Here is a 72,089-nt window from a genome sequence, read left to right on the forward strand (position 1 = left end):
AAGGTAATCTTATCTTAAAGATAGAACAACTTTGATCTGTGATGAATTACAATTGATTAAGAGTTAACTATAGAAAAAAAATGGTTAATTGTGTTTAAAGGCCTACTGAAATGATTTTTTTTTTATTTAAACGGGGATAGCAGATCCATTCTATGTGTCATACTTGATCATTTCGCGATATTGCCATATTTTTGCTGAAAGGATTTAGTAGAGAACATCGACGATAAAGTTCGCAACTTTTGATCGCTGATAAAAAAAAGCCTTGCCTGTACCGGAAGTAGCGTGACGTCACAGGCTGAAGGGCTCCTCACATTTCCCCATTGTTTACAATGCAGCAAGAGCGATTCGGACCGAGAAAGTGACGATTACCCCATTAATTTGAGCCAGGATTAAAGATTCGTGGATGAGGAACGTGAGAGTGAAGGACTAGAGTGCAGTGCAGGACGTATCTTTTTTCGCTCTGACCGTAACTTGGGTACAAGGGTTCATTGGATTCCACACTTTCTCCTTTTTCTATTGTGGATCACGGATTTGTATTTTAAACCACCTCGGATACTATATCCTCTTGAAAATGAGAGTCGAGAACGCGAAATGGACATTCACAGTGACTTTTATCTCCACGACAATACATCGGTGAAGCTCTTTAGCTACGGCTCTAACGTGATAGCATCGTGCTTAAATGCAGATAGAAACAAAATAAATAAACCCCTGACTGGAAGGATAGACAGAAAATCAACAATACTATTAAACCATGGACATGTAACCACACGGTTAATGCTTTCCAGCCTGTCGAAGCTCAACAATGCTGTTGCTAACGACGCCATTGAAGCTAACTTAGCTACAGGACCTCGACAGAGCTATGCTAAAAACATTAGCTATCCACCTACGCCAGCCAGCCCTCATCTGCTCATCAACACCCGTGCTCACCTGCGTTCCAGCGATCGACGGAGCGACGAAGGACTTCACCCGATCATAGATGCGGTCGGCGGCCCGGAGACGGAGGAAGTCAAGGTGAGGTCGGCGGCTAGCGCGTCTGCTATCCATCTCAAAGTCCTCCTGGTTGTGTTGCTGTAGTCCGCCGCTAAATACACCGATCCCACCTACAGCTTTCTTCTTTGCAGTCTTCATTGTTCATTAAACAAATTGCAAAAGATTCACTAACACAGATGTCCAGAATATTGTGGAATTATGTGGTGAAAATAGAGCTTTTTGTATTGGATCCAATGGGGAATACTTCTGTTCACTCCGTGACGTCACGCGCAAACGTCATCATACCGAGACGTTCTCAACCGGAAGTTTGGCGGGAAATTTAAAATTGCACTTTATAAGTTAACCCGGCCATAATGGCATTTGTTGCAATGTTAAGATTTCATCATTGATATATAAACTATCAGACTGCGTGGTCGGTAGTAGTGGCTTTCAGTAGGCCTTTAAATATTTTAAATATTTGACAGCACTAGAAATGTAATGTAAGGTTTTTGCATAATTGAGTTAGCAAATTTTGGAGGCGAGACTGACAACAAGGACACGGACAGACAAAAATCAGCTAAAAAAAATATATGTTGTCTTCTATCCAAGTTTCTTTTACTTGAGATCAAGCAATCTTCCTGTTGTGTGACAATCAGTGAGCAACAGATGTTCCACATGAACAGGCACAATAGAAAAAATGCGAAATTGGGTAAGAATGCAGCTGGAAAACTCCCAGCTCTGTCAGAGGCGGCTGATGAGAAAAACACCACATCTGCAATTCTTCATTTTCATCACAACCTCCGCCATGAAGGTTCGGTCTCATCAGTGTGGATTTAATTTAAATTACAAATCCTGTCACATGTTATTTGTATTTTCTGTAGCAGTAAAACGTTTTACAGAACAGTATTTCACTGAAACCCACAAAACACATCTGTATGCAGTCATCACAGTTATGAATTAGTCGGATGAACTTATTTGGTGATATTTTCTCTTTATCGACTTCCTGTTCCTCAATTCTATCTATTTCAACCCACTGGTCGACGCCACAGAGCCTCGGTTCTGCTTCAAGGTTTCTTCCCTAAAGAGTTTTTAGAGTAAAAAAATACTCAGTCAAAGGCTGCACTCCAGGGAGGGAGTCTAGACTGAGAGTTGGGTCAAAGATAATACCCAGATTCTTTACTGGGTCACTTTGTGTAATTGTTTTGTTTTCAGATGTTAAGGTGGTATTATTAAATAGATGTCGGTGTCGAGCAGGACCGATAATCAACATTTCCGTTTTCTTAGCGTTGAGTTGCAAAAAGTTAGTGCACATCCATTGTTTAATTTCATTAAGACACGCCTCCAGCTGACTACAATCTGGCGTGTTGGTCATCTTTAGGAGCATGTAGAGTTGGGTGTCATCAGCATAACAGTGAAAGCTAACACCGTATTTGAGTATGATGTCACGTAGCGGCAGCATGTAGATGCTGAAGAGTGCAGGGACAAGAACCGAACCCTGTGGAACTCCGCACGTTACCTTAACATAGTCCGAGGTCACATTGTTACGCACTGCATCCTGTCAGTAAGATAGGAGTTAAACCAAGACAAGGCTAAGTCTGACATACCAATACGTGTTTTGATACGTTCTAATCAAATGTATGATCGACGGTATCGAAAGCAGCGCTAAGATCAAGAAGCAGCAACATGGATGACACATTGTTAGCAATAGATCATTAGTCATTTTTGCGAGGACTGTCTCCGTAGAGTGATATGCCCTGAAACCGGACTGAAAGGGTTTACAGAGATTGTTAGACGCTAAGTGTTCATTTAGCTGCTGTGCAACAATTTTTTCGAGGATTTTCGAGATAAAGGGAAGGTGGGACACTGGCCAGTAGTTTACCATGAGGTCAGGATCAAGGTTAGGTCTTTTGAGCAGAGGATGAATAACCTTTTTTTTTAATGCTAGGGGAACAGTGCCAGAGGAAAGTGATACGTTTATAATATTTAACACTTAGGGTCCTAATATTATAAACGGCTCCTTGATAAGTTTCCCTGGGCCTTGCTCTCTGCGGGGAAAATTCGGGCTGGCAGTCTTCTGTTACGTCTGGGTCGCATGGTTGCGGTGGTCGTGTCCCCAAGATGCAGGAAGGCAGCGTGCAGGTAAGATGCTTATTTATTCACAATAAGCGAGGGTAAAAACACAAATAGGCAGACGTGCCGATGGCACGGGAAACTACGGCAAAGCTTAACACAAGAACGAGCAAGAAGCTAGTAACAAGTAGGAGGAACCATGTTGCGAACAAGACTGCCAGACAGAGTGTGGCGCGAGGCAGCAATAAATAGCTTTCTGATTAGTAACCGGGAGCAGGTGAGCGTCCTGACAACTAATCCGAGGCAGGTGACGAAAATCAGCACCCATGGCAACTAAGAAAACTAACAAAAGTGCTGAAACAGAAATAGACAACAACTAAACTAAGGATATACCAATTCATATTCTTATTTTATTCATCTAGTTTTATTATTAATTTTATTTTTATTTTGGTTATCTTAGTTTTGCTAATTAATTTTTCATGTAGCATCATTGCACCAAAAAATGCCTAGTTTGTGAACCCTCATTGACAATGCCTATTCGTATGTAGCAATAACTTCTGACATAATATAACGTTCACATAAATACAGTATCTTATCTGTCACAAAACTAAGCCGGGCTCATTTTCCAGTCAGTGTGCAATCACCCTGTCTTTGACAGCTGATCAGTTCAGGGTATAAATCCTCCTCTCTCTGGGACAATCTCCAGAGTGCTCAAGAAAATGCATGTATAGATATCTGTATGATACACGCTGTCCCTAAACCACAACCCTCTTGGGGGTTGGGGAAAATTGCAAGCGATCTGTTGTTCTCTTGTCTACAGCTTTATTCCTGCTATGATTAACAGACACAGCGTTCTTCAATATGCCATTTCATTAAAAGCATTGAACATGGCTCCTATTGATTTGGACCTCAGTCCCTTTGCATTGCAGATATTGTTGGCAAAATGGGAGCGATCCTGTCCAATAGCTGCCTGGGTATGCTCGAGCTCATCCGAGACTCGGAACAGAATAATAAGAAGAAGTTAATGTCCCATTACTTGTGTAAATGGTTAATTGCACTACTCCAAAAGAAGAACTGACAAAAGTTGTAGCTGGGCGTGCAGAGGGTGGGATTACTGACGTACTATGGCTATTTGTAATCCTCATGATCCCCCGTCAAGGACAAGACAGAGAAAATTAATCACCTCGGAGGGTTAGAACAAGGGGAGGCATCGACTGACGAGGTCAGAAGTTAACATGCACTCATCATGGGCAAAAATGTTCAATTGATTTTGGGCCTTTTAGGACTCATTTTTTTAAAAAATTTGAAAACTTACACTTTTAATGGCTTATTTAAAACAAGACTGAAGATGTTACGATCAGGGGTTTTTTTTGCTGCTGATTCCAATACCGATAATCTTTAATATACCGATAATCACCTACTCAGTGGCCTAGTGGTTAGAGTGTCCGCCCTGAGATCGGTAAGTTGTGAGTTCAAACCCCGGCCGAGTCATACCAAAGACTATAAAAATAGGACCCATTACCTACCTGCTTGGCCCTCAGCATCAAGGGTTGGAATTGGGGGTTAAATCACCAAAAATGATTCCCGGGCGCGGCACTGCTGCTGCCCACTGCTCCCGTCACCTCCCAGGGGGGTGTACAAGGGGATGGGTCAAATGCAGAGGAAATTTCACCACACCTAATGTGTGTGTGACAATCATTGGTACTTTAACTTTTTTTTGAGTGATATCGAACGATATCAATACCAATCACATATGTATTAACTGTATATTTTTCTATATACTGTATTTACGGAGAGTGCTATAGGCAGTGTAACAATTTCAAAACAATATAACTGATTCCTTATTCTATCTTATTACATAAAATTGTTTGAAGAAAACAAAGTCAATAGTGAACTTTGAGGGGTTTTTTTTCCCGAGATGCAAGTGAACTTGGAACGGACATGGCGTGAAGGTAATGACATCTTTTATTTTAACACTATAACTACAAAAAAAGAAGCAAACAAAAGGCGCACACAATGGCGGAGAACCAACTTGACCAATGAAACAAAAGACTAGCACAAAGGCAATTAACTATGAACATGAAACAAAAACACTAACTGTGGCATTAATAAACAAAACTTACTTGCGATGACGTGAACTGGGCAGTATGGATTATGAAACAAGCAGCGTGAACTAAGCATGAAACCGTAAACATGGCATGAAGCAGAGTGATGTCGCCAGAAAGACAGCCTGGCAACTGTAAGCTTAAATAATAGTGACATGATTAGTGACAGCAGGTGCGTGACTCAAATTGTGAAAACGTGAGACAGGTGCGTGACATGAGGATGTGAACCAGGTGAAACTAATGGTTGCTATGGTGACAAAGCAAGGGAGTGAAAACAGGAACTAAAAAGTGTCCAAAAACCAAGCAAAACATAACTAAACAAAACATGATCACAGACATGACAATAGTACACAATAATGAAACAAAAGAAAAAAACAATTATCAGCTACTTATTTAAATCTTTTTTTTTTTTGCCCTCAAAAAGTCCCCCTATGTCCAGAGAATTACATGGTTCCAGCTATACTTCATAAAGTTTACTAAGCACTAATTTATTTGTTTTGTTTCAAGATAGCTTAGTAAATAACTTAACTACTAGCATGCATGTTCCTGCCTCGTCCTCCAGTGATAATAGTACACAATAATGAGATATTTAAGATACTAACAAAAGAATCCCACATGTTTGTTGACTCAATCTCTGCTTTTTTAAATGAGTATGACTGATTGTAGGTGTCTATCCATCCCAGCAGACATATACACCAAGTAATGTGCCAGGAAAGCCACCAAAATGCCATCAGAACACTGCCCTTCATACTGCTCCCCAACCACAGGACATGTATTTATTTATTCACACTAATGTATACATTTAATTTATTACTATTCATGTACTGTTGCCTTATTCTCAGTATGCAAAACAGAATTTTAATCACTGCATGTAACATATGGAAAATGACAAGGATGAAAAACCATGAAACCTATAATATGTATATATATTTTATATATATATATATATATATATATATATATATATATATATATATATATATATATATATATATATATATATATATATATATATATGCATATATATATATATACACATATATATATACATATATATATATATATATATATAAAAAATATATATACATATTATAGGTTTCATGTATATATGTATATATATGTATATACATATATATATATATATATATATATATATATATATATATATATATATATATATATATATATATATATATATATATATATATATATATATATATATATATATATAAAATATGTATATATATACATATATATATATAAAATATGTATATATATTTTTATAAAATATGTATATATAGAGTACAGGCCAAAGGTTTGGACACACCTTCTCATTTCAACGCGTTTTCTTTATTTTCATGACTAACTTACATTGTAGATTGTCACATCAAAACTATGACACCTGTGAAGTAAAAAACATTTCAGGTGACTACCTCTTGAAGTTCATCAAGTAAATGCCAAGAGTGTGCAAAGCAGTAATCAGAGCAAAGGGTGGCAATTTTGAAGAAACTAGAATATAAAACATGTTTTCAGTTATTTCACCTTTTTTTGTTGAGTACATAACTCCACATGTGTTCATTCATAGTTTTGATGTGACAATCTACAATGTAAATAGTCATGAAAATAAAGACAACACATTGAAGGAGAAGGTGTGTCCAAACTTTTGGCCTGTACTGTATATATACCTATTTGTGTTAATATTGTTGTGGATCTGAAACAGATTAGTTGGATTAACATTATTTCGAATTCAGTCTTCGTTGGATCTTTTGGAACGAATACTGAGGTCAAACTGTATATTTGGCCTAGGCCTAATTAGGTGCTGGGGCTTCCGGAATGCCTTTTAACTTGTCAAGGCCAAGGCTCATTATTGATCATGATTGAGTGCAGCTGCTAGTTTCTCTAGTGAAGACATTTCCTAAAGGACTACAGATTAAAAAATCATTGTACATATTGTAAGTACTAGTTATTTCAATGTGTCATCACTGTGCCATGGTCTGGAAAAAGACCCACATTGTCACCCTTAAATGAAAGAAACTCGTTTAGGCTGTTGAGGAGCCTGCACCAAGGCTCAAGTCTGCCATCAACTGGAAACTGGTGGAACGCCAGAACAGATTTACATCACCATGGACTGAGAAAGTGCTGGTTAAAGAACTACATAATCTGACACGCAATACCTCAAGTTGGAACTGGATAGGATATCAAATATATACAATAATATATTATAATATATAATATATACCCTAGAGAATGCCGTCCTTGCAATTGCCATGATATTGCCCTTGTATCTAAAACTGCCACTGCCTGTTCTTTATTTGACTTGCTGTTGGGAGCAAAACCAAGTTTATCCAAATTATGATATACATGTTGAAAACGGAAACCAGATGTCGAATTTGCATACTTAATCCAACTGTCAAACTTGCATACTTAATCCTACATGATCAAAAGAGAAGCATATTTCTGTCAGGTTCAAACACTGATGACATCTATTAAACAAGACAAGAGGCAAAGAATTAAACAGAGACATAATTAAATTTGGACTCAATTGAGGAGACATGCCTGGACACACTGTACTCTTGCACAGTCTCCAGCACGCTCTGCCAAAAGATTGCACTCCTCCTTCTTTATTTGACTTTCTCCGACCACCTGACCACCGCTTCCACTTCCAGAGGGAAGTGGGTCGTAAACAGCGTTGCCTTTGGTTAAAGAATAGTTCAAAAGAAGAGGTCGTAAAATAGTTCAAAAAGAGGTCCATAAAATAGTTCAAAAAGAGTTCGTCTGGAAATTGGGCAGATCCTGTCATCTCTCCGCTCTGAAGTCCTTGGGCCAGAACAACATCCACTTCCTTTTTTCTGCCCTCCTATCATATGACAATTGTTGTTGTAGCATGTATTGAAAAGGTTTATTTAAAAAATAATAATAATAAAAATAAAATAAAAAATTTTAATTAAAAAATTTAAAATAAAATAAAAAGAAAAGGTTTATTTAAAAAATCATGTAGAGAGCGGTGGAAGTCACAGTACCCAAAGGTTCTTTTTTATAAAAAATTAAAAAAACATAAAATACTGAAATGCCTTATCATACAATACGATATTTTACGATTCATTAAAACACAAACAATTGTCATAAGTGCAAAAAATACTTTTGGGTCAAAACCTAAGGTTAACAATTTGAAGGGTTGACTGTCCAAAACCTATAAAATAAAAATATTAATTCAGATACCATTGCTTATTTGCTTGTCCTTTGTGGCGTCAAAGTGTGTGCGTTTACTTCAACAAAATGGATTGATATATATCTATGAAATACACGCAGGCAAATCTATTTATGTCAATTTTACGTCTTTTTTAACATCATTGAATCAGCATAACGTTAACGTAATAAACTCGCTGGAATATAAAGACAATTTAACATACATCCATAAACGTGGATGCATATGAAAAAGTGCAATATATTTATCTGTACAGTAACCTATTTATTTGTTTGTATATGCACCTTATTGCTTTTTTATCCTGCACTACCATGAGCTAATGCAACGAAATTTCGTTCTTATCTGTACTGTAAAGTTCAAATTTGAATGACAATCAAAAGGAAGTCTAGAGTCTAAGTCTTAACGTTATACGTCTGTACAATTATGCATATCATTTGCTTTTTTTCCCCACAGGTTTGAAGACTTTCATCCTCACACTGCATATTTTTAATATGTCTAGTTGTATCAAATCAAATGCGCATTTATAGTAAGTTTGTAGTAGAATCAGTTGTAGGTTTTTGAAGAAATGTACATCCAGTACTTGAAAAATGTCAAAACAATGGAATAAAAATCAAAGAGCAGCAATTCTTAATAACAAACGTAAAATGTTTCCTTTTTGTGACATGACCGTGACGTGTAATATTGTTTGGTGCGTGGAGTTCTTCTTTTTCCACTCGACACCCTTTTGAGTGGGCGGATGTGGCGTAATCGAGTTGGGCGGATGTCACGTCATCGAGTGCTGCGTCATTACGTCCCCCAATTGGCGCACAAAATTCAAACACCGAAACAGGAAGAATATACAAAAGTGAGTCCTTGCCTCTTCGTTTTATTTTAAGCCTTCTAATACAACTGTAAAGGATTGGTGACATTTCTTCACATCATTTTATGATAAGTATGAACCTGTTAACGCCCCCGTCAATAGTCGAACAATGCGTTTGTGTTTACGATGCTATACGCTAGCTAGCTTTGTTGTGCTAACGCCTGTTACTTGTTTCCGACATGAATTAGCAGATAGCAAGTACGTGGACGTGGTGAATTAAATATGTGCCGGTATAATATACATTTTAATAAATGATTAGTTTCTAACAGTGTTGATGACACTCAAAATTATAAACGAATATGAGCTCTACGAGTCCATCCATCCATCCCTTTTCTACCGTTTGTCCCTTTTGGGGTCGCGGGGGATGCTGGAGCCTATCTCAGCTGCATTCTAGCGGAAGGCGGGGTACATCCTGGACAAGTCGTATGTGCGAGTCAAGTATATTAAAAAGTGTTTTTCAACCACTGTGCCGCGGCACACTAGTGTGGCGTTAGATACAGTCTGGTGTGCCGTGGGAGATTGTGTAATTTCACCTAATTGGGTTAAAAATATTTTTTGCAAACCAGTAATTATAATCCGCAAATGTGTCGGTGCTGTCTAGAGCAGTGTTTTACAATCATTGTTGATGACTGAAGTGCTGATATCAACCAAACCTAACCCCGCCCCAACCCCCTCCACATCCCACCCCCCATATTGTAAATAATTCAATGTATATACTCTGATGATTAACTTGTGTGATGACCTTATTATGGTGGTAGTATATATTTGTACCATGAATTGATTAACGGGGACCCCGACTTAAACAAGTTGAAAAACGTATTCGGGTGTTACCATTTAGTGGTCAATTGTACGGAATATGTACTGTACTGTGCAATCTACTAATAAAAGTTTCAATCAATGTGCCGTGGGAAATTATGCAACTTCACCTAATTGCTCCAAAAAATATATTTTGCAAATCAATAATTATAAAATGTGCCGTTGTCCAGTGCAGTGTTTTTCCAACCTTTTTTGGTATGTAACACTTAAACCAAAAATGAACAAAAGGCAAGTCCCGCTAGGAAAAGGCACTGAAGCATAGTGATGGCTATGCAAAATAAAAGTAAAACTGAACTTGCTACAAAGTAAACAAAAACAGAATGCTGGACGACAGCAAAAACTTACAGCGTGAGAGAGCAGGGAGACCGCGTCCACAAAGTACATCCGTACATGACATGGCAATCAACAGTGTCCCCACAATGAAGGATAGCGTCAGCACAACTTAAATAGTCTTGATTGTGAAAACAATAGCAGGTGCGGGGAATAGCGTTCAAGGAAGACATGAAACTGCTACAGGAAAATACCAACAAAAGAGGAAAAGCCACCAAAATAGGAGCAGAAGACAAGAACTAAAACACTACACACAGGAAAACGCCAAAAAACTCAAAATAAGTCACAACGTGATGTGACAGGTCGTGACAGCACACCTACGTTGAGACAAGAGCTATAGTGATGCATGCTTGGTTATGGTTTAAAATTCATATCCAACAATTGCGAGAACAACTTTTTATTGTCAATACTGAGTTTCATTTTTCAATGATTTCTGCTGGTAGTGTGCCTCGGGATTTTTTCAATAAAAAAATGTGCCTTGGCTCAGAAAAGGTTGAACAACACTGTATTAATAGATGCCCAAGACAAAAAGGCCTATTTTCCTCAAATATTACACAACTGGAGAATTTTGCTGCAAGGTTAAATATCCCGATAGTTCGCCATATTCATATTTTTTCACACACATTGTAAAGCTTGTAAAATGTCATAGTAACCAGAACAATGCACCTCTTGCAGCGTGGAAATAAAGAATTAAAGATGCTACAATTGTTGTATCTATCACAAATTAAATGCTGCCATGTTAAATTACAACAGGACTATCAAAATGATATTGTATGGTATATACTACAATCTATTTGGCTAAAAGTCTGATTCGCATGTGGTTATATTGTTGCTTGCAAATTATAATATGACTCCAGACTTGCTGTAAGCACTGTCGCATCTCTCAGTTCAACATGCCGCAACGCCTCGTATCCTACAATTTGTACCAATGGTTTTTTTAAGATGCTCTCTGCTTGCAGCTAAGATGAGTGCAGCATCCTCGCCGATCTCCCGTGTACGCCAAGGATGGATGTCCTCCACCTCATCTATCAAAAACAAGGGTGCATCACCAGCTGCCTGTAGCACACCGCTGCTTGCGGCCTTCCCTGGCAATGATGACGAGAAAGAGCGACGTCAGCGCAGACGATCTCGAGTCATTGACCTTCAAGCTGCTGCAGACTCCTCTTTCTGTGACTCTGTCACTCACAGGTACATGGTATTCTACAACAATCAACAAATATCCGTCCATTTTTTTCTTGTTTGTAAAGTGCCTCCATCCTGCTGTCAAACTTTAGTCCAAATGATATGTCAGATCGTTATTACATCTAATTGACATTTTATATTTATTTGTCAGCACATTAACATATATAACAATACTTTGGGTCCCTTCAGGCTGATCGATGCCACTGTTACCCCAGATGCTCAATATTTGCAAAGCAAATGGTCAGTATTATAATAATATATTTATTTAATGGAGTTTATTTGATAGACACACAATAACTTAGACAAACAAAGAAAGCGGCAGTCCAATGCGTGTTACACGGTGCTTACAGTCCTCAACCTACCAATGTGGACCTAACACAGCCAATGAGCGCTCCTTCGCTGACGTCATGCTTCACTGGCAACGGGCACCACCCTTTAAAAACACAAGCTCACACTCTTGTCTCATGAAACATCTCTCAACTGCATTTACATAGTATTTAAAAGTAAGGCATTAATTACTTTCTATAGTAATTACATCTATCAAAGAATAGTTCAGTTAGTAATTCAATTACCTTTTTTTGGAAAAGTAATGAGTAACTACAGTGTTTCCCACACATTCATTTATTTGTGGCGGCCCGCCACGAAAGAATTACGTCCGCCACAAATAAATAAAATAAAAATATATCCATCCATCTTCTTCCGCTTATCCGAGGTCGGGTCGCGGGGGCAGCAGCTTATCCGAGGTCAGGTCGCGGGGGCAGCAGCTTAATATATATATTTTTTTTTTTTTTTGGTCCTGTCCAGCTTCTCAGGAAAATCATATAGTTGATGTAGATGCCCATATAGGCTGTTCAGATTTACTTTACAAAAGAGAAGTGTAGGATACTTCTCTTGTTGCCTTATTTGTATTTCACCACTACTTTTTTCTGTTTATTTGTTACTGACTGTGGCAGGACACCTCTGCCTCTGTTTCACTTTATGTTGCTGGTAAATAATATGGTTGTAGTAGTAGGCTAAAGTTAAATTATTTAGTATGCACTAATTAAAGGGGCAGAGCTTTAAGAGACATTTTAGCTTTTATATTTTATAAGATATATTTTTTGTAAGAACCACAATTAAAAAATATATTTCAGTGAATAACTTATTGTTCAAATCTGTATATAAATATGTACATAAAGTGTTGTAATTATATTGTAAAATGGATGGATGGATGGACATTTAAAACAAAACTGTTATTATTAATTAGTAAGTATAAATTGTTTTAGCCTTTTTAGAGAAAATCATATCATTGTAGTAAATTATGCAAATTACTCGATGATGTCATAGTGACCACCCCCCCGCCACAGGTATCTTGGCAGTTTATGGGAAACACTGAACTATAATTAAGTAATTTTCCTAAAGCTGATGACAACACATTGTTCACGTTTTCTTAATTCAAATATATTTATGACTGAAACCAATATGTCAATAACAGTTCATTCATTTTTATGACCTCCAAATAGGTAATGTAATCGTTCGAGTTCATTAGTCAGTTAGTTTTCAGCATAACTCAAAAGGTTATGGACATAGCGTCATGAAACTTTCAGGAAATACCAGAAAATGGATAAGGAACAGTTTATTGGATTGCGGGTCGTTTCTGTTACCTTGCGTTTACGTTAACGTTACAAGCTAGAATGTTACAAGAGGGCTCACGCCGTGTTTTTTCTTCATTCCGCTGTAGATTGCTCATAAAAATAAGGGCACATTTTCAGGAATTGGATTAGGCTTGCATTTTGGGGTTCATACAGATCACCATCTCAATTCACCAAATTTTTTGACGGTTGTTAGGTAGGGCCTGGCGGACGTTTCCGCTCTTGAGTGCTTTCCTAGTTTAAGTATGTAATTTGAAAAAAATAGCTGCGGCTCTAAAATGGCCTCTGTCCTGCTTATATATATAATGATATTTTTCTGCCTTGAGAATGTACAGAAGGTAAAAGCAATATTTGCTTACAGTGCGGCAGGGACACCGGCTGCTGTGCCCAAGTTGTCCAATGCACAGATCTCAGAACATTACTCCACTTGCATCAAACTCTCCACTGAGAATGTAAGTAAAGCATGTTTTTATTAACGCCCTAAAAACGTTAAGTGTTTGTGTTATCCTTGTTTACTAACGCATTGTTATTTTTTAACAGAAAATTACCACAAAAAACGCCTTTGGTCTGCATCTTATTGACTACATGGCCGATATTCTCAAACAGAAAGATTCAGAGCTCACGAACTTCAAGGTAGGTTGGAAGTTTGACACATGGTTGATGTTCTGTAATTCTGTGAAATCTTGGGGTTTAATACATTGTATCAATGCTATTAGAACATGTCATTTTCCTTGGCACAGATATATCTTATGATAATGAAAACATTTGGATAATTTAATTAATTTGTTGCAATAGTGATACATAGCTTGAATGTTATATTGAAAACCTAACGGCTGAGTTACTAACTGCTGTGGTCTGCTACTGATATGGTTTTGTAAAAACCTGTATTGTATGTGGTACTTCGTACCAGTCGTCATACAATATATTTACCAATGTCTAAAAGTGCAGTAATCCACTTGTAACGGTAGTGGTCTGAGGGGAGGAGGCCATTGTCGCCGTCTAATTTGCAAAATTGGACATGACCCATTTACATGTAATTGTAATGGATACTGTAGAAGAGGAATAACGGGGGGCACACAAAGTGAGTAAAAAAAAAACATGAAAAGCACAACAAGTATGTCTTAACTATGCCTTCTGTTGCGTTTTTTTTGGGGTTTTTTTCGTAAGTGCTTTTAGATTGGGGAAGGGGTCCACAGCAGGACCCGCTACTGGTTGAGAAAAGCAATGTGTGCTTTCATGTCAGTCTCTTGTTAGAAAGACCACCATTTTTAGATCTTTATGCCTTTGTTTCATTAATGATGTTTTTTGTCAAGCATTACATTTTTGCACTTTGTCAGTACCGTATTTTTCGGAGCATAAGTCGCACCGGAGTATAAGTCGCACCTGCCGAAAATGCATAATAAAGAAGGACAAAAACATATATAAGTCGCACTGGAGCCCTGTCAAACTATGAAAAAAACTGCAACTTATAGTCCGAAAAATACGGTAGTCCAAATATAACAGGGTCCTTGTGGGTCATTAAAAGTCTAAAATACCACTTTTGGTTCTAAGGCCTTAAAATCCTTAAATAGTCCTGAATGTCTCAAATTTTCAAAGGGGAGGTAATCATTTTTATAGGGGGCTGAGCTAAAGAAATATCTTTCTTTTTTTTTACAAGCATTTTTTAAATGCAGCATAACAAATCAAAATGTAAATAATTGCTGGCTGGGAATAGCTCAATATGGCTCCGAAAGCACCCGTTAATAATAATAATAATAATAGATTTTATTTAGCGTCCTAAGAATCAACATTGAAATTGTACTTTTAACATGTGTGCATTAATAAAAAATAAACTCATAAAACGCTCCACTATTCGCCGCTAAACGGTATAATGATAAACCGCGGTAACATTTCCCACGGTTAGTATTATCGTTTTTAAACTAAAATGATCTTAAAACCGTGATTGATAACACAGAAACTCATGGACCAGTGACAATGCTCATTTACTGGAAAAGCACGCTAGCACTAGCTAACTTGAATGCCAACATGAAAACCACAGACAATAACATTTTTCTCCATTAAAAAACTGTCGTCACATAAACCGACGTGACGCATCCATCACACATTTTATTCTTTATCGTTAAAAGAAATACTAAAACTTTCACAAATTAACATGGAAGAAGATAAACCTAATGAAACACTCAACAAAAAAATGTGTCTCTTAGAGCAATATCAATATGTAAAACGACATTTGTAAAGTTACAAAGGACTTAAAGTTAGTTTTGTTGGCAGTCGACACACTTGCGTTTTGTTCAGGTGAGAACACACAGAAGCTAATACAAATAATAACAGAAGAAATTAACAAATTTGAAAGATGGTTTGTCAAAAAAGGCTTTCTTTCAATCTTAGTCAAACTAAAATAATGCTATTTGGTAACAGTAGAAAATAATAATAGATGTATGTAATAATAGATGGTAAAATTAACTGGAAATGTTATATAAAAAAAAATATGCAACATAAGTTGGCAAGAAATATTTTGATAATGAACATGGCAAAATATGTTTTGGACCGAAAATCACTCTATATACTCTACTGCTCGCTAGTGTTACCATATCTGAGTTATTGTGTAGAAATATGGGGCAATAACTACAAAAGTACCCTTCGTTCATTAACCGTGTTACAAAAAAGATCAATTAGAATAATACATAATGTTGGATATAGAGAACATACAAACACTATTTATTGAATCAAAAATATTGAAATTCAACTATTTGTAAAAAAATTGCAAACAGCTAATATGATGTACAAAGCAAACTATATAACCTGTTCCCCAAGAATGTACAACAATTCTTCTCAACTAAAGAACAGAAATATAACCTTGGAGGGTTCTCAAGAAGTTTCTTCACTAGATTTGTCGCTGGTTGCTTTTTGAAAAGAGTATCGATCCAGAGATTACTTGTTAAAAAGTCCTTAAATTGGCGGAACGTATCCCTTCTGCTACATCTACACCAGGTGCATACAGAGTGTGTTAACAAGCGGAGGGACCCAGACATAATGTGTTTATTTCCACATTTTATTTTAGAAAATAATAAATGCATGAAAATCACTGAAAATGCTGGCTTTTTGAGTCCTTAGTCAGTCTTTGTCTGTTTCCTTTTTCAGGTAGCAGCTGGGACGCTGGATGCAAGTACTAAGATCTATGCTGTCCGAGTGGATGCAGTTCATGCAGATGCCTACAGAGTACTTGGTGGCCTTGGGGCTGAAACCAAACCAGGAGAAGGTGAGATCGTCAAGGACTATGTTTACACTGTAGGCCAATGTGGCCCAAATCTGATTTTTTTTTTAGCTAACTGTTTACACTGCAAGTAAAATGTGATTTTTATCAGACTCCAGTGTAGGCGTGAAAACAAAGGAAGTTTACCGGGAGGAAGTTGCTACTACAACAAAATAAATTAAAAGTCACAACACCTTAAAAATGAGTGGGTTTTTTTTACGTGAAAATAAATTAAAGTAAAGTATGAATGGATGTATAAAGTGTAATGTATTTGGGAGGGTTGTAATCTTTTAATGGCTGTTAAGTAGAGGAGACACTGACCAATTGATGTGGATCTATGTGAGCTTTATTTTTGAACTCACAAGTAAGCAAATGCGCCACAGCGTGAATTCCGGTCCTTCAACAATCGCAATTTCTTCTGAATCAAAATATATATTACATATAGCCTATTATTTGCGCACTATTGACAATTGATGCACCAAATAGACTTTGCTCTCCAAAACCGGATGTTGCGGTAAAATATCCACTTCCGCTGGCGACTGCGTCTTTCCCCACCCCGCGCTCACGAGTAATGTAGCTTGACCAAAGCTGACGAAAAAAATCACATTTGGGTCGCATTGTGTTTAGACTGAAGTCACATTTAAAAAAGATCGGATTCCAATCACATTCAGGACTACCTCCTGATGCGATTTGCAAAAAAATATAATCTGTGTCACTTGAGGGCAAAAATATCAGATTTGGTGTGCAGTGTAAACAGGGTCATTGTTGTGAACTGATTTTATGGATTGTGAGCCTTTGGTGCATGGTAATTTTTTCTGAAATTACTATGTTTAGACAATTCTGAATTTTTTCTTCGTGCCACTGTAGATCATGCCATAAAGGAGGAAGAGCAAAATGAAGATACTGAGGTGACGGCCAAACAGCCAAAGAGGAAGCGGCCTCCAAAGAAGACTGTGGAGCAGAATTTGAGCAACATTAACAGCGCTGAGTCTGAGAGGAAATGTGAGGTACGGCATCATAGCATCCGATAATTATTTGGTGTGTTTTTGCACAAAAACACTAAAAGTGAATATTTTCTTTTACCCTACTTATCGTCACAACATTGGGTTTCCAAAGTTTGCACAAAAAGCAGTGACCCAAACACTTTCTAGACCACAGTAAGAAGTAACAACTCTCTAAATTGTAGGCATTTTAGTGTCTGTGTGCTTTTGATGGATCCTTTGATTAATCATCCACATAATGTTACAATTTGATCAATAACTTAGCTTATAAAGATCTATGTCATGCAGTCTGATACAAGACATGGATGAACTTGAACTTAATTTGAAGGAGAACGCGGGCGAGTAACTGGAAGTCATCTCCACGGAGCAGCAGGTAGCTACGTTTATGAAGTCAAAGGCGATAGAACTGGACATTGAAAACATAGAAGTTCGCCACCCACTCCAAAGAAAGTAAGACGGTTCCAGAGCAGCAATAAACCAAAACACAAAATTGCGCTAATAAAACAGGGAAGAAAGTTAAAAGGATCAAACTAAATGGAATACCAGAAGAAGCAAGGATAAATGGTCATCAGGAATATGGAAGAACTGAATAAAGGTCAGTAACTGCAAACAACATTCCCTTATCTATGACACATACAAGCAACACTGAATCAAACATGGAATTAGAAACTTTTTCCTCTATAGATCAGAAAAATCCAGAGTTGAAGATTGATTGTGATCCAGATACAAATTTCTTCACCCACAGCCAAAATAATTGTTTATATTACACGGACGGACAATACAATACCAACGTTAAATCCAACAATAAATCTATATCTTTAAATCTCTATTATTCATCTCACCTGCAGAAGTTTGTACGCAAATTACAACAATATGAAGCATTTTTTGAGACAATTCAACAAACCATTCAAAGTGATTGCTATATCAGAAACATGGATCAATGATGAAAAGGCAATACATTTACATTAACAGAACCAACAAGATTGGAGGCAGATTTGCAATTTATGTGATGAAGGACTTACATTACAAAGTGGTAAAAAACATGTGATTCGCTGTCGAAAATATGCCATGAAAAAAGCAAAATTTACTGGTCAGCTGTATGTACATTGCAGGTACTTATGTAAGTACTTTAATAAAGTACCTACATAATACATAGTAAAGTATTAAAAGGTTTGAGGATTGTATTAAGACAACTTTGTTCGAAATCAGCCAAAAAGTATTTTTTATGTGATGACTTCAGCATTGACCTCTTGAACCGCAACTTCATAGATACAATGTATAACTTGAGTTTATATCCAAGAATCACAAGGCCAAGTAGATTAACATTGTCCGTGGAAACAATTTAGAAAGAAGCAGGGTTAGGGTTAGTCAAACAACCCTAACCCTAAGTCAAACAATGTACTAATATGATCCGCTTTCAGATGCTGTTCAAACGGGAAATGTTTACAAAGTACAAGGAAGAAGAATTTTGATAAATGTCTTGAATCTTTTTGAAAATGAGAAATAACCCATTTCATAATGGGAATTATAACTGACTTAACTGCCTATCAAGAGTACTGTTGTATTTCATTGATGTAAATTGTGTTGCAATATGAGAATAGGAAGTGGTCATATGTGTCAGTTAGGGGTGTGGGAAAAAATCTATTCAAATTCGAATCGTGATTCTCACGTTGTGCGATTCAGAATCAAATCTCATTTTTTAAAAATCGATTATTTTTTTTTTAAATTGTATTTATTTATTTTTTTTAAAAATATTTATTTTTATTTTTTATGAATCAATCCAACAAAACAATACACAGCAATACCATAACAATGCAATCCAATTCCAAAACCAAACCCGACCCAGCAACACTCAGAACTGCAATAAACAGAGCAATTGAGAGGAGACACAAACACGACACAGAACAATCCAAAAGTAGTGAAACAAAAATTAATATTATCAACAACAGTATCAATATTAGGTACAATTTCAACATGGCAGTGATTAAAAATCCCTCATTGACATTATCATTAGACATTTATAAAAAAAAAATTAAAAAACAATAGTGTCACAGTGGCTTACACTTGCATCGCATCTCATAAGCTTGACAACACACTGTGTCCAATATTTTCACAAAGATAAAATAAGTCATATTTTTGGTTCATTTAATAGTTCAAACAAATTTACATTATTGCAATTAGTTGATAAAACATTGTCCTTTACAATTATAAAAGCTTTTTACAAAAATCTACTACTCTGCTTGCATGTCAGCAGACTGGGGTAGATCCTGCTGAAATCCTATGTATTGAATGAATAGAGAATCCTTTTGAATCGGTAAAAAATCGTTTTTGAATCAAGAATCGTGTTGAATTGAAAAAAAAATAATTTTGAATCGAATCGTGACCCCAAGAATCGATATTGAATCGAGACGTGGGACACCCAAAGATTCACAGCCCTAGTGTCAGTAATATCAATAATTGCAAAAGGGGTAGGATTAAATACGCTTCTCCTTTTTGGATATATGGTGAATAGGGTTGGGTATCGAGTATCGATTGGAACCGGGACTAACTTTCCGATTCTCCCGGTATCGTTCAAAAGTTTAAATTTCGATTCCTATTTTCGATACCCAGTCCGCCGACCGGGAAAAAGAAAAAAGAAAAAATGTCCGCCGAACCGGAAGAAGAAGCCGCTGAGCACCAACGAAGAAGCGCCCACCCCCGGAAGTGTTAGCATAGCCGAGCGAGTCAGTCAAGCTCAAGCATGGATAGCGGGCGTCGGCGGTCGAAAGTGTGGCTTTACTTTACAAAAAAAAATGAAATAACCGCGAAATAACAGAGCTCCATGTCCATCAAGAAACGAGTGGAGAGAGAGCTGCAGATGTATCAGGATGTTCCACCGATACTTATGTCTGACGACCTTGCTGCATGGTGGTGGTCCGGTGGAACCAACAAAAGACTTGTCCTTTGCTGTCAGATCGCACTTTCTCCTATTTATGCGTTCAAGCTTCTTCCACACCCAGCGAACGTGTATTTTCCACAGCAGGAGACACTATCTGTCCAGAACGCTCACGCATCCTGCCTGATGGTCATTTTCCTAAACAAGAACTGTCTCTGATTTTATACTGTACCTGCTCCTAATCTGGACTGGGTTTTGCAAGTTGTTTCTTATTGTTTATTTGCTTTTCTGCACCAGGTTAGCCCATCAGTGGGAGCACGGTAACATTTTTAAGTACCTGCAGCATCATACACTTGTGTGTGTAAATGTGTTTTCATGAGGTTTTCAAAAATAAAGCTCTCTTGAGGAAAGTGTACCCCTGGGAAAATGTATTCATGATTTATAATATTTATATTCAAGTTCATAGATTTGATATTTATATTCTAGTTGAAAACAGCCCTGTGAGGAATTTATAGTAAAGTTCATAAAAAGTTAATAGAATTAAAATTGATGGAGAATGTCAGACTATTTCATTCAGAAAGACTGTAGGTTAGCTAGCTCATTTAAAATATCCTAAACTTTTTTTTGACCCTGCCTCTTAAAAGAATCGGAATTGAGAATCGTCAGGACTCGGAATCGAAACAAAGAACCGGAATCGGAATTGTTCGAATTCAAATGATACCCAACCCTAATGGTGAAGATACATTGGTATATGTTAATTGTATCATATTGTGACTGCATACATGTTCGAAATAAACTTGCATAAAAACAAAACAATTTAAGCAAACAATTCATGTTGGCTTTTATTTTACAGCATGTATCTACCTGTATATCATACTTACACGCCACATATGCCTGCTTTTTTTATCCACCCAGGTGGACCCCATGTTTCATCGAATGGCGTCATCCTTTGATGAGAGTAGCACAACTGGGGTATTCCTTTCTGTTCTGTTCAGTGAGAACAGTCGCTGTGAGCTGCTCTTCCCATCCCACATGACCCTTCTGCAGTCCACTGCTTCATACTCGCCTCCACCTCCAATGGCAGTTCCTGCATCCCCATTCATGGGTAAAAAAACACATACAGTATATAAACAGTGTGTCGTTTTGTTTTATTCTGTGCTGATTTTGAAGAAAATGTGAACACATTTTTATGGGAGAGACAGAATATCAACTTATAAATTCAATTTAAAAATGAATCAAACACTTAGATACCGGTCACAGAAACTCCTCTATTCAAACCGCTCCACCACCATGGCAGAAATTAATTTACCAGTTTAATCGTTTTACTCATATTCCATCTTTGTTACAATACACCTACCATAATAAATCTAGACTGTTCTTATCTTAATAAAGGGTTAAACTTTCAAGATCAGCCATACTTATTTTTTCCACTGTATATTTTATATGGTAACTTGTAATATCCAACGTCAACGATCCCATTTGTGACCAGATTGCATGTTTCAAGCCATATATACATGTATATCTCTGGTTTCTGATTCTGGCAGCTGGACTGCAGCGTTCTCAAGAGAAGAGCTCCATTTGCCCCTCTCTGCAGGACTTTTCCTTCACGAGCTGGAACCCAGAGCAGGTGAGAGAATAGCTTGACTTCAGATAAATATGAATTTACCGTATTTTTCGGACTATAAGTCGCAGTTTTTTTTCATAGTTTGGCCGGGGGTGCGACTTATACTCAGGAGCGACTTATGTGTGAAATTAACACATTACCAAAATATCAAATAATATTACTTAGCTCATTCACGTAAGAGACTAGACGTATAAGATTTCATGGGATTTAGCGATTAGGAGTGACAGATTGTTTGGTAAACGTATAGCATGTTCTATATGTTATAGTTATTTGAATGACTCTTACCATAATATGTTACGTTAACATACCAGGCACATTCTCAGTTGGTTATTTATGCCTCATATAATGTACACTTATTCAGCCTGTTGTTCTTTTTTTTCTTTTTTTTTTTTAAATTGCCTTTCAAATGTCTATTCTTGGTGTTGGGTTTTATCAAATAAATTTCCCCAAAAAATGCGACTTATACTCCAGTGCGACTTATATGTTTTTTTCCTTCTTTATTATGCATTTTCGGCCGGTGCGACTTATACTCCGAAAAATACGGTAGTTATATATATATATATATATATATATATATATATATATATATATATATATATATATATATATATATATATATATATATATATATATATATATATATATATATATATATATATATATATATATATGTTCTACAGTAAACTCTAATGGAATTGATGTTTGTCTTCTTTTAGACAATGAGCCAACATTTGGAGAAGATGAAGCAAGGTGAACACGTGTTTGATGTCAATGCTGAACCTGAACTCGAAGTTGAAGAGGATTATCCCGAATTTGATGCCGACTATGAGGACGGTGACAGCGAGGAGGGGGTGAAGGAACATAAAGAGGGCTGTGTGGCCTCTGGTTCTGGAAAAGGACGGTGAGAACCTTTCCTATTTGATTTATTTACCGGTATGTATTTATTTTTTATTTGCAGAATATACAATGTAAAATAGAACACATGTAGGAGAAATGTTAAGACCCTAAGGTCTTGTAAAGCCACCTCCCCCAAGACGTCACTTTTTTCAGGATAGACAACTCAAGTGCAATAAGCTATATAAATAATCTTTGATTTATTGATTGATGAAAGGTGCATTGCACCAATAAATGTGAGGATTTTTGCATTTAATTAACAAACATTTTATTAAATTTTATTTTCACAAAAAGCACACACTATGGTGGTAAAATAATTTTAAAGGGTAAAAACTGAACTTAAAACAAAAGATGAAAAACTGAATTATTGTTTTTTATATTGCTATTGTTATTTAAATCAATTGGTTTTGCTACTATTGTTACTTTACTTGTTGTTGTTTATTCGTTACTAATTTATATCAAAGTTGTTGTTTTTTTAATTTAAATTTAAATTTGAGTTTTGGTGGTACAACAAATACTCATGTTTTCAAATTAATGAATAATTGTAATTAATCGTGACTACAATATCAATCAAAAATAATTGTGATTATTATTTTTGCTATAATCAGCCAGCCCTCCTTCACTGCACATGTAATATTTCGCTATGTTAGTGATTAGAGATGTTATAATTCCAAGAATGTTGGGTTTCAGCAGCACAGACGCGTATGCACGCTTCAGGCACTTTAAAAAAAGATTCATAATGTTCCCAGGGCTCTGCGTCAGTTCAGACTGGTTTTAAAGATATTGTACATCTAGTATACCAAAATAAACATAGTAACAGAAGTATAAGGCCACCAAGTCTGCATTTGCTGCTTTTCTAGGCTTCTGTGCGTGACCGATGGTGAATGCATTTACAGTTTTGGAACTACACTCGTGTGGATGGAGGTTGTTTTAACCCTGGATATGCATTTTTGAAACTATTACATGTGTTTGTGTGGACATGTCCTCGATGGAATACCTCTGGATGAGTGCTTTTAATTTAGCTATTTATTTATGACATTCCAGCTGTTCTTGAAGATTTTTCTAACTTTTTTTTTAGTATTTTAATAAATAGATTTTAATATTTTTTTGTAACATGATATATTAACATTTGAGTGGGACTATTAAGAGATATTTTTGTATCGCTTATTTTTAGCAATAGAAGATTTTTTTAATAGATTATGTAATCCATGGTAATAAGTTCTGTTTTTAAATTAATTTTTGCTTTGTATAAATGGGAAAACAAAGCAATAAATACAGTATCAAGTCCGCCACCACTCTGGACTCTTTTAGAGCACAGCTTAAAACTCACCTCTTTACCGCAGATTACTTTTGATTTATGTGTTCTTTGTGAGTTTGTTTGTTTATTTTAGATTCCTTTGTGTGTCTCAGTGTCTGGTTCTGTTGTTTTTTTGTTTTGTTTTGTTTTTTGTTTCTCTACTCGGGCTGCGCCCCGGGGCTGATGTAACAGTTGGTTGGGGGGCGCATAATAAATGAAAATAACATAACATATATAGATAAATGTTTGGTAAGCCATCTCCGCATCCCGATGTTTGAAAATCTCGTCTGATGACACATTTGCAAATTAGATTTTCAAGGATTCCACATTTTTCTGAGTAAATTTACGATGTTTCTTTTCAACTTCAGTTTTTCTGTGTAAAATGTTTGTAAAGTACTAATAATAATAATATGAAATATTAGTAAGTAGTAAACCAGAAATTATTGAAATAATTAGGTAAAATATTATTAAATAAAGTTGCAGAGGAGTTTATCCTTGTTGATGCATTCCTAAGTGGATACAAAATAATAGTTTAATTGAATTTAGAAATGCACTAAATAATTAGATTCATGTTTTAAAAGATCATTATTAAAATCCTCCCAAAAAAAGACCAGCCTTATTTTGATTTTTAAAACAACAGAGCAGCTGTTTTTGTGCAGTGTATATGACGCTTGCAGAATTCTCTCATGACTAACGACAGTAATTATGTTTGCATGGTTTACATCAGGGCTTGTTGCTTTTGTGAATACTTTGCACTTTCTGTGGTGATCCAGTGATGTGATTCCAATTGGAGAGGCAGATATCGCCACTATGTGCCTGCAGCTGTCCTCTCAGCCCAGAGAGTATTCATACTTCAGCCCCAGAACAATGGCCACGTGGGCAGGACCGGGCTACTGGCAGTTCAAGCCAAAGCACAAATGTGAGTAACATGAAACAAATGACTGACTGGATTGCAATTTTCGTCCAAACTGCACACCAAACAATTTTTGCAGTGATCATACATCTTTTTATACCAGTTTGTTTTGTGTTCTGTGTGACTTAACCATTTCATTTTAATCTCCCCATTAGTGGACCATTTGCCCGACAAGGAGACGCGTAAAAAGAAGCCAAAAAAGTCTTTTGAAATGGATTTCAATGCGGATGTCAACTTTGACCCCTACTTCCGTACCACAAAAGTAACTTTTTTTTCTTCCTCTCCTACGCAATGGCTTACAACCAAATGCTCTGCGGAAAATTATTGTTTTAGTTTTATAATGAACTAACCAAAGGTAACAAGAAAATTATATTTACATACTGTAGGGCGTTATACTTACTTTAGGAGATCTACAGCAGCTTAAGAAAAATAAAGAAAATATATTTTTCAAACCTGCCAAGCTTACTTAAGTTTTGTTAAAGGAAATATTCATGCTTTAGTTCCTGCAGTGAGAGAGTAATCTGAGTTTTGGGTGATCAGAAACCTCCCCAAAAAATCTCCACCCAGAGAATATTTTTGGAGACCGGGGTAGGCCCCAGCTGTACTGCCACACTTTAATGTAATTTATTTAATGCACACTTAATACAATACAGAAAAACTGCACACTGCAAAATCTGAAATCTAAGTAAGATGAAATATCTCAAATAAGGGTGATATTTGCTTATTTTCTGTCTGATAAGATAATTTTTCTCTCTAAGCAGATTTTATGTTAGTCTTTTACTTGTTTTAAGGGTTTTGGTCCTAAATGATCTCAGTAAGATATTACAGCTTGTTGCTGAGATTTGATGACCTATTTTGACTAAAACATGCTTGGAACTAGAATATCAACTGATGCAAAGCTGTGTCATCAACACTCACAAGTATAAAACTGCTTTTTCAAAGTAATAATTTCTTATTTCAAGCATGAAAAAATATCTTGATTTTGACACAATTGTGTCTCATAATTTAACTGTTTTATTTTCAATGAAACAATAGAAACGATGTACTCATATAGTAGTACAGTTGGCACAGTACAGCAAATTGACAGTTGATATTTAAACATTTAACATGTGATATTTCTAACAATTTTGAACTGAAATAGTTCATGATTCATTCATTCATGATAGCTCAAAATTCATTCATGATAGCTCAAAATTCCTATTAAAAAAATTTTGACCGGGGGCTGGGCTGTATATATGCGCACTAATTGACTGAAAGAGCACGCACTTGGCGCGATGATGTCATGTTATGGATGCGAAAATGCATTTTTAGACAATATGATTTGCCTGAGCGGCTCGTAGACCCCGAGAGTAACAAGCGCTTGCCTTGTTGCCTTTCCATTAAGAACAATAAATTAGTTTTTCGTATAAGTTTGCTGGTTTCAAGAAATGTAATGCCGAGCTCATATCATTATGTCAAGATAATGGCACTAGCATTTACTTAATTTAAAAATATTTTTCAACATATTGAGCAAAAAGGTCTCTTTTTTTTCTACCAAGAAAAGTGCACTTGTTATTAGTGAGAATATACTTACTTTAAGGTAGTTTTGGGTTCATTGAGGTTAGCTAATTTTACTTGTTTTGGAAAGTCTTGACAAGCCAAATTTTCTTGTTCTATTGGCAGATAACTATGCTTAGTTCAAATAAAATACCCCTAATTTTTGTATTTTTTTATCTTGTTTTTGAACACTGACTTTTTGCAGTGCACATTCTACTGTGGCCTGCTTAAGGCACAATTGTACAATAATCATGCTCTCTAGTCAGCATCTTGATACGCCACACTTGTGAGATTTAGATTCATATAGACTTGAGAATGCTATCTGAGAGAAATAGGGTTTTTTGTGCACATATAAAAACATTATTTTTGAGTTCTGCTCATGAAAGATGAGAGCAAAAACAAAAGTGTTTTTAAATTAGGATAGGATAAGACTTTGTCATTGCACAAGTACAACAAAACTGTTTTCAGCACAAACCTGTTCAAGATTAGACAAACAAAGAGTGTACAGGGTTACTCAAAATTATTGAGTAAAACAAACAGAATACAGTTAAGGTGTATCTTTGGGAAATGTGCTGATTTGAATCATAATTCATAGTAATTATTGCGATCATTCATGAGTTAGTCCTGTTTTTTTTAACATCTTTAGATTGCTCTAACTGACACTTAGCAAACAACTGGTAATCTGTTTAATCATAATTCAGTTCTTTGGTCTCCCATCATTTAGCTTCACCAATAGCTTTTGTTACACTTGCTTTATTTAAGGCAGGAATGTTAAACTTATAGATATTTGTGCTAAATCTGATGTGTCCCTTCCCTTTTTTTATAGGCAGCCACCACCATTAGCAAGTCAGCCCTCAGCTCCAGCAACAAGAAAACAACCCTACCAGCGGAATTCCAGTTTCCTCCAGAGACACTGTCTCAGCTAAGCCTGAAACCTTCTGCGTCGGTGAGCTGTAAATACCAGTGTCAGCTTACATATATATCTGATTTATAGTTATTGAGCAACTGAAATGTACATGCATATGCACTTTGTACATAATTTATCCATATTCCAGCCATCTGTAAAATGCACTGCTGTCCAAAGCGCATTCTATGAGACATTTTAGCACACAACTTTTTTTAAATGTTCCCTTGGCATATTCTAGAAATGAATTTAATACATTTTTAATGCAATGTATTTTAGTGCAACCCGCTTAAGTCAGTCCTACTTGTGTCGACAAGTCCATGTCGACACACTATTAGCAAAAAGTGCCCGCTGGGATGTATCAGGCTGCTTATTTCGGCGTGTTTTGTAGTGTCGTTAACTTCCTCATTATAACTAAGTAGCAATGTAATTACTGTCAAATGACACAACATTGAAACTAATGGCAGTATTACCAGGTTACCTACCTTGAAAAAGTTTTGATCATCGAAAGGAAAGATGAATATTCTTGAAAATATATTGCTTTTTTTAAATGTTTTACTCTAGTTATGTCAAGAGGCGCAAAGAAGACTCTCTGGGGAGCTTGGAGAAGGCATCGGCGATTATGACTACAACAATCCCAACGATACGGCAAACTTTTGTCCAGGTCTTCAGGTGAGACATTTCATTGTACTTGCTTACCCTAAAATATTTTAATAAATATATTGGTCTTTTGTCATGTGTCATGTACTGCACAATAGGTGTGGAGGTTATTAATAATTATTAGTGTTAATGTTAAATGCTATATTGTGGTCTACATAACATGTAAGTAATTGTGGTTCTTTGGTCAAATATTTGCATAGATTATGTTTTACAGACCACCGTACAACCAAATCAAATCAACTTTATTTATAAAGCACATTTAAAATTTACCACAGGGGTAGCCAAAGTGCTGTACAGGTTAAAAGATAATGTGAGGACCGAGGAAACACAACACAACACAAACAGAACACGATAAAAAATAAATAAAACATAAAAACAGGTTCACAGCAGGTGTATTATGGGGCGCCATTGCAGGATGGAGATCACTCAGTGTTAAAAGCCATGGAATAAAAGTATGTTTTTAAGAGAGATTTAAAAACAGTAAGAGAGGAGGCTTGTCTAACACTCAGAGGTAGGTTTTTCCAGAGCTTGGGAGCAGCAGCGGCGAAAGCTCTGTCACCTCTAAGCTTCAGCCTTGTGTCAGGGACCGTCAGTAGCAGCTGATCGGCTGATCTTAGGGATCGGGTGGGGCAGTAAGGCTGAAGGAGGTCAGGGAGATATGTTGGCGCGAGGTTGTTTAGACATTTAAAAACAAGTAAAAGGAGATTAAAGTTGATTCGGTAACGCACAGGGAGCCAGTGAAGGGACGCTAATATAGGGGTGATGTGCTGACGTCTGCGGGTCTGTGTTAGCAGACGAGCAGCAGAGTTCTGCACCAGCTGCAGGCGGGCGAGGGAGGCCTGGCTAATGCCTACATACAGGGCATTGCAGTAGTCTAAACGATTCGAAATAAAGGCGTGGATTAATTTCTCGAGATCATGTCCTGATAGAAGCGGTTTCACTTTCGCTATTTGGTGTAATTGATAAAAGCTTTTTTGAACGACGCTGCTGATTTGTTTTTTGGATTTAAAATCTGAGTCGAACTTTACCCCCAGGTTTGTGACACAGTCGCTGAGATACGGGGTCAGAGTGCCGAGGTCAACTTTGGGGGAGGGAGAGCAACTTGGACCGAACAACATAACTTCTGTTTTGTCTTTATTTAGGCTCAGGAAGTTAGCTGAAACTTAACTTGACCACTCTCTAGTCTCTTCAGGATGCACCATTTTGTGTGAGGTCTTATTTATGTGCCTCCACTTTGACTGTGTCTTCTTCACGTAAGCCTTGTAGTAGTTTTTTGCGCTTCCATATAGGGCAGGACAATTATGCAAAAAATAATAGTCACAATTATTTTGATTGATATTTATAACACGATTATCATTATTCATTTGAAAACAAGAGTGATTATTGCTCCACAAAAACTCAACTTTAAACAACAGATATGATTTATTTTAACAAACATCAAGTAGATATAATAGTACCGTATTTTTCGGAGTATAAGTCGCTCCGGAGTATAAGTCGCACCAGCCGAAAATGCATAATAAAGAAGGAAAAAAACATATATAAGTCGCACTGGAGTATTAGTCGCATTTTTGGGGGAAATTTATTTGATAGAAACCCAACACCAGGAATAGACATTTGAAAGGCAATTTAAAATAAATAAAGAATAGTGAACGACAGGCTGAATAAGTGTACGTTATATGAGGCATAAATAACCAACTGAGAACGTGCCTGGTATGTTAACGTAACATATTATGGTAAGAGTCATTCAAATAACTATAACATATAGAACATGCTATACGTTTACCAAACAATCTGTCACTCCTAATCGCAAAATCCCATGAAATCTTATACGTCTAGTCTCTTACGTGAATGAGCTAAATAATATTATTTGATATTTTACGGTAATGTGTTAATAATTTCACACATAAGTTGCTCCTGAGTATAAATCGCACCCCCGGCCAAACTATGAAAAAAACTGCGACTTATAGTCCGAAAAATACGGTAGTTGCAATTTTTTTATCCCATAGCGGGAATTGAGCCATAGGTCTTAAAGCCTAAACCCATCTGGGACTGTAATACTGTTCCTTTTTTCATTTTATGTTCTGTTTGCCAAGCATAAATGTGTTGGCGTGTTTAATTTATTGTGTTGATTAATGAATCCCAAAAGTCACAATATTTACTCGTTGTCCTCATTAGACTGGTGACAGTGATGACGATGTGGAAGGCTTTCCGGACTCTGACGATACACAACCATCAGGGGAGAGTTTTCCACCGCCCTCACAAGACGGCGTATCTACCTATGGCGAGGATGATCTTGTACCAGAGCCACACAAGGTATGTAGTTAAGTGTTTTCTTACTTTACATGAAAGGGAGGCCCTGGGGCTTCATGTAATAACAGTTGCGTGGCGTTCTTACTAAAAAATAGACGTATGTTCAAAACTACATACGCCGGTGAAAAAAACAGATGTATTTAAGTGTGTGCACGCACAAAGCTACGCATATGTCAAATTTACTTTGCAATTAGTCCCTGATGTGCCAAGCCACGCCCCCTATGAATATGCAAATCATATTAAAAGTATCCATGTGCTTGAGCTCAGCACAGTCTGACCAATCACAAGTCAGTAGAAGGTGCGGGTTTCTAGCAAAGTTAGAGGGATTGTCAGACCGTCATTGCGCTTTCTCCGAGAACTGAACACAGGTGGAAATAAAAAGGAAGTGGTCGTGTCACGAAGAGGTTGAGACTGCTCAGATTAGGGTTTCATGAGACAATCAGTGTTGGCGCTAGGAATCTTCAAATGGGGGTCCCAGGACCCCATCAAGTCATAAAAATAGGGTCCGACTTTTTGGGTTCCCACTTTTTTGTAACCGTTTTGAAAACAAATGATACATGTATGCATTATCTTGTTATATCTCACATTCTATATTGTGTTTTGGAATAAGGTTGTCGTTAAAAAAATAACACAAAAGAAAACCATTGCAGTATTTGTGATCGATAAAAGTTTTGGCGAATCAAAATTTAAGAAACTGTACCAGAAAGTGCATTATTTTGAGTTGACCAATAATTAATAATTTGACCCGGCAAATATACCGTATTTTCCGGACCATAGGGCGCACCGGATTATAAGGCGCACTACCGATGAATGGTCTATTTTCGATCTTTTTTCATATATATATATATATATATTAGGGCTGCAATTAACGATTAATTTGATAATCGATGAATCTGTCGATTATTACTTCGATTAATCTATTAATAATCGGATAAAAGAGACAAACTACATTTCTATCCTTTCCAGTTCCTTGTACATGTTGCAGTTTATAAATACAGGTTTATAAATAAATAAATAAATGCCTCTGCGCATAGCATAGATCCAACAAATCGATGACTAAATTAATCGCCAACTATTTTTATAATCGATTTTAATCGATTAGTTGTTGCAGCCCTAATATTTATATATATATGTATATATATATATATATATATATATATATATATATATATATATATATATATTTCATAAGGTGCACTGGATTATAAGGCGCATTAAAGGAGTCACATTATTATTAGTTTTTTTCTAAATGTACAAGACTTACTTGTGGTCTACATCAGTGGTCCCCGGTACCGGGCCGCACAAGAAAAAATTAGTTATTTCCGTTTTATTTATTATCTGAGCCCGAACGATTTTTTATTTTGAAAAGTATTTCTTATTTTGAAAAATGACCGTAGTCTCCCGGTTATATCTCGGTCGCTTGAGCGCCAAAATTTAACCCAGCTAGCGAAATGAGTAAAAAACAGACGTCTTTGGAAAGTTTCTTTGTGAAGGGGAAAAGGCACAGCGAAGAGAGAGAAGAACAGCCTACGACTTCCAACAAAAAGAAAGCTTTTAATAGACAATACCAGGAGCCATACTTGAAATATGGATTCATCGCCATACTTGAAATATGGATTCATCGCAACAGGTGAACAAGCCTATTTGCCGTACACACTGAATGTTGTCTTTCGTCTTTCCATAAGGTCAACAAGATAGATATCAACTACTGTAAAACAGCCAAGAAAATGGATATGAAAAGACTGAAGAGCAGCATGTGGACTCTTCTCACTGAAAGCCCAGAAAAATCTGACAAGGTGCATATTCCTGATTTACCAGTACTACCTAGTACATTTTTATTCCATCATTTACTTTCCTTAAAACCATATAATTTTTAACTGCAAACGTTTCTTTGTGTTTTATGTATTTCTTAAATGTAGGAGGTGGAAACAGTAAAAGTTTGTGGCGACAAAGTCTTCAGTCAAACCACAAAGACGCTGCTTCAAAGGTAAAATGTCTTGCAAAATTAATAATTGCATCAATGAGAAAAATTAGTGACTGACTCTGACTTTGAATTATTTAGTCTTGAAGTTTTTATAATACACAAAGACATGCACCTGGGGATATGCTGATTGGCAACACTAAAAATGGTCCCTAGTGTGTGAATGTGAGTGTGAATGTTGTCTGTCTGTGTTGGCCCTGTGATGAGGCGGTGACTTGTCCAGGGTGTACGCCGCCTTCCGCCCGAGTGCAGCTGAAATAGGCATCAAACACACGCGACCCCGAGAGGGACAAGCAGTAGAAGATTGGTGGATGTTTTTCCTTGTATTCCAAATAGGCCTGGGCGTTATATCGATTTTATCCATATATTCAAGTTTGGGTTTTTTTGCATACGATTTTAAGAATTGTATTTATTTTTTCCTCCTCTTTCTGCGGTACACTGTTTACCTCTCGGGAGCTTCCCCTTACTTCCTTAGCGGCACACATAGCGATGCATGGCAAATGCTAAAGCCTGGTGTATACTCTGGCGTCACGTGGCTTGCATCCTCCTTGACGGCGTCTGGTTGGATTTATAGGACGGTGTGGCTCCGTTGGTAGAGTGGCCGTACCAGCAACCTGAGGGTTCCTGGTTTGATACCCGGCTTTTGCCATCCTAGTCACATCCGTTGTGTCTTTGAGCAAGACCCCTTCACCCTTGCTCCTGATGGGTCATGGTTAGGGCCTTACATGGCAGCTCCCGCCATCAGTGTGTGAATGTGTGTGTGTATGTGGAAATAGTGTCAAAGCACTTTGATTACCTTAAAGGTTACACAAGTATAACCCATTTACCATTAGTTCTTGGGTGGGGGGGTGGCGCCAGACTTGTAATTCTCTTCCAAAACACTAGGGGGGAGTGTTTCCAAAAGAAACAGAAGTATTTTTCTTCAAGCAGAAGTATTGGTTCCCAAGGGAAGTTCTTTAATTCTTTGAAAAGTATTCCATAAAATGAACAATTTATATCTGAACAAAATTATACAAATTTGAAGAGTAAGATGGAAGTGTATGCAGTCATCTTAATATACTAGGTTTTGATCAAATAAAAAAAACTTATTGTGGATTATCTCAGTCATTTGTATTCAATGTTTTCTTTGAAAGTAGGGGGAAAAAATCTGAGATTTTATTTTTAGGCCGTATGGCCCAGGCCTAAGTCATCCGTGTCGAATAAAACACTTCCTGCCATGAATTGATTAAACAAGTTGAAAAACGTATTCGGGTGTTACCATTTAGTGGTCAATTGTACGGAATATGTACTGTACTGTGCAATCTACTAATAAAAGTCTCAATCAATCAATCAATGCACAACAACTAAGCTTTAAGTTTTGGTTATGAAAATGGACAACAAAAATACGGGGGATTGTACCACCAAACACAATGTTTATTACCAGGACTTAACATGACGTTAGTTTATTTGCACAAGCAGGTCTTCCTAGTTATATTTAAGCATAGCAACCACAAAAACAACACAAACTAATGCGATCTCTTGTCCTTTCTTTATGTTTAGTTCTGCTATCAAATACTACTAACATAGTAGGGAATAAACTAATAATAATAATGCAAATCATAAATCAAATAGGCCATATCACCCAGGACTAATTCCAAAAGACTAAACCAGTGGTTCTTAAGGTGTGGTACAGTGGTGTGTGGGCTCCAATAAGTGGAGTAAATATGTAATCATAAAGTTTGAATAAACTTTGTGTAATGTTACCGTGGCCAAAATAGTAAATATGCTTGTGTTTAATGAATATTTATATATTTATGCTACTGTATTTAATGGTGGTACTTTGAGCGCCAACTGTTTACTGAGGTGGTACTTGGTGAAAAAAGTTTGAGAACCACCGGACTAAACCTAAAAATACACGATGCTAAACCTCTTCTGCTCTCGAAATGTTGCTTGATATTAGCGTCATTTATGATGTATCGTTGTATTTTGCTTTGTGCTGGTCTAGACTGCCCAACACCATGGCTCAAAACCTGTCCATCCCTTTGGCCTTTGTTGCACTCCTTCATCTTGCTAATGAAAAGGTAAGTGTTTGTTAGCATGTCACTTAGCGTTTCCGCTGCCATTTAAATAAAGACACGCTCCTATAACCTCTTAAGGCCCAAGCTGTTTGTTTACATGTTTTTTTTTATTTCTCTTTGCTTATTGGACCCTAATTAGAATAAAAACTAAAAATAATCTTTTAATAAGATGTACTTAGTCCATAAGTGCACAAATGTGTACTTCATGTGTAGTGACATGTACATTTTTATTTTTACACTTTTTTTCCAAATTCCATTGTATGTTATACTCTTCTGACACCACCAGATGGCAGTATAAGTGTCCATATGTCAGTATAAGACCCCAATTCAGTGGTGTACACAATTTTGGAAATAAGTCCACGCATATTATCGGCCAAAAAAAGTTTTAATTGTAATGTCGTAAATTATCGGTATCAGTTTCAAAATTAACGATATCTGTTTCAAAATGTAATATCGGAAATTATCGAATATCGGAAATTATCGGTATCTGTTTCAAAAAGTAAAATTTATGACTTTTTAAAACGCCACTGTGTACACGGACGTAGGGAGAAGTACAGAGCACCAATAAACCTTAAAGGCACTGCCTTTGCGTGCCGGCCCAGTCACATAATATCTACGGCTTTTCACACACACAAGTGAATGCAAGGCATACTTGGTCAACAGCCATACAGGTCACACTGAGGGTGGTCGTATAAACAATTTTAACACAGTTACAAATATGCGCCACACTGTGAACCCACACCAAACAAGAATGACAAACACATTTCGGGAGAACATCTGCACCGTAACACAACATAAACACAACAGAACAAATACCCAGAACCCCTTGCAGCACTAACTCTTCCGGGACGCTACAATATACACCCCCGCCCACCTCAACCTCCTCATGCTCTCTCATGGAGAGCATGTCCCAAATTCCAAGCTGCTGTTTTGAGGCATGTTAAAAAAAAATAATGCACTTTGTGACTTCAATAATAAATATGGCAGTGCCATGTTGGCATTTTTTTTCCATAACTTGAGTTGATTTATTTTGGAAAACCTTGTTACATTGTTTAATGCATCCAGCGGGGCATCACAACAAAATTAGGCATAATAATGTGTTAATTCCACGACTGTATATATCGGTATCGGTTGATATCAGAATCAATAATTAAGAGTTGGACAATATCGGATATCAGCAAAAAAGCCATTATCGGACATCTCTACTAATTTTATATCAGCTTGAAAGTGAAGTGTTACCTTCCTGTATCTAAAAGAAATCTTATTTACAAAAAAAAACCTTCCCAATTTGTTTTACTTGTGCTTATGAATGTATGAGAAATGAATTATTTACGTTGTGGTTGTGTTGTGACTGATCTTACTGACAGAATGCTAAATATTTACTGTCTGTGTAGAATTTGCAGCTGGTGGAGGTCGACGACATGTCGGACATCATCATCAGGCAAAGCCACTGAGGACAAAAAGGATTTGAAGGAATGTTCATTGTTATTTACACCATATTTTGTACACTATTTTCATTTCAGTCATCATTTCTGTCTCTGCAGCCTGCCATTGTTTAGATGCTTTAATTATTTCTGTACTTTTCCTTACATACTGTACTTACATACATTAAAGGGGATGTGTTATGATCTTCCTCTTTTGTGACTTGTACATCTTGTTACAATGTTGGAAATCATAAGGTTTGTGCATAGAGCTTGCATGCCGTTTTGACAGTGGCCCATTTGTGACATCACAGTGTGGTGGACGTACATATGTGGCCATTTATTGTACACGCTGTCAGCCAGCCTTCCCTCTGCTTTAGGCTGCGCCACCGTTACCTCCCATGTTATTCCTTCTCGTTTCATGCCCCACCGTTACCTCCCACGTTATTCCTTCTCGTTTCATGCCCCACCGTTACCTCCCACGTTATTCCTTCTCGTTTCATGCCCCACCGTTACCTCCCATGTTATTCCTTCTCGTTTCATGCCCCACCGTTACCTCCCATGTTATTCCTTCTCGTTTCATGCCCCACCGTTACCTCCCATGTTATTCCTTCTCGTTTCATGCCCCACCGTTACCTCCCATGTTATTCCTTCTCGTTTCATGCCCCACCGTTACCTCCCATGTTATTCCTTCTCGTTTCATGCCCCACCGTTACTTCCCATGTTATTCCTTCTCGCTTCATGCCCCACCGTTACCTCCCATGTTATTCCTTCTCGTTTTATGCCATCCCGTCTGCTCTTATGCCGTCCTGTCTGCTCTTATGTCTTATTAAATAAATATGTTTGTGTTGATTTGTCCACAACATTTTACACAGAACTGTTTTGTCAACATGGACCAGTAACTACAAAATTGGATTAAACGCCGAACTTTGACAAAAAACTGAAAAATGACCGTATTTTCCGCACTATAAGGCGCACCTAAAAACCTCCAATTTTCTCAAAGCTGACAGTGCGCCTTATAATCCGGTGCGCCTTACATATGGACCAATATTGAGCCACAACGGGTCTCGCAACTACAGAATGCATAACGTAACCCCAGCCTCTACTGTAGCGTCTATTCTATGCGCCTTATAATGCGGTGCGCCTTGTATATGAACAAAGTTTTAAAATAGGCCATTCATTGAAGGTGCGCCTTATAATCCGGTGCGCCTTATAGTGCGGAAAATACGGTAGTTGGTTAACACGATATCGGTAAGATAAAGTATTATTTTCATCGTGCACACAATCACACTGTGTGAAAAAAATGCAGCTTTAGAAAAAAAGATGGTGTCAGACATAAAAAAAATGTTAGTGTCCCAAAAACTTTTGGAGAGGTTCATTTGCAGTCTAAATGGAGTGACTCTACAAAGAAACAGTTTGCAGCCACATGCAAAAAGTGGGTTATAAGTGTGACAGTGGCTAAATGTACCCTATCCCATTCATATTATAATAGGGAACTGTGTTAAATGTAGATTAAAATCATCATGAACTGCATTAATTCACAAAACGTACACATGTATATTATGAATTTACATCGAGGTATGCTTGAAAAAGTAGAGCACAGGAGCCAAGCGTGCAATTTTAACAAAGTTTTAATGGTCATATATTTCTGTCCAAGTCTTTTTCCAGTAGAACGTGACTTTTCAGTCACGTCCGTATCCTCTCTCCCCTCCTGCTCCCGGCCACTTACTGTTAAAGACAACAGATGATTAGATTAACACGTACCACCTGTGAAATCTAATCACCTGCCAGCTGTGTCTCGCCGTCAGCACTGCCACGCCCCCGGGTCTGATGGTGCTCTGTCCTCTCAGCACCATGGACAGAGGCGGTGACCTTTGCTCCTGCAGGCAGCGCTGGCCACACCTCCCCCCACAAGGTACTTTTTCACACTCTGTATAAGATCATGTAAATTTAACTTTTGTGTGTGTTTTAGCTACTAGTTCACTGAATTGTATAGATACAATTGATATACTCTACTCTGTTTTTAAAAATGCTTGTATTAGTCCATTTTAGTTATGAAGAATAAATGATTATTATTGAGCTTGACAATAGTTACATCCATGTTGTACCGCTTGTCCCTCTCGGGGTCGAGAGTTTGATTTGACAAGTCGCCTCCTCCTCGCAGAGACAACATTCACACACTAGTGTCAGTTTAGTCATAATGCATAATCAATATTAAAGAATGTTAAATCTACCTCTGAATAGTTAAGAAAATGTTTAAAATGTATCGTCATACATCAAATGCAAAAGCACACGATGAGATTTACCCCTTTTTTTTTTTTTCATTTCAAAATTCCACTTCCTGTGGTACTAAAGCTCGCCTTTAAGGATGTAGCCCGAAATTGCCAATGTGCCCTATAGCTAAAACTGTCAGGTTCAAACACTGATGACATCTATTAAACAAGACAAGAGGCAAAGAATCAAACCGAGACAGAATTCAATTTGGACTCAATATATTGAGGAGAGTCGCCGTCGACCTGTAACCCCTTACAGTGTCTCAGCACGCTCTGCCAAAAGGTTGCACTCCTCTATTTGACTTTCTCCCCCCACCTGACCCCAGCTGCTTCCAGAGGGAAGTGGGTCGTAAACAGCGTTGCCTTTGGTTACCGAACAGTTCAAAAGAAGAGGTCTTAAAATAGTTCAAAAAGAGTTCCATAAAATAGTTCAAAAAGAGTTCGTCTGGAAATTGGGCAGATCCTGCCATCGCTCCGCTTTGAAGTCCCAGTGGAGTTTTACGAGCCTTCTTCTTGGTTGGTTTCAAAGACAGCCTTTTTGTCTTTTTGCCTGGAACTCATTTCAACACAAAGTTTTTTGTGATAACTTACAATTATTCTAACAAAAACCATCACTAGATGCTGGGGTAAAGTTGTTTTGGTTTTTTTAAATGCTGAGAAGTTACAGATATTTCAAGGTAAAAACAGCCTCCAAGCCAGCTTTTTTAAAATAGAATGCATTTTATTGTTATTATACACATACAATGATATTGAAGCAGCTTATTTCTTTTATTGCAAACATGCTTATTTTTGGTCAAATATAAAACTGAAAAAAATATTGAAATAAAAAAGGTACTAAAAGATAGTGCAAGTAAGTTAAAAAATATATATATATATTCAGTGTGGTTTATTAATGCACAATGGTAAGATGTGTCATATAGCACAGTGTCCAGGTAAAGCAGAGCTGGGAAAATATTTTGACTCTGGTGCCACATTGAGAGAAAAATCTAAAGGTTTTAAGTATTGTACGTGCGTACAAATTAGAAACTCTGTCGTTCGGGGGGAGCTGAAAGTAAAGCCGCTGCTCCTGCACATGGAGAGGAGCCAGATGAGGTGGTTCGGGCATCTGGGGAGGTGGGTAGGAGACCACAGGGAAGACCTAGGATACTGTGGAGAGACTATAGGAACGCCTCGGGGTCCCCCAGGAAGAGCTGGGGAGAGGGAAGTCTGGGCTTTTCTTCTTAGGCTGCTGCCTCCGCGACCCGACTTCGGATAAGCGGAAGAAGATGGATGAATCAAAAAAAGAATGGCTTTGGATTGGCCCAGCAGGAGTCCAGACCTGAATCCAACTGAACATTTGTAGGGAGATCTGAATAGGGCCGTGTACACGAGATGTCCTCAGATGTGGATAATGGAGACATATATAATAGTCTCTCACCTGAAAAGACTGAGTGTTGTGATAAAAGCCAAAGGTGTGCGACAAAGTGTTAGTTTAAGGGGTGTGTATGTTTATGCAACCTGATTATTTGAAGTTTCTGTTTGTTTTTCAATTACATTGTACAAGTTATAGGTCACATTAAGGGTGGAAAAAGTTGTGAAATTATTTGTCTTGCTGTCCTTTATTACATCACGAAAACCTGGCATTTGAACAGGGGTGTGTAGACTTTTCATATCCACATATACATATACAAACCCTGTTTCCATATGAGTTGGGAAATTGTGTTAGATGTCAATATAAACGGAATACAATGATTTGCAAATCCTTTTCAACCCATATTCAATTGAATGCACTACAAAGACAAGATAGTTGATGTTCAAACTCATAAACTTTATTTTTTGCAAATAATAATTAACTTAGAATTTCATGGCTGCAACACGTGCCAAAGTAGTTGGGAAAGGGCATGTTCACCACTGTGTTACATGGCCTTTTCTTTTAACAACACTCAGTAAACGATTGGGAACTGAGGAAACTAATTGTTGAAGCTTTGAAAGTGGAATTATTTCCCATTCTTGTTTTATGTAGAGCTTCAGTCGTTCAACAGTCCGGGGTCTCCGCTGTCGTATTTTACGCTTCATAATGCGCCACACATTTTCGATAAGAGACAGGTCTGGACTGCAGGCGGGCCAGGAAAGTACCCGCACTCTTTTTTTACGAAGCCACGCTGTTGTAAAACGTGCTGAATGTGGCTTGGCATTGTCTTGCTGAAATAAGCAGGGGCGTCCATGAAAAAGACGGCGCTTAGATGGCAGCATATGTTGTTCCAAAACCTGTATGTACCTTTCAGCATTAATGGTGCCTTCACAGATGTGTAAGTTACCCATGCCTTGGGCACTAATGCACCCCCATACCATCACAGATGCTGGCTTTTCAACTTTGCGCCGATAACAGTCTGGATGGTTCGCTTCCCCTTTGGTCCGGATGACACAATGTCGAATATTTCCAAAAACTATTTGAAATGTGGACTCGTCAGACCACAGAACACTTTTCCACTTTGCATAAGTCCATCTTAGATGATCTCGGGCCCAGAGAAGCCGGCGGCGTTTCTGGGTGTTGTTGATAAATGACTTTCGCTTTGCATAGTAGAGCTTTAACTTGCACTTACAGATGTAGCGACCAACTGTAGTTACTGACAGTGGTTTTCTGAAGTGTTCCTGAGCCCATGTGGTGATATCCTTTAGAGATTGATGTCGGTTTTTGATACAGTGCCGTCTGAGGGATCGAAGGTCACGGTCATTCAATGTTGGTTTCCGGCCATGCCGCTTACGTGGAGTGATTTCTCCAGATTCTCTGAACCTTTTGATGATATTATGGACCGTAGATGTTGAAATCCTTAAATTTCTTGCAATTGCACTTTGAGAAACGTTGTTCTTAAACTGTTTGACTATTTGCTCACGCAGTTGTGGACAAAGGGGTGTACCTCGCCCCATCCTTTCTTGTGAAAGACTGAACATTTTTTGGGAAGCTGTTTTTATACCCAATCATGGCACCCACCTGTTCCAACTTAGCCTGTTCACCTGTGGGATGTTCCAAATAAGTGTTTGATGAGCATTCCTCAACTTTATCAGTATTTATTGCCACCTTTCCCAACTTCTTTGTCACGTGTTGCTGGCATCAAATTCTAAAGTTAATGATTATTTGCAAAAAAAAAAATGTTTATCAGTTTGAACATCAAATATGTTGTCTTTGTAGCATATTCAACTGAATATGGGTTGAAAATGATTTGCAAATCATTGTATTCTGTTTATATTTACATCTAACACAATTTCCCAACTCATATGGAAACGGGGTTTGTATGCTCATTTTAAACTTTCATGCAGAGAGAGAAATCACAACTAAGTCAATTTACCAAAAGTGTATTTATTAAACAGTTATTAAGCAGTGGCACAAACATTCATGTCATTTCAAAACAGAAAGTGCAAGATTGTCAGAGACATTTTAAAACAAGCTATGAGTGCACTTTTGTGCCTGATGTCACTAAGATGACATATCAAAACAACACTAAATTAAAGTGCACTTTTTGTACAGAACGCCACTACAATAGTTCAAAACAAATAAAGTGCACTTTTGTGCATGATGTCACACAAGATATTTCAATAACTGTCAAATAAAAATGAGCTGCATAATAGGAAATCAAATAGTGTATGTCCTTCACTATGTGGTAGGTTCCTGCGGACGTTATCTCCTTCTGTTGTGGACTACTTTTTTAATATGGTGTTGATGTGGAAATGGTTGCCTCGACATTTTGTGGGTGTGGCACCGGCCGGAGATGTTGACATGCGGAGTTTCAAACACTCCTCATTCTCTAGCACATGGGTGTCAAACTCTGGCCTGCGGGCCAAATTTGGCCCACCGTGTAATTTCATTTGGCCCTTGATGTGCCGCTGTAACATCGCATTCCCCGCTAATACAGTCATACTTGCCAACCCTCCCGATTTTCCCGGGAGACTACCGAATTTCAGTGCCCCTCCCGAAAATCTCCCGGGGCAACCATTCTCCCGACTTTCTCCCAATTTCCACCCCGACAACAATATTGGGGGCGTGCCTTATAGGCACTGCCTTTAGCGTCCTCTACAACCTGTCATCACGTCTGCTTATCCTCCATACAAACAGCGTGCCGGCCCAGTCACATAATATATGTGGCTTATACACACACATAAGTGAATGCAAATCATACTTAGTCAACAGCCATATAGGTCACACTGATGGTGTCCGTATAAACAACTTTAAAACTGTTACAAATATGCGCCACACTGTGAACCCACACCAAACAAGAATGAAAAACACATTTCGGGAGAACATAAACACAACAGAACAAATACCCGGAACCCCTTGCAGCACTAACTCTTCCGAGAAGCTACAATATACACCCCACGCTACCACCAAACCCCGTCCACCTCAACCCCACCCGCCACCTCAACTTTTTTAAAGTTGATTTTGCACTTTTAAGTTATATAAGCGTTGCTTGTTCCATATTCAGTGTTAAAGCAACTCAGTGTAGCAAACTGAGCAATAATTAACGTTTTATTCATGCACTTTCTCTTGCTACTTCAAGGCTTGAATGTTTGATTCATTCATTATTATTTTATTTTAAAATGTATTATTCGCCTGTGGAAAAATGTTATTTTGATATTTACCTCAGAAGGCTGCAAATAAAGAGGCATTCAATTTTTATTTACATTTTATTTGATATGCCATTTATATTTTTTAATTATTATTATTATTATTATTTGTAACTCGATTTTGCATGTCACTATAACGTTATATAAGCCTTGCTTGTTCAATGTTCAATGCAAAACTTGTTTGGGTCCCTATTAAAAGGTTCATTTGTTCAACCTTGGCCCACGGCTTTGTTCAGTTTTAAATTTTGGCCCACTCTGTATTTGAGTTTGACACCCCTGCTTTAGCAGGTGACTTTTCAAATGATGCTAAATATTAGCAGTAATGCTACTTTTTGTAGCAACGCTTTTGCCCCACACTTGACAAATTACGGTTGTCTGTTCAACATCTTCCCGCTTGAAGCCAAACCACCGCCAGACAATGGACCCCGTGCTGTTTTTCTCGGGAATTAATTCTTCCTTCATTTTGTTACCAGCTCCGCACCTTTTTTCTCTCGTATTACCACTCGCACCACAGCTAACGTTACACATGCCGCTACCTCTCTGCTCCGCCAGGGCGTATACCTATGTGACGTATGTAAGAAGGTGCGCTTGTTTTATGTCTCTGTGAGAAGGAGAGACAAGAAAGAGTGAGAAGAGCCTGTAGTGTAATGCCCGCAGCTAAAAGCAACTGCGTGAGAACGTATACTCGAATATCACGATATAGTCATTTTCTTTAAACCCGCGATATATCAAGTATATTTGATATATCGCCCAGCCCTAGTTCAGCGTTTTTGTTTTTTTCATGGGAAAATTTGCTTTGGTTTCCGTATGATTCGGGGTTGGTTGGGCTTGCGAAGGAAAACCGAGGTATAGCGCTTTAAATACAAACAATATGGTCGACTTATTGACACGATGCAACAAATCCTCCCATAAGAAGCTCCTGCTCCTCCAAATGCAAACGTACCCATCGCTGCGTGAACGCTGCTGCTTTGGTTTAGGGGTCAAAGGGGGAGGAGCGGTGAAGCAAGGAAGTGAGAGGCTTGCCACACAACACAAAAAAAATCACACGACGACGTACAAAAAGCTGATCGAGCTACGATTATGTGTCCACTAAAATGAAACAAGCTAAAAAAAAATACATTTTTTTGTGGTTTTTCCATCACATCTTTGTTAAACATTGTCAACTTTTAACTTCACTGTAGGGGACGCTAGTTTCAACACTTGATGTATGTTTCATGCCTAGTTTATTGCCTTTTTTGCACTACAAAAAGCACACAAATTGTAACATATTCGACTGTATAATAGACATTTTCCATCTTTGAAACGAAGCACATGGTTTTGTAAAAGTGCATCAGTACAAGCGAGGGCCACCATTTGGACTTTCCCAACCACATAGCAGCTGGAGGTGTCATGATCCGTGGTCCGGATCATGTTTTGTGTTATCTGTTTGTTTTGGACTCCTTTAGTTCCTGTTTGTGCACCTCCTGAGTTTAGTCACCATGGTTACTTGTGATTTTCACCTGCCTTTCACGCTCACCTGTCGCTAATCATGAGATTATTATTTTAGCCTGCCTTTTCCGGTCACTCGTCGTGGCTTCATTGTTTGCATTCGCAACAAGTTACGTTGGTATTCTGGTTTCCGAGTTTTATGATTCCTGTGCTCGTAAGTTTTTGTTCTTTAGCTTTCAGCCACGAATGTGGCCGTTCCCGGGTCGCCCGCCTTGCCTGCTGCAGCGGCGTTCCACTCGCCGCCGCCACGGTGGATTCGGGGACACTTGGTCTGGCGACCCACCGCCAAGTCCTCCCTCCGCCCTCCCGTGACTTTAGACCCTGCTTGTTTTTTCTTGTGGTTTTGGATATCTGGAATCTGTCCTTAAGGGGGGGCTCTGTCATGATCATGTTTTGTTTAGTTATGTTCTTTTAGTTTTGGACTCTACTAGTTCCGGTTTGCGCTTCCTTGTTTGTTTTGTCACCATGGCGACTCATTAGTTTCACCTGCTTCATTTGTTCGGATCACACCTGTTGCTAATCATGCGATTATTATTTAAGCCTGCCTTTGTTGATCACTCGTCCTGGCTTCTTTGTTTGCGGTATGCAACTGTTACGTTGGTTGATTCCTGTGCCAAGTTGTTGCCTTAACTTCCCGTGCGATTCGGCACGCTTGTCTTTTGTTTGTTTTCTGTCTCTCGGTATAGTGTATGATTTATGGTTAATAAATCATCCCCTACCTTCACGTTTTCGTCCGTAGTTGTCCGTTTTGCATCTGGAGGAACGACCCCGCATAAAGATGCGACCCGCACGTGACTGGAGGACGCTTCGGTCCTAAAGGACGTCACCAATAAGGCGATAAACCTTTTCATTTAGCGTCCTTTAACAGTGACTAAAAAAAAAGGGTTTCTTGTGGTAAACTGCCAAAGTTCCAAACTGATCAAATTAAAAGTCACCAACTGGACCTAAAAAGCAAGGGCGCAGCAGCAGTTTGCTAAATATGTGCTATTATTTTGGAACTGTGCAACTACAGGATTAAATTAAGTCTGTATATACAATCACTGTGTGTGTGTGTGTGTGTGTGTGTGTGTTTACGGGCCAGCAGGCGTGGGTGAGACAATTGGCGGCAGAGGTGCGCTGACTGGGATGACGCCGGTGGCCAACAGGATGATGATGAGGACGATGATCAGCACGATGACCACGATGACCACCACCAGCTTGACATTCTTCCACCAGTAAGAGCGAGCCACTTGAGTGGACGTTTTCTTGAAGGTCTGGGCCTGGTCAAAGATGGAGAGAATAGCCGAGTCAGCCAAACCACTGAGGTTGCTATATACAGTGCATCCGGAAAGTATTCACAGAGCTTCACCTTTTTCCACATTTTATGTTACTGCCTTTTTCCAAAATGGGAAAAAAAAAAATATATATATATATATATATATGTCCTCAAAATTCTACGCACAATACCCCATAATGACAATGTGAAAAAAAAAAGTTTTTAAATTAGCACATTAAAAAATATATATATATATATATATATATATATATATATGTCCTCAAAATTCTACGCACAATACCCCATAATGACAATGTGAAAAAAAAAAGTTTTTAAATTAGCACATTAAAAAACTAACAAAAAAAATATGTGTACATAAGTATTCAGACCCTAGGGTCACTGTCAGAGCTACAGATTCCTCTGTGGAGAGAGGAGAACCTTCCAGAAAACACCATCTCAGCAGATATGACAGAGTGGCCGGATGGAAGACATTTATTCGTAAAAGGTTTGCCCAAATGCACCTTAAAGACCGTGGGAAACAAAATGATCTGATAAAACAAAGACTGAAGTCTTTGGCGTGAATGCCACATGTCATGTTTGGAGGAAACCAGGATTGGATGAAATGGGATTTTTTTTTATCAGCGGCAGGAACTGAAAGAATAGTCAGGATAGAGGGAAAGATGAATGCAGCAATGTACAGAGACATCCTGGTTGAAAACCAACGCTTCCCATCCAACCTGATGGAGCCTGGAGGGAAAAATACTTAGTATAAAGATGGTATGGAAAGTTCTGTAGTAATGTATAGTAGGTGACATTTAGTCCACAGTAACTTTATTTACAGACTATCAATAAACACTCTTAATTTGGAAGTTCTTTCATCTTTTCATTTAAAAAGGACTGTTTACTAGGAAATTGACCAGATCTCATATCATGAAATCCTGCGAGAATAAAAAGTGACAATATGTCTCATTTAGGGAAAAAAATGTCTGGCGGGCACAGAATTAAAAACTTTTTTTTAATAGTAAGAAGCATATCTATCTGACCGGAATTAGAAGCTCACATTAAATGCTCTGCAGACACTACACACTGAGAGCTAACAGAGCTGCCTTGGCGCGAGTTGCCCATTCAGGCGGACATGGCGGAGGGAACAATCTCCTTATTCTACAGGACGTGTGTGCGTCCGAGCAGAAACCTCCAAACTTTCAATCATGGGCGCCACAAGATGACAGAAAAGCACTTTGGACACACTGGATTAGGGAAGGGAATTGACAAGATTTTACACTTTCGATTCTGCTTAAAGATTCGGTTCTCTCATCGATACTCATTTGGGTAAAGGGCTTGGATTTTATAGCCAATTTCTGTCTCTTTGACTCCTTCTCCACTTCTAACTGCTCCAAATGCAAAAATCATGAAGAGTCAGTCATGACTACTAATACTAATAATACTGTTTTTACCCCATCTACCAGGCCCTCTGACTTCTTCACGAGGTTGTCCATTTTTTCTTCTCGTTCAATGATAAGTTCCATATTTTGTGTCATGATTTGTCGGACTTCTTCGACTTCCTTCTTCGTCCTGTCCACTTTGTCCATTCCAGCAGGATCTGCACCCTCTCGCTCCTGGAGGACCAAAAAAAAGCACAGCGGACAACTTTAAAAAAAAAAAGAAATCATAATGCCTGGGTGGTTTTAAGTGTACAATGGAATTACAGTGCAACTCGTTGAAGTCGATATCCCAAAGACTGGCTGACTCATGTCAACATAACTGAGGACAGCTTTGGCTATGTTGACTAGAGATGCCAGAAAATACGCCTTACTACTGCAAACGATAGGAAGCTACCGTATTTTTCGGAGTATAAGTCGCTCCGGAGTATAAGTCGCACCGGCCGAAAATGCATAATAAAGAAGGAAAAAAACATATAAGTCGCGCTGGAGTATAAGTCGCATTGTTTGGGGAAATGTACAAACCCCGTTAACATATGAGTTGGGAAATTGTGTTAGATGTAAATATAAACGGAATACAATGATTTGCAAATCATTTTCAACCCATATTCAGTTGAATATGCTACAAAGACAACATATTTGATGTTCAAACTGAAAAACTTTTTTTTTTTGCAAATAATCATTAACTTTAGAATTTGATGCCAGCAACACGTGACAAAGAAGTTGGGAAAGGTGGCAATAAATACTGATAAAGTTGAGGAATGCTCATCAAACAGTTATTTGGAACATCCCACAGGTGTGCAGGCTAAGTGGGAACAAGTGGGTGCCATGATTGGGTATAAAAACAGCTTCCCAAAAAATGCTGAGTCTTTCACAAGAAAGGATGGGGCGAGGTACACTCCTTTGTCCACAACTGCGTGAGCAAATAGTCAAACAGTTTAAGAACAACGTTTCTCAAAGTGCAAATGCAAGAAATTTAGAGATTTCAACATCTACGGTCCATAATATCATCAAAAGGTTCAGAGAATCTGGAGAAATCACTCCACGTAAGCGGCATGGCCGGAAACCAACATTGAATGACCGTGACCTTCGATCCCTCAGACGGCACTGTATCAAAAACCGACATCAATCTCTAAAGGATATCACCACATGGGCTCAGGAACACTTCAGAAAACCACTGTCACTAAATACAGTTGGTCGCTACATCTGTAAGTGCAAGTTAAAGCTCTACTATGCAAGGCGAAAGCCATTTATCAACAACACCCAGAAACGCCGCCGGCTTCTCTGGGCCCGAGATCATCTAAGATGGACTCATGCAAAGTGAAAAAGTGTTCTGTGGTCTGACGAGTCCACATTTCAAATTTTTTTTGGAAATATTCAACATCGTGTCATCCGGACCAAAGGGGAAGCAAACCATCCAGACTGTTATCGACGCAAAGTTCAAAAGCCAGCATCTGTGATGGTATGGGGGTGCATTAGTGCCCAAGGCGTGGGTAACTTACACATCTGTGAAGGCACCATTAATGCTGAAAGGTACATACAGGTTTTGGAACAACATATGCTGCCATCTAAGCGCCGTCTTTTTCATGGACGCCCCTCCTTATTTCAGCAAGACAATGCCAAGCCACATTCAGCACGTGTTACAACAGCGTGGCTTCATAGTAAAAGAGTGCGGGTACTTTCCTGGCCCGCCTGCAGTCCAGACCTGTCTCCCATCGAAAATGTGTGGCGCATTATGAAGCGTAAAATACGACAGCGGAGACCCCGGACTGTTGAACGACTGAAGCTCTACATAAAACAAGAATGGGAAAGAATTCCACTTTCAAAGCTTCAACAATTAGTTTCCTCAGTTCCCAATTGTTTTATTGAGTGTTGTTAAACATGCCCTTTCCCAACTACTTTGGCACGTGTTGCAGCCATGAAATTCTAAGTTAATTATTATTTGCAACAAAAAAAAAACGTTTATGAGTTTGAACATCAAATATGTTGTCTTTGTAGTGCATTCAATTGAATATGGGTTGAAAAGGATTTGCAAATCATTGTATTTCGTTTATATTTACATCTAACACAATTTCCCAACTCATATGGAAACGGGGTTTGTACAATGCAGCAGACACATCCACAATGAAATTTACTAGAAACATTTCAGACGTTTTCCGGGAAATTCTAAAGACTAGGGACTGGTGTGTTGTATAATCTTTCCGGCCCAGAAAAGCAAAGGGTCAAATAACTAATTTCAGTCCCAAAATAAATAGGAAAAAAAACAAACACACACACACGAGTTTTGGGCTCAAAACTGTCACTAGGATACAGGTTTTTCCTGCATCAATTACTCTTCTCTATGGCTTCCTCTCTTCTCCTTGTTTTCACTTATTAGTCAATAGCCTTACCTGATTCACCTAGTTTTACTTACTGAGATCAATGCTGTATGCTCCCAAGACTTGTCCCCAATCGGAAATTCACATTCTGCTATATTGAACGTGCTACATTCCCATATAACAGCAAACACAAAATCAGAACCAGAACTCATGGACAGGCACTTAGACCTGTACCATTACTGGGCCATACAGTAGGCCCTGGTCTAGCTTAAAGTGGACCAATTATGCAAAGCCACCTTTTCTTACCTATTGGTACCTATTTTTGTGAAGTGTGAACTATTTTCATCAACTGGATCATTGCGAACGCAACAATACCATATTTGTCAGACTTTTGTCTTTGGTTGGAATGATAATGTAATGTTGTAAAGAGCAGCGTGTTGGTCCTCCACGTAGCGAACAGCCAGAGAGCATTGATTTTCTATCACGACATCTAAGTGTGTTAGTCTGGGTTGTTTTTTAAAAGCCAAACACGTTTAGATCAAGGTGTTTCCACGTTTTATAGAAAGCTTATTTCGAGCCAAATTATTTAATAAATCAGACTAATTCAGGCCATGTCCACAGGAACACGGAGAGTCTCAAAAACACATATTTGGGGTTAAAACAATCTCCATCCACACAAGTGTAGTTTCAAAACTGTCTATCTCTACACGAAAACAAATACACTTACTGTCATGCCCATTTTGTCCAATCAGAAGCCTGAAAAAATCAAAAATAGCTGACTTGGTGGCATTATTATTATTGTTTATTCTGATCGACTTTAGACGTACAATGACATGTACATTATCTTTAAAACCAGCCTGCACGTACACAGAATCCTGGGAACCTTATTAAAGAGCGAATGTGCTGCTGAAAGCCAACATGTTCAGCAACATAGTGATGTATTACATGTGCAGTGAAGTCTACATTCTTCATCAAATCAGCACTAGGGATGATGTTCGAAACCAGTTCTCCCGGTTGTTCGATAAGAAAAGAACCGATTCCATGGACTCAAATCCCTTTTTGAGAACCGGTTCCCGTTATCGAGGCCACTATAGTAAAGAAAAAGAGTTGGTTCTTTATTCGAATCCCTGGGAACGAATCCCGTTCCACAAGAAATGCCCTGTGGGACATCACAGGAAATAAGGTAGCTCAGTCTAATGTCTGAGCTACGTCATTTCCTGTGATGTCACACAAGCAGCAAAAATAATGGACCGGGAAAACGCCTCAAGGCATGGCTATTCACCTGTAGTGATCACAGAGACAGGTTGTTTTTGTGTTACTGTGTATATTTGTTTTTCCTGAAAAATATAATATACTTTGGGTAACAACAGTCAATATTTGTTTATTTTATTTTTTTAGGGGGGTAACAGTCAATATTTATTTATTTATTTTATTTCATTTTTTTCTTATAAAATAAAAGTGAGCTTTTGTTAAACCAAATATTGTGTTTTTTTCCATATACAACAACCTATCTGGATTCGATAAGAGAATCGATAAGGAATTGGTTCAAAAAGAGGATTCGATAATGGGCTCGAACTCGATAATTTCTTATCAAACATCATCCCTAATCAGCACGCACCAACGAGCCAAGGGAACCATTTTGTATGTTTAAGGGAATTATAAAGCATTGAATCATGGATATAGTGATATGGTACATGTGTAACAAAGTGTGTATTGTCTTTAACATCAATACACACTACAAGGAGGACGCTACATTGTTTTTTTAGTTGCTTGGTTGCTTTTTACACGTAAGTTAACTTCATGATTTGTGGTTAAACAAGGACTAAAAACATAAGATAATGTTGCACCTTTCTAATGACACAGAGCAAAAAGTCTTGGTAGTCAAAGTTGTCCATCAGGTGGAGGTTCCACAGCCATCGTATCCAAAACAGCTGTCATTAGCGCCGGCGGGAGTGTCGCAAAGTCCATTTTGATTTGTATTTTTTATTAATGTTGAGTGAAAATAGCAGCAGGTTTACGTTCAAACGTACAAACCCCGTTTCCTTATGAGTTGGGAAATTGTGTTAGATGTAAATATAAACGGAATACAATGATTTGCAAATCATTTTCAACCCATATTCAGTTGAATATGCTACAAAGACAACATATTTGATGTTCAAACTGATAAACTTTTTTTTTTTCTCGCAAATAATCATTAACTTTAGAATTTGATGCCAGCAACACGTGACAAAGAAGTTGGGAAAGGTGGCAATAAATACTGATAAAGTTGAGGAATGCTCATCAAACACTTATTTGGAACATCCCACAGGTGAACAGGCAAATTGGGAACAGGTGGGTGCCATGATTGGGTATAAAAGTAGATTCCATGAAATGCTCAGTCATTCACAAACAAGGATGGGGCGAGGGTCACCACTTTGTCAACAAATGCGTGAGCAAATTGTTGAACAGTTTAAGAAAAACCTTTCTCAACCAGCTATTGCAAGGAATTTAGGGATTTCACCATCTACGCTCCGTAATATCATCAAAGGGTTCAGAGAATCTGGAGAAATCACTGCACGTAAGCAGCTCAGCCCGTGACCTTCGATCCCTCAGGCTGTACTGCATCAACACGTGACATCAGTGTGTAAAGGATATCACCACATGGGCTCAGGAACACTTCAGAAACCCACTGTCAGTAACTACAGTTGGTCGCTACATCTGTAAGTGCAAGTTAAAACTCTCCTATGCAAGGCGAAAACCGTTTATCAACAACACCCAGAAACGCCGTCGGCTTCGCTGGGCCTGAGCTCATCTAAGATGGACTGATACAAAGTGGAAAAGTGTTCTGTGGTCTGACGTAAGGCTGAAACGACGCGTCGACGTAGTCGACGTCATCGGTTACGTAAATACGTCGACGCCGTTTTTGTGCGTCGACGCGTCGCATATTTACGTCACACTACCGTCATGGCGGACCGCAAAGCAGACGATGCAAGCGGTGCGAGCGAGGGGGGAAAAGCATGCCAAAAGTGGTCAAAAGTGTGGGAGTATTTCAATAAACGGCCTAATAATGTTGTTGTATGCACACTGTGTCGAGCGGAAATGGCCTATCATAGCAGCACAACGGCTATGAACGAACATTTGAAAAGAAAACCATCAACTAGTCAATCGTCCGCGCGAGCATACGTTGTCATCATTACACAAAAACATGACTGTGTCATTTGTATCTGCTAGGGGTGTAACGGTAGGTGTTTTGTATTGAACCGTTTCGGTACGGGGCTTTCGGTTCGGCACCGGGGTGTACCGAACGAGTTTCTAAGCTAAAGCTAACTTTAGCTGCTAAAGTCTTAACAAGCTGCTTCGCTCCTCTGCGTCTGTCCCAGCACGCAGCATTGTCCCACCCACACAACCATCTGATTGGTACACACGCAGCATTGTCCCACCCACACAACCATCTGATTGGTACACACGAAGCATTATCAGCCAATCAGCAGTGCGTATTCATAGCGCATGTAGTCAGCGCTTCAGCGTGGAGCAGATAGGTGTTTAGCAGGTGAGCATCAGGCAGCGGACTCTCCCCAAATGATAATAAACACCTCCCAGTCAACTACTAGTAACATCACTATGAGCCCGTTGACCTTCTAGAAATATAAACTGCAGCTCAGCTCACTCGCAGTCCTGGCTTGAGGTGAAGGCTAATTACCTCTCGTTCCAGCCACATCGACCCCTTCTGAGCGCCTATTTTCAGCTGCTGGGAATATTGTAAACAAGAAAAGAACCAAAGCATGTACACATGCTAACCTTTCTTCATTACAACTGTTAGTCACTCACTGGAATGAGTAGAATTGGTTATTGTGTACTGTGTTGGACTGGATGTTTATTTTGCACATTTTAAAAGCAATACTTAATGTTTGCAGTGCTCCAGAATATTTAGATTGGCACTTTTTTGTATTGGATGTTTATCTTTATTTTTGCACATTTTAGCAAATAAGCAATACTTTCACTTTTGTTGAAATGTTTACACTGTTGTTACAGAATATTTCGTTTTGCACTTTTTTGTATTGGATGTTTATCTTTATTTTTGCACATTTTAAAGCAAAATAAGCAATACTTTTACTTTTGAAATGCTTATACTATTGCAGAATATTAAGATTTGCACTGGATGTTGACTTTTATATTTGCACATTAAAAAGCAAATAAGCTACTTTTAATTTTGTTAAATGTTAAAAGTTTTAAATGTTTACATTGTTACAGAATATTTAGTCATGTTGTTGTCAATGTTGACTGAGTGGCCATACTTCTTTTTTTTTGTAAATAAAAGCCATGCCTTTTGAAAAAACGGGCCTACATTTATTTTTTCATCTTCATTTTGAATAAAAAAAATAATCGGTAAAAGGAAAAATAATCTATAGATTAATCGAAAAAATAATCTATAGATTAACCGATTAATCGAAAAAATAATCTATAGATTAATCGATAGAAAAATAATCGTTAGCTGCAGCCTTAGTCTGACGAGTCCACATTTCAAATTGTTTTTGGAAACTGTGGACGTCGTGTCCTCCGGACCAAAGAGGCAAAGAACCATCCGGATTGTTATAGGCGCAAAGTGGAAAAGCCAGCATGTGTGATGGTATGGGGGTGTATTAGTGCCCAAGACATGGGTAACTTACACATCTGTGAAGGCACCATTAATGCTGAAAGGTACATACAGGTTTTGGAGCAACATATGTGGCCATCCAAGCAACGTTACCATGGACGCCCCTGCTTATTTCAGCAAGACAATGCCAAGCCACGTGTTACATCAACGTGGCTTCATAGTAAAAGAGTGTGGGTACTAGACTGGCCTGCCTGTAGTCCAGACCTGTCTCCCATTGAAAACGTGTGGCGCATTATGAAGCCTAAAATAGCACAAGGGAGACCCCCGGACTGTTGAACAACTTAAGCTGTACATCAAGCAAGAATGGGAAAGAATTCCACCTGAGAAGCTTCAAAAATGTGTCTCCTCAGTTCCAAAACGTTTACTGAGTGTTGTTAAAAGGAAACGCCATGTAACACAGTGGTGAACATGCCCTTTCCCAACTACTTTGGCACGTGTTGCAGCCATGAAATTCTAAGTTAATTATTATTTGCAAAAAAAAAATAAAGTTTATAAGTTTGAACATCAAATATGTTGTCTTTGTAGCATATTCAACTGAATATGGGTTGAAAATGATTTGCAAATCATTGTATTCCATTTATGTTTACATCTTAACACAATTTCCCAACTCATATGGAAACGGGGTTCGTATTTGGCTTTTGTGTGTAATTCTCTCCTGAACAAAAGACAGTTGCATCATCTGCAGATAATACTAACTTTAAGTCCTTTGTAACTTTACAAATGTCGTTTATATAAAGAATTAACAATTTTGGTCCCAGTATTGATCATTGAGGTATGCTATAAGATATTTTCATCTCTGTATGTTCTCCTATCATGTTGGTTAAGTAGATTCTAACCCAGTTCAAGACCAACCCTCTGATTCCATACCTTTCTAATTTGTTAATTAAGATATTGTGTCAAATGCTTTTGTGAAGTCCATAAACACTGCAGCAACACATGTTTTTTTGATTGATTGACAGTTGTCATTTTGTCCAGCAAAAGTCAATCACCAGACGTGGTTAATGTGTACTTATTGTACAAATATGTGTGTACTTATAAAACTAGATGTGTACTTATTGTACAAAAACCTGACACTTTAGTGGAAAAGACAACTTGTCATGTTCGTAGTTACAAAAGCAGTCCGAACACTTTTTTATGAACAACCAAACTATTATTTCTTACCGGGTCGTAGTTCATCTTTCCACCGCAACCCAAGCGACCCTCCTCGGGGTTGAGAGTTTTGAACGGTGTTGAATTATTAAAAAGTGGAGAGTTTGCTACAAGAAAATAATCGAAGGTTTTCTCGTTGTTTAACTTCCCGGTTGTGTTGCTTCACCATCCCTTCAAACTTCCTTCCTCCTAACGTCAAGTTGGCTTTATTGCGAAATTAACAGATACATCCGTTTTACCAAATTATACAAGACAAACCAGATGATTGCGAGTTTTCATTACATTCGTGTATTTGTCAATCAAAAACTTTTTTTATTTTATTTTTTTGTTTCACAAAATGTTGTCTTGTTACTCTGTGTGAACGACTAAATTACTGTTTTATTTTGAAAGCCTTGTATTGGTTTCCGTTATTGTTGTAAACATACCAGGTGTGTGTGTAGCAGAAAATATACAGTACATAATATATAGCACTAGATATTACACTAATTTGATTTGTCACCTTAAACACAAAAGCAATGATTTAAATGTTTTGTTTGTAGTTTATTATATAAAATAGCACAAAAACCATGTAATAATGCATCTGTTCCTTTTTGACTGTACTTGAATGTATAATAGACTGTATTTATATTATTCACTTGTGAATAATGCTATATAATAGACTGTATTTATATTATTCACATGTGAATAATGCTATATAATAGACTGTGAATAATATAAATACATGTATTTATATTATTCACATGTAAAAAATACCTAAGTGTTTATTGTGAGCGAACTGTGGTGCTAAATTTCCCCCAGGGATCAATAAAGTACTTTCTATTCTATTCTATTATATTATAGTATATTATATCTATGTGATTCCCGACTAGTTTAAGACTATGTTTACACTGCAGGCCAAAGTGGCCCAAATCGGATTTTTTCTAAATCGGATTTTTTCCAGCTGACCGTTTACACTGCAGGTAAAATGTGATCTTTATCAGACTCCAGTATAAACGTGCACAGGCCCCATTCTGACCCCAATGTGGCCCCAATGACAACGTTTACACTGCAACTTTTTTTTAACTCTGTTTTTACTAGAGATGTCCGATCATATCGGTCTGCCGATATTATCGGCCGATAAATGCGTTAAAATGTAATATCGGAAATTATTGGTATCGGTTTTTTTATTATCAGTATCGGGGTTTTTTTTTGGGGGGGGGGGGTTTGTTTTTTAATTAAATCCACATAAAAAACATAAGATACACTTTCAATTAGTGCACCAACCTAAAAAACCTCCCTCCCCCATTTACCCTCATTCACACAAAAGGGTTGTTTCTTTCTGTTATTAATATTCTGGTTCCTACATTATATATCAATACAGTCCGTAAGCACACATGATTGTGCGTGCTGCTGGTCCACTAATAATACTAACCTTTAACAGTTAATTTTACAAATTTTCATTAATTACTAGTTTCTATGTAACTGTTTTTATATTGTTTTACTTTCTTTTTTATTCAAGAAAATGTTTTTAATTTATTTATCTTGTTTTATTTGATTCATTTTTTTAAAAAGTACCTTATCTTCACCATACCTGGTTGTCCAAATTAGGCATAATAATGTGTTAATTCCACGACTGTATATATCGGTATCTGTTGATATCTGTATCGGTAATTAAAGAGTTGGACAATATCGGCATATCGGATATCGGCAAAAAGCCATTATCGGACATCCCTAGTTTTTACCCATCTGACTGTTTACACTGCAAGTAAAAGGTGAGTTTTATCAGACTCCAGTGTAAATGCACATGTTGATTGAGACTTTTATTAGTAGATTGAACAGTGAAGTACATATTCCGTACAATTGACCACTAAATGGTAACACCCCAATAAGTTTTTCAACTTGTTTAAGTCGGGGTCCTACTTGAATGTTTGTTTCTACTGACTTGGAAACCGCATGTGAAAGCAGTACAGTCTAAATTGGCTAAGAGTGCTTCCATTTTGTGGAAAATGCAGAAATGACTCAATCAAAATTCACTAAGAACGATTTACTTAGCTCTTTTATTGCTGCATTTACAGTATTGCGCTGAAGTTTGGGGGCACACCTACAGGGACACTATTGAACCGCTATTTAAAGGCCTACTGAAAGCCACTAGTACCAACCACGCAGTCTGATAGTTTATATATCAATGATGAAATCTTAACATTGCAACACATGCCAATACGGCCGGGTTAACTTATAAAGTGACATTTTAAATTTCCCGCCACACTTCCAGTTGAAAACGTTTATGTATGATGACGTATGCGTGTGACATCAATGGTTGGTATGGAAGTATTCGGACCCATTGAATCCAATACAAAAAAGCTCTGTTTTCATCTCAAATTTCCACAGTATTCTGGACATCTGTGTTGGTGAATCTTTTGCAATTTGTTTAAAGAACAATGAAGACTGCAAAGAAGAAAGCTGTAGGTGGGATTGGTGTATTAGCGGCTGGCTGCAGCAACACAACCAGGAGTACTTTGACTTGGATAGCAGACGCGCTAGCCGACGCTAGCCGCCGACTGCACGGATGATCGGGTGAAGTCCTTCGTCCTTCCGTCGATCGCTGGAACGCAGGTGAGCACGGGTGTTGATGAGCAGATGAGGGCTGGCTGGCGTAGGTGGATAGCTAATGTTTTTTATCATAGCTCTGTGAGGTCCCGTTGCTAAGTTAGCTTCAATGGCGTCGTTAGCAACAGCATTGTTAAGCTTCGCCAAGCTGGAAATTATTAACCGTGTATTTACATGTCCATGGTTTAATAGTATTGTTGATCTTCTGTCTATCCTTCCAGTCAGGGGTTTATTTATTTTGTTTCTATCTGCATTTGAGCCTGATGCTATCACGTTAGCTCAGTAGCTAAAGAGCTTCGCCGATGTATTGTCGTGGAGATAAAAGTCACTGTGAATGTCCATTTCGCGTTCTCGACTCTCATTTTCAAGAGGATATAGTATCCGAGGTGGTTTAAAATACAAACCCGTGATCCACAATAGAAAAAGGAGAAAGTGGGGAATCCAATGAGCCAGCTTGTACCTAAGTTACGGTCAGAGCAAAAAAAGATACGTCCTGCACTGCACTCTAATCCTTCACTCTCACTTTCCTTATCCACGATTCTTTCATCCTGGCTCAAATTAATGGGGTAATCGTCGCTTTCTCGGTCTGAATCGCTCTCCCTGCTGGTGTAAACAATGGGGAAATGTGAGGAGTCCTTCCTCCTGTGACGTCACTCTACTTCCGGTACAGGCAAGGCTTTTTTATCAGCGACCAAAAGTTGCAAACTTTATCGTCGATGTTCTCTACTAAATCCTTTCAGCAAAAATATGGCAATATCGCGAAATGATCAAGTATGACACATAGAATGGATCTGCTATCCCCGTTTAAATAAAAACAATTCATTTCAGTAGGACTTTAAGCTCCATAAAAAGGCAATTAGAATGATACATTATGCCCCATATAGAGCACATACCAATGATCTGTTCATCATGAGTCATTTTCTTAAACTACATGATATAATCCAATACAGTAGCCTTCAAGTTATGTTCATGGCCTCACAAAGGACTCTACCTGCAAATATACAGAGTCTGTTTTCACTCAGAGATGGTCCACATGAACTCAGGGGTGTCCTGAAATTCAAACATAACATGATAAATTCCACATTCAAGGCTCAAACGTTATCTATAGCGGGGGTGAAACTGTGGGACAATGTGAGCGCAGAAATTAAACAGTCTTCTAGCCTAAGAGTGTTCAACCTTGCGGTAAAATATGTGTTGTTGGGAAACTATCAAAAACATGACTAATTGTTTGGACTATCTCAACTGTGGGACACAGGTGCAAAATAACTCACTGTGGAATAAGGGACATAACACACCAGACAAGGCTTCAGAAGACGAAAGATACCCAGGCAAGATGGAGCTAATCTCATCCATCCATCCATCCATCCATCCATCTTCTTCCGCTTATCCGGGGGCAGCAGCCTAAGCAGGGAAGCCCAGACTTTCCTCTCCCCAGCCACTTCGTCCAGCTCTTCCCGGGGGATCCCGAGGCGTTCCCAGGCCAGCCGGGAGACATAGTCTTCCCAACGTGTCCTGGGTCTTCCCCGTGGCCTCCTACCGGTCGGACGTGCCCGAAACACCTCCATAGGGAGGCGTTCGGGTGGCATCCTGACCAGATGCCCGAACCACCTCATCTGGCTCCTCTCGATGTGGAGGAGCAGCGGCTTTACTTTGAGCTCCTCCCGGATGACAGAGTTTCTTACCCTATCTCTAAGGGAGAGCCCTGCCACCCGGCGGAGGAAACTCATTTCGGCCGCTTGTACCCGCGATCTTGTCCTTTCGGTCATAACCCAAAGCTCATGACCTTTGGTGAGGATGGGAACGTAGATCGAGCGGTAAATTGAGAGCTTTGCCTTCCGGCTCAGCTCCTTCTTCACCACAACGGATTGATACAGCGTCCGCATTACTGAAGACGCCGCACCGATCCGCCTGTCGATCTCACGATCCACTTTTCCCTCACTCGTGAACAAGACCCCGAGGTACTTGAACTCCTCCACTTGAGGCAGGGTCTCCTCCCCAACCCGGAGATGGCACTCCACCCTTTTCCGGGCGAGAACCATGGACTCGGACTTGGAGGTGCTGATTCTCATCTCAGTCGCTTCACACTCGGCTGCGAACCGATCCAGTGAGAGCTGAAGATCTTGGCCAGATGAAGCCATCAGGACCACATCATCTGCTAAAAGCAGAGACCTAATCCTGCAGCCACCAAACCGGATCCCCTCAACGCCTTGACTGCGCCTAGAAATTCTGTCCATAAAAGTTATGAACAGAATCGGTGACAAAGGGCAGCCTCTGCGTAGTCCAACCCTCACTGGAAACGTGTCCGACTTACTGCCGGCAATGCGGACCAAGCTCTGACACTGATCGTACAGGGAGCGGACCACCACAATCAGACAGTCCGACACCCCATACTCTCTGAGCACTCCCCACAGGACTTCCCGAGGGACACAGTCGAATGCCTTCTCCAAGTCCATAAAGCACATGTAGACTGGTTGACAAAGTGTTTTCCAGCAGGTGTGTGGGCCACCTGGGGTAACAGTAGTAAAGGGGTTAACCTCCTAGTGCCCCAAGACCCCATAGAGGAGCCTCCACCGGATGCACTTTAACGTCATGCCCAGGACACATGATTATATTACTACTAATAATAATTATATACTTCTGTTAGAATAATTGTTTCCAAGTTATCACAAAAACTTTGTGTTACATTGAGTGCCTGGCAAGAATACAAAAGCCGTCTTTGAAACCTACCAAAAAGAAGGCTCGTAAAACTCCACTGTGTAAGGGGTAAAGCAACATGAAGGGTTTTCTGTTTTCTTTCATGTATGGTAATCAACAGAAAGATATTGTTCTGACCCAAGGACTTCTAAGCGGAGAGAAGGCAGGATCTGCCCAATTTCCAGACGACCTCTTTTTGAACCTCCTTTTTGAACTGTTTTACGAACTGTTTTACAAACCCTTTTTTGAACTGACCTTTTTCGTGAACTGTTTACAACCTTTTCTGTGAACTGTTTGCGACCTTTGTCCTTTAGAAGCAGCTGTGGCCATGTGGTCGGGGAGGGTCCAAAATAAAAGAAGGAGGCGCGCAATCTTTTGGCAGAACGTAATGACACTGTGCAAGGGTACAGATGTGCACGTTTCTCCTCACTGAGCCACATTGAATTCTGTCTCTGTTTGATTCTTTGCTTCTTGTCTTGTTTAATAGATGCCATCAGTGTTTGAACCTGACATCTTCATCCCAAGTGCAGGACTAATAGACTAAAAAACTCCTTTGTCCCACACGCCATCAGACTGTACAAGTCCTCTCTGGGGGGCAGAGGATGCAAAACAATAACAGTGCAATACTTTTTCAAACCATGGTCACTACTGCCTAGTTTCTCTTGTTATATTCTTATTTTTACTGTTATATTTTCTATTCTTATTGTTGCTTTTTATTTTTATTCTTATTGCAGGGGTCTGCAACCCAAAAGAGCCATATTAGACCAAAAATACAATAAAGTAATCTGTCTGGAGCCGCAAAACATTACAAGACTTAATAAGCTCACCTTTGTGCATTCACGCACAGTATAAAACGTTGGGTGGACAAAATGAAACAAAGGAGGAGTGGCATAAAACAAGTCTTTCTGTGGCACCGTCGGAGAAAGTTATACATGTAAACAAACTGTTGAGTCACGATTCACACAACGGTGAGTTCAAGGGCCGCTGAAATTAGTAGGACAAAGCGGCGCTCGCCTAATACTCTCATCAGTGAAGCATAAACACAAACAAATTCAACAGTGGGCTTTCTAACAATTAGGGAGCTTTTTTGTCGTGTTTGAAACCATATTACAACACAAAATATATTTTTCACCCCATTCTTTTTCCCATTTCCATACATTTTTGAAAAAGCCCCATGGAACCACCAGGGCGCCGCTTAAGAGCCGCATGTGGCTCTAGAGCCGCGGGTTGCTGACCCCTGTCTTATTGTAATATTTTTCTATTTTATTTCCATTTATACCCCCATTATTTACTTTTTACATTCGATCTCAATTCTATACACTGCTGCTGGAATTTGAGTTTTCCTGAGGGAATTCTCCTGAAGAAATCAATAAAGTACTTTCTATCTATTGATTAACAAATGCAAGGCAAAATTGTTGAAGGATCCTGTAAAATGTCAAAAATAAGTCATGCAACTTGGCATTAAATTGATTTGCAGTATCGCCCTCTCCACTAAAAATCCCATTGTGTTGGTGTAGTTATAGAATGCCATCTATTAATACCTCCTGGGTTGGAGGTTTGTTTCTGTGGCTTCATTAACAACAAACAAAAACAAAAGTGTGAAACAAATTGGACAATTCAAAGCAGGGAGTGGATCGTCTCCAAGAAGTAGTAATTGTGACGTAAAGACCGTAGAACATTACAGCTGAACACCTTTTTTTTCCTCCCCCGACGTCATTCTGTGTTCCACCCAGCCAGCCAGCAGCACCCGCCTGGACAAACCGGTTCCTCCGATTTGTCAGCTGCTGGTGGAGATTAAATACTCTGCATTTCCTGCATGTGACATCTGCAATGTTTGTGCTGACTTTTGCTTGTCATTTTAGTAGTGAAACATGTAAATGAAATAACTAAATGCAAGAATATGTTATAAAGCAGGGGTGGGCAATTAATTTTTACCGGGGGCCGCATGAGCAACCCGAGCACTGCTGGAGGGCCACATCGGCAATATTTCAATTAAATTTTGCTCAATATTATTTTTGATATACCGTAAGATAAATTATAATAATAATAATAATAATTAATAATAATAATAATAATTTCATTTAACCTAAATTAACTTTATACAAAAGCAGATTGCTTTTGATGGTTTTATTTTTAACACTGTCTTACACAACACTTCCTGATGTATAATACAATGCAAAAATGTCCATTTCTGTCACTTTATCCTGCATCCTCTTTAAAAGTCCAACATTTTTCCCCGTCAGATTTGGACAACCATCTGTTGTCACACCTGCCAGCTTGTCCCATTTCAGTCCTAACATGTCCAAACACGCATTTACCTATGTGAACAAGTCATTACCTGTGGTTGTCTCTTTAATTGACTGCATGGCTGCCAGCTACTCCGTGATTTGAAAGTCTGCAGTTATCCCACGTAAGAAGATGAGCAGCTGGGCGGTGTCACATACATCGCAGCTCTCATCCAAAGCCACCGAAAAACAGTCAAAGTCAGCCGTTCTGTTCTTCAGCTGAAGCTCCAAGTTTCCAGCGATGGTCTCAACCCGCCTCGTAACAGTGCGTCGGGAGAGTGACACGTTCTCAAATGCGCCCCTCTTCTCCGGGCATATCAGCGCAACAGAGTCCAATAAGCACTCCTTAATATACTCTCCGCCAGAAAACGCCTTACTTTTTCTGGCGATTTTGTGAGAAATTACGAAACTTGTCCTGACGGCTGCATCTCTGGGGGTGTGAAATATGGCAAAAAGTCCTTGTTGGGTTTGCAGTTTTACCATCAACGCATCAGCCTCCCTTGCGCGCTCTTCATCAGACAGATTACGGTATTGCACACTCGACATAAATACTTTTTTAAATGTATTTTGTAATTTATGATTGGCCTCACGCGGGCCGGACAGGAACTCACAAAGGGCCGGATGTGGCCCGCGGGCCGCAGAATGCCCAGGTCTGTTATAAAGTGTAACATTTGTCCTAATTTTTTCAATGCACAACTACATTCCTGCATTCCTTGGATTCATACACCAACACAGACACAAGAGGTGATTAAATTCCGATGGGGAACACGTCTCGTCACAACACTTGGCCCCTATCCTTTACATCAGACCTGGGCCAAATAAGGCCCACTGGCCAAATGCGGCCCATTAAGATTTTCAATCCGGCCCACCGGGCGCTCTACATTTTTAAAGATCTTTAACATCAAAACTGTATATGCCATTATGATGTGCACTGCACAGCAGATTTTTTTAATCTTAACGCTCCAAAGTTTAGCGAATTGCGCATGCAAGTGACATTTAGGCCACATGTGCATTTACACTGGAGTCTGATAAAAAATCACCTTTTACTTGCAGTGTAAACAGTCAGATGGGCAAAAACAGATTTTAAAAAATAACAGTAAATTAAAGCTGCAAACAGCGATGGACGGGACCGAATTTGACGGCTCATAAAATCCAAACCACAGCAGTAATTAAAACTCTTTCATCAACTTTTAATCAGAAGGGTTCAATCTCTCTCCTGTGCTAATTTGAAGCCGACACGACAAACGCGCTCAGAGGAGATAATGTTTGAAAAAAGGTGACGGTTTTTACTCAACTTTTCATCAATCAATCAATCTTTATTTATATAGCCCTAAATCACAAGTGTCTCAAAGGGCTGTTTTGAAGGGGGAATTGCAAACTCCATGTTGATTTTTGCTGGGGGTTGTGAGTTTATGAAATCTAGGTCTAAGTGAGACCTACATAGAGGTTTTCGTTTCATGTCTCTACGACATTCCTACTGGAAGTTACAGGCAGTTTTGTCTGTGTTTTCTTCCTAGGGGGCGCTAGAGCGCAATTTTGAGTTTTGGGGTTTGGTTTTTTTGATTAGATAGCATTTTTCACCAGTCCTGATGTGTGTGTCCAATTTGATGAGTTTTGAAGCATGTTAAGGGGGTCAAATTACAGCTCAAAGAGGCGGCAGTATAATAATAAAACGCTAGAAATACAATAGGGTCCTCTGTCCCAAAGGGACTCGGTCCCTAAAAAATTGCAGTGTAAACGTAGTCATTGGGGCCACATTGGGGCCTGTGCACGTTTATACTGGAGTCTGATAAAGATTACATTTTACCTGCGGTCAGCTTGGAAAAAATCCGATTTGGGCCACTTTGGCCTGCAGTGTAAACATAGTCTTAAGCTAGTCGGGAATCCCATAGATATAATAGAATATAAAGTTTTGAGGACCAGTCATAGACAATTTAGAGTGAAAAGCACATTTTATTTTCACTCGCATACAAAACATTCTAACTTGGATTGTTACCCTGGCTTCGAGACTCTCTCGAAGGACATTGCAGCAAAGACACAACAAACTCCCTTTTTGTCTCTCATGGACACACACCTGTTGTTGTTGACTTTGGACTAGCGACTGCACAAACATCAAGGCCGCGGAACAGAGACACACTACGGGCTTACACACAAACTTGCATCCACAAAAATATACGCCACACATACACACCCCACACCCGCAACCCAACGCCCTCGACGCAAATCCCATAGGGGTGATGAATGGATGGTCAGCGCCTGAGAGCTGCGGCCCACCATCATGACCTCGCACTCCCTTCCCTCTGTTGCTAGATATCTCGAGATGTACGTTGTAATATGTATATGTGCTTTGCTATGGAGGTTTTTTCCCACTCCAGACTGGGCCCCCTCAGGAGCCCAGTCTAGATTGTATTGTTTTACTTATCCTTCCCCAGCGTTTTACCTTTTTCCCATCTTTTACGGGGCGCCTTAAGGCGACCCATCAGCGTTCCTGTTCTGTTACCCTGTACACTGTTTGTTTTGTCTAATCTTGAACGGGTTTGTGCTGAAAACAAAGTTTCGTTGTACTTGTGCAATGAGAATAAAGACCTATCCTATCCTATCCTAAAGTACTTTATTGATCTCTGGGGGAAATTTAGCACCACAGCTCGCTCACAATAAAAAATAAACACTTAGGTATGTTTTACATGTGAATAATATATATACAGTCTATTATACAGCATTATTCACAAGTGAATAATATAAATACAGTCTATTATATAACATATGCATTATTACATGGTTTTTGCGCTACTTTATATGATAAACTATCTAAACAAAACATTCAAATCATTGCTTTTGTGTTAAAGGCGACAAAATAATTGCCCAGGCCTGGGCAATTATTTTGACTCGGGGGGCCAAAATTTAGAGAAAAAAATGTGTCTGGGGGCCGGTATATCTATTTCTAGAAACACTAATACCAAACCTCACAATAATGTCTGATTGAATGCTAAAAACGTTACGACAGACCGCCTTAAAAAACGTAATGGAATTTTACATTTTTCTATGAACGATAAAACACTGAATATTGACAACATATGAACGTCACACCCCCTTTCGATCGACATATTTTACAATCAAGTGAAACGTGACAAAAATGCAACAGACAGTGAAATATGAACGCGAAGGGTACAAAATAAACCCACCTAGAATCTGATACATCTGATATTTGCTGAATTTCCCCTAGGGATCAATAAAGTACTTTATATTCTATTTTATTCTATTCTATATATCACTAAGCTTTAGAACTTTGTTGTGAAAATCTTCTTCCGCGTCCGTCGAAACGCTTCCCGCCCACACTGCTTGGTGCCTCGTCTGAGCTGCTGTGACGTAGATTACCATAGTAACTAGTTAGATTACCATAGTAACTAATCAGATTACCATAGTAACTAATTATATGACCATAGTAATTAATTAGATGACCATAGCAACTAATTAGATTACCATAGTAACTAGTATATTATCCATAAGCGCAGATTCCATGCATTGAAATACTTTGTATACTTAAAGACTTACGGTCATTAGAAATCATCACTGCACATCATAATGGCAGCTACACTTTCCATCTTAATGATCTAAAAAAAATATTTGGGAATGTCCGGCGGGCCAGATTAAAAAGCTCAACGGGCCGCATGTGGCCCCGGGCCTTAATTTGCCCAGGCATGGTGTAATATCTAGTGCTATATATTATGTATTGTTTATTTTCTGCTACACACACACCTGGTATGTTTACAACAATAACGGAAACCAATACAAGGCTTTCAAAATAAAACGGTAATTTCGTCGTTCACACAGAGCAACACGACAACATTTTGTGTAACAAAAAATAAATAAATAAACAGTTTTTGATTGACAAATGCACGAATGTAACGAAAACTCGCAATCGTCTGGTTTGTCTTGTATAATTTGGTAAAGCGGATGTATCTGTTAATTTCGCAATATAGCCAACTTGACGTTAGGAGGAAGGAAGTTTGAAGGGAGGGTGAAGCAACACACACCAGGAAGTTAAACAAAGAGAAAAACCTTCGATTATCTTCGTCTTGTAGCAAACTCTCCACTTTTTAATAATTCAACACCGTTCAAAACTCTCAACCCCGAGGAAAGTCGCTTGGGTTGCGGTGGAAAGATGAACTACGATCCGGTAAGAAATAATAGTTTGGTTGTTCAGAAAAAAGTGTTCGGACTGCTTTTGTAACTACGAACATGACATCGGTTTGTACAATAAGTACACTTATAGTTGTACAATAAGTACACATCTATTTTTACAATAAGTACACACATATTTGTACAATAAGTACACATTAACCACGTCTTTTGCTGGACAAAACGACAACTGTTGCACGTCATGTCTTCATTTCATTTCCTAGTCGAGAGCGAAGCCACTTTTGTTCAACTGAAGCTAAAAAGAGAATTATTCCAATTGTCAGACCGCTTTATTTTTTATTTATTGTGTTTTTTAATCGTTTTTATTAGCTTCTGCCTTTGGTTGGCATGGCCAAACTGTCGGGCCATGTTGGCCTTAAGGCGTCGCCATTAAAGTAACCTTTTCTTCGGGCTAAAGCTAACCTCAGAGGAAAATGTCATTTAAAAACATTTGTACGCACGTACAACACTTAAGACCTTCAGTATGTGGAATTAAATGATGGAATGGATTAAGCAAAGAAATCAAACAATGTACTAATATGATCCACTTCAAGAAACTCCATCCATCCATCCATCCATCCATCTTCTTCTGCTTATCCGAGGTCGGGTCGCGGGGGCAGCAGCCTAAGCAGGGAAGCCCAGACTTCCCTCTCCCCAGCCACTTCATCCAGCTCCTCCCGGGAGAAATAGTCTTCCCAACGTGTCCTGGGTCTTCTCCGTGGCCTCTTACCGGTCGGACGTGCCCGAAACACCTCCCTAGGGAGGCGTTCGGGTGGCATCCTGACCAGATGCCCGAACCACCTCTTCTGGCTCCTCCCGGATGACAGAGCTTCTCACCCTATCTCTAAGGGAGAGCCCCGCCACCCGGCGGAGGAAACTCATTTCGGCCGCTTGTACCCGGGATCTTGTCCTTTCGGTCATGACCATAGGTGAGGATGGGAACGTAGATCGACCGGTAAATTGAGAGCTTTGCCTTCCGGCTCAGCTCCTTCTTCACCACAACGGATCAATACAGCGTCCGCATTACTGAAGACGCCGCACTGATCCGCCTGTCGATCTCACGATCCACTCTTCCCTCACTCGTGAACAAGACTCCGAGGTACTTGAACTCCTCCACTTGGGGCAATGTCCGATAATATCGGTCTGCCGATATTATCGGCCGATAAATGCTTTAAAATGTAATATCGGAAATTATCGGTATCGGTTTCAAACTCCCGAATTTCAGTGCCCCGCCCGAAAATCTCCCGGGGCAACCATTCTCCCGATTGCCACCCGGACAACTTTATTGGGGGCGTGCCTTAAAGGCACTGCCTTTAGCGTACTCTACAACCTGTCGTCACGTCCGCTTTTCCTCCTTATAAACAACGTGCCAGCCCAAGGACATAATATATGCGGTTTTTACACACACACACAAGTGAATGCAATGCTTACTTGGTCAACAGCCATACAGGTCACACTGAGGGTGGCTGTATAAACAACTTTAACACTGTTACAAATATGCGCCACACTGTGAACCCACACCTAACAAGAATGACAAACACATTTCGGGAGAACATCCGCACCGTAACACAACAGAACAAATACCCAGAACCCCTTGCAGCACTAACTCTTTCGGGACGCTACAATATACACCCCCCGCTACCACCAAAACCCAACAAATGTTGGCACTTTTTTCCATAACTGGAGTTGAAGTTGTTCTCTTATTTTGGAAAACCTGGTTTTTGATTGATTGATTGAAACTTGTATTAGTAGATTGCACAGTACAATACATATTCCGTACAATTGACCACTAAATGGTAACACCCGAATACGTTTTTCAACTTGTTTAAGTCGGCGGTCCACGTTAATCAATTCATGGTAAAGTTACATTGTTTAATGCATCCAGCGGGGTATCACAACAAAATTAGGCATAATAATGTGTTAATATCGATATCGGTTGATATCGGAATCGGTAATTAAGAGTTGGACATTATCGGAATAACAAATATCGGCAAAAAAGCCATTATCGGACATCTCTAAATTTTAATTGATATTAGTTATGGAGTATATTGTTTTGTTTTTTATGTTTGGGTTAGGGTTTTTTTTAGCCTTTATTTAACCAGGTAAAATCCCATTAAGATCAAAGGCCAAGAGGGCAGCAGCAAGGTTACATTAAAAACAGTAAACAACACACAAAACATCAACTTTACAACATTAAAACTTGCTCACATAACACATGCAGACAAGGTAGACTGCAATCCTTTCACAGAAGCTTTAAAATAATAATAATAATAATAAAAATAATTGTGAATAAATTGAGAAAAGGAAGTGAACAAAAATTTTAGCAATTGCTGTGCAAAGGAAAAGGGGTAGGATGAAATAGGCTCTGCTTCTTCCTACTCCTTTTCCAACATGTTGATTAGAGAAACTGGAAATTGTGATGTATCATGTTGTATGCGTGCATGTTCCAAATCATCTAACTCAAAGCAAACACAACATGACAAATGGAATATTCTATTGAACCTAACGCGTTACCTCCTGGGAGTAATGACCAAACATAACATGAATCATGCATAGGATGGTTAGCTGAAAGGCGAGCAGGTAATTATACTGACAGTGAGGACGTCACACTACGTTCTGGGCCCTCCATACAAAAGACCCGTAAAAGGCCCTCTGTTGCTGCCCCATACACACACTTGATATGTTTACATTTATTAAAAAATATATTATTGCATGGATTTGGTGAAACCATGGCTTCTTAAAAACACTTTTACTGTAACAACTTTACGTTTTTGACTAGAGATGTCCGAAAATGGCTTTTTTACCGATATCCGATGTTCCGATATTGTCCAACTCTTAATTACCGATACCGATATCAACCGATACCAATATATACAGTCGTGGAATTAACACATTAGTATGCCTAATTTTGTTGTGATGCCCCGCTGGATGCATTAAACAATGTAACAAGGTTTTCCAAAATAAATCAACTCAAGTTATGGAAAGAAATGCCAACATGGCACTGCCATATTTATTATTGAAGTCAGAAAATGCTTTTTTTTTTTTTTAACATGCCTCAAAACAATAACAGTGCAATATTTTTTGATAACTTGGTCACTACTGCCTAGTTTCTCTTGTTATATTCTTATTTTACTGTTATGTTTTTATTCTCATTGTTGATTTTTATTTTTATTCTTATTGTAGCGTCCCGGAAGAGTTAGTGCTGCAAGGGGTTCTGGGTATTTGTTCTGTTGTGTTTATGTTGTGTTACGGTGCGGATGTTCTCCCGAAATGTGTTTGTCATTCTTGTTTGGTGTGGGTTCACAGTGTGGCGCTTGTTTGTAACAGTGTTAAAGTTGTTTATACGGCCACCCTCAGTGTGACCTGTATGGCTGTTGACCAAGTATGTTGTATTTATTCGTGAGGAGAACAGCCGGTAGATATTATGTGACTCGGAGGGCAAGCACGCAAAAGAAATGCCTCTAAGGTTTATTGGCACTCTGTACCTCTCCCTACGTCCGTGTACACAGCGGCGTCTTAAAACGTCATACATTTTACTTTTAGAAACCGATACCGATAATTATGAAACCGATACCGATCATTTCCGATATTACATTTTAAAGCATTTATCGGCCGATATTATCGGCAGCCCGACATTATCGGACATCCCTATTTTTGACTATTTTAAAGGGGTCACATTATGATTTTTTTTCCCATATTTAAAACGTTTGTGGTGTACATAACATGTAATTGTGGGGTATTTTTGGTCAAACTTTTGAATAGATTATGTTTTACAGACCATCTTCAAGCCGCTTTCTGACCGTCCTTCAGGATGCGCCGTTTTGTGGGCATTCTTATTTCTGTACCTTCACTTCGACTGCATCTTCTCCTTGTCAGCCATGTTGTAGTTTTTACCGCTTCCATATGGAGTTTGCTGACAGATATAAGTTAGAACCATACGCTACTTTTTTATTAGAAATGGCAACAGCAGATGATGCACGTGCATGTACAAGCCAGTCTGCCCCACAACAAGGCCCTTCCACTAGACGTTCCATCGATATGCTTGGACACAGCACGCTGTGCAGAGCCAGCCTCCTTAGCTATGAACTTTTGTGGCTTAACCATCCTATTGAGGCAGGGGTGGGCAACATTTTTTGTTTCAGGGGCCACATTGGCTTTTGAAATTTGACTGATGGGCCGGGCGAGCACATGATGCATTTCAAAGCATATAGCTGTTGGAACTCAGAGTAGGCTTCTCAAACATGGGCTATTTTAATCATAATACATCTATTTTCTACAATATCATATCCGAACATCAAAGAAACATAACAATGGTATTAAAGGGTTAACACTTACATTCTCTTTCAGTGGGAGCAGTGTTGTTGATCCCCCTTTTTTGCCAATGCGTCGAAGTCTATTATCAGTTTTGTTGTGGCAATTCTCAAAACATCTCTTTGCTCACTCAAAAAGGTTAATTAATATGTCTTCTTATTCATATACTTTTTCAAATGTTCTTGTAATCAGACCATATTTTCGGTATATTAGATGGAATTTTTACTTGACATGTTTCGACGGCCATCGGCAGTCTTCCTCAGAAGGGTCACTGAGGACAGTTGAAACATGTCAGATAAAAATTCCATCTAATATACCAAACAACAAAATTTGAAAAAGTAGATCTTTGCTCAATTCTGTTATAATATTTGGCGGGTCGGATTAAAGGGACCAACGGGCCGGATGTGGCCCGTGGGCCGTAGTTTGCCAACCCATGTATTGAGGGTATCAATGATGGTCTTCTGGACAGTTGTCAAGTCTGCAGTCTTCCCCATATGGATCCTAACTGAGACAATTGAACCAAAGTGAAGCAATTTAATGACACCTGGGAAAACCTGTGCATTTCTTCACAGTATTCACATTTTTTGAAATCCTTTTTTCGTGGGTTTTGTGAGCAGAGGCCCAAATGATGTACAAATGAACAACTAAATACTTGTAATGGTTTAAGTTGTGGGCCCTGAATCTATATTCTATGGAAGTTTAACGTTTTGAATGGAAATATGGAAAAAAATACACTTTTCCATGATATTCTATGTTTTTTTGGAAAGGGTCTGTATATAGCCTGAGTTTATATCCTGAAGTCACAAGGCCAAGCAGAATCTCCGGACACAACACCACACTTATTGATGATATTTTTACTAATGATTTTGATAATACCACAAGGGGTCAGTGATCATCTGCCAGTTTTCACAATCTATGACCGGAACTACAAGAAGAGTAATTTCATTTGTCATGTGTCCGGGCATACACACAATCTCCCTGAGCACA

General features: G+C 38.7%; 3 protein-coding genes across 4 annotated transcripts in view; 2 read left to right on the forward strand and 1 right to left on the reverse strand.

Moving 5' to 3' along the window:
- Positions 1 to 9,097: 9,097 nt before the first annotated feature.
- ncaph (non-SMC condensin I complex, subunit H) lies at positions 9,098 to 36,342 on the forward strand. Of its 2 annotated transcripts, none has more exons than XM_062049667.1 (18): positions 9,098 to 9,193; positions 11,314 to 11,542; positions 13,529 to 13,619; positions 13,708 to 13,800; positions 16,309 to 16,426; positions 17,288 to 17,427; positions 21,212 to 21,401; positions 21,841 to 21,923; positions 22,637 to 22,821; positions 24,885 to 25,030; positions 25,180 to 25,286; positions 27,387 to 27,506; positions 28,029 to 28,136; positions 30,300 to 30,437; positions 32,120 to 32,230; positions 32,354 to 32,421; positions 34,400 to 34,475; positions 35,867 to 36,342. In XM_062049667.1, exons 2-18 carry the CDS (start codon positions 11,319 to 11,321, stop codon positions 35,924 to 35,926), a joined length of 2,058 nt encoding a protein of 685 aa, XP_061905651.1. In that variant the 5' UTR covers positions 9,098 to 9,193; positions 11,314 to 11,318; the 3' UTR covers positions 35,927 to 36,342. The 2 variants fall into 2 exon arrangements, with proteins under 2 accessions (XP_061905651.1, XP_061905650.1); XM_062049666.1 differs by having other exon boundaries at positions 9,178 to 9,280.
- A 6,180-nt stretch (positions 36,343 to 42,522) lies between these two features.
- Positions 42,523 to 55,244, reverse strand: LOC133651661 (vesicle-associated membrane protein 8-like). Its single transcript, XM_062049668.1, has 3 exons — positions 55,060 to 55,244; positions 46,963 to 47,124; positions 42,523 to 45,512 (listed from the first exon to the last, which is right to left on the reverse strand). Exons 1-3 carry the CDS (start codon positions 55,072 to 55,074, stop codon positions 45,324 to 45,326), a joined length of 366 nt encoding a protein of 121 aa, XP_061905652.1. The 5' UTR covers positions 55,075 to 55,244; the 3' UTR covers positions 42,523 to 45,323.
- Positions 55,245 to 66,589: 11,345 nt separating this feature from the next.
- The window catches only part of LOC133651662 (vesicle-associated membrane protein 8-like), a 16,056-nt gene continuing 10,556 nt past the window's right edge, over positions 66,590 to 72,089 (forward strand). Inside the window, exon 1 of the mRNA XM_062049669.1 lies at positions 66,590 to 66,789. Within this exon, the coding sequence (XP_061905653.1) occupies positions 66,775 to 66,789 (15 nt within the window). The 5' untranslated portion in view covers positions 66,590 to 66,774. The remainder of the gene's footprint in view (positions 66,790 to 72,089) is intronic.

Source organism: Entelurus aequoreus, linkage group LG06, assembly GCF_033978785.1.
Source record: "Entelurus aequoreus isolate RoL-2023_Sb linkage group LG06, RoL_Eaeq_v1.1, whole genome shotgun sequence".
Classification (NCBI taxonomy): Eukaryota; Metazoa; Chordata; class Actinopteri; order Syngnathiformes; family Syngnathidae; genus Entelurus; species Entelurus aequoreus.

Coding starts and splice junctions, on each gene's coding strand:
- ncaph (XM_062049666.1), top strand. Junction 25,287..27,386: donor CCTACTTCCGTACCACAAAA/GTAACTTTTTTT, acceptor CTTTTTTTATAG/GCAGCCACCACCATTAGCAA. Junction 28,137..30,299: donor ACTTTTGTCCAGGTCTTCAG/GTGAGACATTTC, acceptor TGTCCTCATTAG/ACTGGTGACAGTGATGACGA.
- LOC133651661 (XM_062049668.1), bottom strand. Junction 45,513..46,962: donor CAGAGGGCCTGGTAGATGGG/GTAAAAACAGTA, acceptor ATCTTTGACCAG/GCCCAGACCTTCAAGAAAAC.